The sequence below is a fragment of the Xyrauchen texanus genome, chromosome 43 (genome assembly GCF_025860055.1).
Source record: "Xyrauchen texanus isolate HMW12.3.18 chromosome 43, RBS_HiC_50CHRs, whole genome shotgun sequence".
Lineage (NCBI taxonomy): Eukaryota > Metazoa > Chordata > Actinopteri > Cypriniformes > Catostomidae > Xyrauchen > Xyrauchen texanus.
In genome coordinates, this window is record NC_068318.1 from 11,867,615 (window position 1) to 11,928,562 (window position 60,948).

Below are 60,948 nucleotides of genomic sequence, written 5' to 3' on the forward strand. Positions count from 1 at the left end.
ATGATGACAGATATGAGGCAGGTTCAAGTGTTTGAATTTGCTGCTTTAGGTAAGACAGTGTTTTTTTTTTTATTATACATATTGGCTGCCATGTTGAAAAACAAATCATGCATATTCCTGTTATGGAGTCTTTATTATAAATATGATGTGAAGACCTATTGCTTGTGATGCTACCCTCCCTAGCAACTAGGCCAAAATGATTGCTTAGGAGACCTGGCTGGAATCGCTCAGCATGCCCTGGATTCGAACTCGCAACTCCTGGGGTGGTACTGCTTGTAGACTTCCTAAATATTCGTTTTTTTAATATGTTGTTTTGACATGAGTGTTTTACAGTAAGTAGCATGACCTCTAATCTCTCTTTTATGAAATGCATGGCTTGTTTGTATGGAATGCATAGCATTAGCAGAAGAGAAAGTGGCTGTGAAAAAAAATTTATGCAAAAGTAATGTAATGCTTTACTTTCCATAAAAACTACTTTTTAATTAATTACAGTTTAAGTCAGAAGTTTACATATACTTAGGTTGAAGTCATTGAAACACATTTTTTAACAACTCCACTGGTTTAATATTAGCAGACTATAGTTTTGGCAAGTCATTTAGGACATGTACTTTGTGCATGACATGATACATTTTCCAACAATTGTTTACAGACAGATTGTTTCACTTTTAATTGACTATATCACAATTCCAGTGGGTGTACAGTAGAAGTGTGCCTTTAAGCAGCTTGAAAAAATTCCAGAAAATTATGTCAAGCCTTTAGACAATAAGCCAATTAGCTTCTAATGTTGTACTGAATTGGAGGTGTACCTGTGGGTGTATTTTAAGGCCTAACGTCAAGCTCAGTGCCTCTTTGCTTGACATCATGGGAAAATCACAAGAAATAAGCCAAGAGCTCAGAAAAAAAGAATGTTGGACCTCCACAACTCTGGTTCATCCTTGGGAGTAATTGCCAAATGTCTGAAGGCACCACGTTCATCTGTACAACAATAGTACGCAAATATAAATACACCCAGGAAGGAGACACATTCTGTCTCCTAGAGATGAATGTAGTTTGGTGCGAAAAGTGCAAATCAATCCCAGAACAGGAAACAGGTAGATAAGTATCTTTATCCACAGTAAAACAAGTCCTATATCAACATAACCTAAAAGGCTGCTCAGCAAGGAAGAAGTCACTGCTCCAAAACCGCCATAAAAAAGCCAGACTACAATTTGCAAGTGCACTTCGTACAAAGATCTTACTTTTTAGAGAAATGTCCTCTGGTCTAATGAAACAAAAATGTAACTGTTTGGCCATAATGACCATCATTATGTTTGGAGGAAAAAGGTTGAGGCTTGCAAGCCGAAAAACACCATCCCAACCCTGAAGCATGGGGGTGGCAGCATCATGTTGTGGGGGTGCTTTGCTGCAGGACGAACTGGTCCACTTCACAAAATAGATGGCATCACGAAGAAGGAAAATGATGTGGATATATTGAAGCAACATCTCGAGATATCAGCCAGGAAGTTACAGCACGGTCGCAAATTGGTCTTCCAAATGGATGATGACCCCAAGTATACCTCTAAATTTGTGGAAAAATGGCTTAAGGACAACAAAGTCAAGGTACTGGAGTCACCATCACAAAGCCCTGACCTCAGTCCAATAGAAAATTTGTGGGCAGAACTGAAAAAGTGTGTGCGAGCAAGGAGGCCTACAAACATGACTCAGTTACACCAGTTCTGTCTGGAGAAATGGGCCAAAATTCCAGCAAATTATTGTGAGAAGCTTCTGGAAGTCTACCCAAAACGTTTGACCCAAGTTAAACAATTTAAAGGCAATGCTACCAAATACTAACAAAGTGTATGTAAACTTCTGACCCACTGGGAAAGTGATGAAAGAAATAAAAGCTGAAATAAATAATTATCTCAAATATTATTATGACATTTAATATTCTTAAAATTAAGAAGTGATCCTAACTGACCTAAGATAGGGAATGTTTTCTACAATTAAATGTGAGATTAAATGTATTTGGCTAAGGTGGATGTACATTTCTGACTTCAACTGTAAGTTACTTTTTAAAGGAGTAAAGCAATGTTATAACAAGTTATTATTAAAAGTAACGTTACCCAACACTGCATGACCATTCCAGTCATCTTAACTCAGAACTCTTTCTCTCTCTCCTCCAAAGAGTTTTGTCCACCTCAGATCGTTAACTACAAACATTTTTGCAGACATAAATCAATGAAAGAATAATTTAATTGTACATTTATAAAGATAAATAAAGAGCAGCATTGAGTTTCCAGATTGGTCTGCTTGAGAAAGACGGAGAAGACATTCCTAGGATGCAGAAGTTACACACTGAATTCATGTGGATAAATTGCAGTGATAGCACTCAAATACATTTATGTTCAAAGGTTTTATGACGAAAGCAAATTATTGTCACTCAGAATTAGTTTCAGACTGCAGTCTAATAATTATTGGTGTAAACATTTGATGAGGCCGAAAATGCTTTAGATACTTTTATACTTTTATAATTAGGGATGCATGATATATGGGTGGCCATACTGATATGATCCAACATTAACAACTGATATTGGCAGCAAACAATATCAAGGCTGATTTCTTCCAGTGAAAACAGTATGCTGTTTTTATAAGCCTGGTGTTTCAAGTATTTCAAGCTAAAATTTGCAATTTCTGCGCATTTGCGTCACCAAACAGAATCATGAAAATAATCACTGTTTTCAAACCTAAATATAGATAGTCCTGCCCCAAACTCCATTGGTTGAGCCGATGGTTGCTGTGCCAGAATATTATAATAGTGCCACAGAAGTGTTACACTTAAAGGTGAAATAAACCTACAAATGGCTTAATTATCATTGTCAATGCACATTAAGCTGGGACACAAAAACAGAATTGTATTGGCATTTAACATTTTCCATACTGTCTCAACTTTTTCAGAATTAGAGTTGAATACACAAATTAATCAAATACAAATACCAGCCCTGGTTTTCATAAATGTAAAATATTATATTTATAACTGTTTGATGGTGTACTGTAAAATGCTAAATGTTTTTAAATGTTTCTCTGTGGAAATATTGTCAAACACAAGCAATTAAGTGTAACTTTGATTATTAAGAACTATGAAGCCTCACTCATCCCACACACAAGAAAACAAACCTGCAGCACAAACAACATTTGCATAATTCTGTTTATTCACTATTATTGTTCTTTTTTTACTTAATTATTTGTTTATTTGTTTCTCTCCTCTTCTTCTTTTTTTTTTGGTGGACATCCTGTAAAATCAATCATGAAGCCCTTATTTGGGTTTGTTGTTCATCTTCATAGCTGAATAGGAGGACTGTTGAAGGACCCCCTTATTCAGTCAATCATAAAAAGTTTTTTTTTTACCCCCATTGTCTCACAAAGTGTACTTTACATAGTATTTACACATACAGTGGACAGCGTCCACACCAGAATAGAAAGATTTTGCTCCTGTCTCCCTTACTCATCCCTCTCTCTTTTTCTTTTGCAGACAGATTTTGGAGTGTACATCCTCTTTTAATGTTTTTGTGCCACGTTTAGGTTGCGCTGGATGTAGATTATTCTTTCCGCTCATAAAACTCTTTTCAATAAATAACTCTCAGGAAACAAATGTACAATCATACACAGTGTTTGACTTTGATATATATTTTTGGAGCATGTTAGTAAAACTAAAAATATATGAAAGCAAATCAAACTATAAATTATCAAAATCCCAAAGTAACAAAATCATGCATATTTTAATGTTTAAATATATATATATATATACTTTCTTGGTCTATAAAAACCAAAAAAGTAACATGACTGATGGGCCTTTTTTTAATTTACAATTATATTGGCACTGTTTATTCTTCGTCGAATCTGGAATGATCGTAATCAAACACTTACGCTCACTTCAGTGTGACACTCTCATGGAAAGAAGGACATCTGCTCTAAAAACTATGGATTACATCCTATTTTAGACAACAGGAAAACAGAACAAAAAGAAACAAGTAAATAGATAGCTTCCTTGAGGTCAGACAGCCCAAAATAATCTACAGTGTGAACTTGTGTAAAAAGTCATTTGACTCCAACGTCACACAGAGGGAGTTTTCACCTTTGGAGCAGAACCAAATGACATCAGTTTATTTTCTTTTTCTCAGATTCCCAGGATACTTGTAACCTCTTATATACGAGCATATTTTAATATAAACTCTATATATCCTCTCCAAAAGCAGCATACAGTGCTGTGAAAAAGTATTTTCCCCATGCGTATTTCTTCTGTTTTTGTGTAGCCTATATCTCATACTAAATTGCTTCATAAATTCAAACAAAATCTAACATAAAGCAAATGAAATCTGAGTAAACGCAAAATACAGTTTTTAAATGATAATGTTATTTATTGAAAAATTAAAAGGTTATCCAATACCAACAGGGCCTGTGTTGAAAAAAACGTTGCCCCCTTAGTTACTAAATCCCCAAATATATGAAACTGCATTCATAAAGGGGTTCAGCTGGACTAGACACACCCAGGCCTGATTACTGCCAGCACTGCTCACTAAAATCAACACATAAATAGAACTATTTCAGCAGCATGAAGTTGGCTAAAAGGTCTCACCCAGTAGCACACTATGCCAAGGTTGAAAGAAATTCCAGAAATGATGAGGAAAAAAGGTGATTGAAATACATCAGTCTGGGAAGGGTTACAAAGTTATTTCAAAGGCTCTATGACTCAAAAGAACCAAAGGGCCATTATCTCCAAATGGAGAAACCTTCCCAGAAGTGGCCGACCTTCCAACATTCCTCCAAGAGCACAGCGACGATTCTTCCAGGAAGTCACAAAAAAAACAAGGACAACATCCAAGGAACTGCAGGCCTCTCTCACGTCAATAAAGTTCACTGTTCATGACTCCACTATCAGAAAGACACTGGGCAAAAATGTCAACCATGGAAGTGTGGCAAGGTGAAAACCACTGCTAACCCAGAAGAACATTAAGGCTCGTCTGAATTTTGCCAAAACACACCATGATGATCCACAAACCTATTGGGAGAATGTTCTGTGGACTGACGAGTCAAAAGTGGAACTGTTTGGAAGACAGGGGTCCTGTTACATCTGGCGTAAATCAAACACAGAATTCCACAAAAAGAACATCATACCTACGGTCAAGCATGGTGGTGGTAATGTGATGGTGTGGGGATGCTTTTGCTACTTCAGGGCCAGAGCAATAATTGAAAGATGATTTCTGCTCTCTACCAGAAAATCCTAAAAGAGTATGTCCGGTCATCTGTCTGTGAGTTGAAGCTCAAGCACAACTGGATTATGCAGCAAGACAATGATCTAAAGCATAGGAGTAAGTCCACCACTGAATGGCTAAAAAAATGGCTAAATTTAAGTTTTGGAGTGGCCTAGACATAGTCCTGACTTGAACCTAATTGAGATGCTGTGGCAGGACCTTAAACAGGCAGTTCATGCTCAAAAATCCTCAAATGTGGCTGAACTAAAGCAGTTCTCCAAAAAAGAGTGGACCAAAATTTCACCACAGTGTTGTGAAAGACTTATCTCCAGTTATCGGAAGAGTTTGGTTGTAGTTTTTCTGCTAAAGGTGGCACAACCAGCTATTAAGTTTAAGGGGGCAGTTCGTTTTTTCAAATTGGTGATATAGGTGTTGTATACATTTTGCATCATAAAAATATATATATATTAAACTGTATTTTTTGTTTACTCAGGTTACCCTTGTTTTATCTTGTTTGAAGATCTAAAACAATTTAGTATGAAAAATACACAAAAATAGAAGAAAACAGGAATACTTGAATCAGGCAAATCAAAGTCCCTAAAAAGAAAGACAAAACTAAATGGATGGTACGGAATCCCTTCAGTTTCTCAAGAGAGGGATGGAAAGATCTTTCAAGTGTTTCCAAGTCAAACAGGTGCTTGAGAGATGATCCCAAAGTCTGTTGTGTGTGTGTGTCTACATACTCACATGTCCAGTGCAAACACCTTTATACTAACCTTGTAAAATCTGCCTTGACCTTTTAAGGGATAGTTCACCCAAAAATTTAAGTTCTGTCATCATTTCATTACCAGCACATCTGTCTTTCTTCCATGGAACACCAAAATACATTTTAATATTTGGGTGGACTATTCCTTTAGTTGGACATTGATAAATCTAGCAGGATGGCAGCATGTAGCCCTTTCCTCTGGGCCTCATCTCAGTTTCCGGTTTTGACATACGTTTGTAAGGGAACCCAGGCAGATCGACAGGCAGGTGTTGTCTTTCACGAAGGGTTATTGTTTGCCGTGCCTGCACCCCCCGTCCCCCATCCCCTTGTCCTAGCACAATCCAATGTACTTCAGATTGTTTTGGATGATCACGTCTGTCACAGCATCGAACACAAACTGGATGTTGCTGGTGTCAGTGGCACAAGTGAAGTGCGAGTAGATTTCCTTGGTCTCCTTGTTGCGGTTGAGGTCCTCAAACTGTCGCTGCACGTAGACGGCCGCTTCTTCGTAGGTGTTCTGGCCTTTGTAGTCGGCGAAACAGACCGTCAACGGAATACGTTTGATCTTCTCGGCCAGCAGGTCTTTCTTGTTAAGGAAGAGGATGAGAGAGGTATTGGTGAACCAGTTGTTGTTGCAGATGGAATCGAACAAACGAAGGCTCTCCGCCATGCGACTCTGTTAAAGAATTTGTGAGAAACAGAAAGAGAGGGGATGAAATGTTTAGTTGATACACTAACAAAGGTGTACATTGCCAGATCTTTGTCTATAGCTGTATTCTGAACCAAATCTACTCACTCAGTAATCTGATGGATGATAAAATGTTAAATTGCAGGGAGAGAGATCACATAGAAGGACTTGTAAACAAAACCTACCTCCCTACACTTAACCTTAAACCTAAACCTAACCAATATTGTAATAAAAGCTAATGTGAGATAAAAAAAAAAAACACAATTGCTGAAGCAACCATGCCATTTTTGGCACTTCTATGACAATTTAGGCTCACGTGTTGACTTGTGCTCTTCAGGACACATACCCCTTTCCTTTGCATCGCCAGTGTAATGCTCTTTCAGTTGAGCTACCGTGCAATTGGATAACATTCAAACAAACTTGTAAATGTAGTCGGTTATGCAATGCAAAAAAAAAAAGTGCCTTGAGATTGCTTTGCAATAAAAATCACTATATAAATTGAAATTATTATTATTAACATTACAATGTATCACCGTACAAGTCATGCACTATAGTAAAAGTGTTTTAATGTCACAAGATAGCATTGTGTGAGAAACAGGGCAAAAAAGTACATGTTTATGAATTGATAATCTGCCATTTTACTAGTGATTTGTGTGAAAGGGAATGAAAGTCATTGCTGTTGTAGTATTCCTTTCACCAGGAAAGTGCTGCGATATGTAACAAGCCATGAACAAATCATTCTGCAATAATGTAGGTATAGTAACATGATTCATGAGTTTACTTGCTACTAAGTGCCTCAAACAAAACAAAAACAAAACTTGACTTGATGACTTCAAACATTCGAAGTTGATAATTTCATCCTCAAAAGTGCTCATAGGCTACGTTCCCACAGTCGGTGTTCGGGATTGACAACCAGATTTACTTGCATGTATGAGTCTTGAAATGCCCTGATCATAACCACTTACAGGTGCAGTTCGAATGCTCTCTGTATGAACGACCAACTGAAGTCACAACCGTATTCTAACAGCTGTAACCATAGTGACGGTGACTAAAAGATGGCAATGTCTATAACACCGGCATGTCTTATCATAATTGCTGCCTTGTTATTAAGTAAATGAGTCCAATCGAGGTGCAAGTTTATCCATCAGATCATAATCAACCAACAGTGGCTCTGAATGCTTTTTAACCATGTGCACATCCCAACCATTTACCTGCTAATTTTGCATTACACAGTGAAACAAATGTTATTTCAGACACAACTGTTCTTCAATACATATTTCTCTTTCTGAGAAAAAGGAGTTAACACAACTAAATATATAAAATCACAATACTTACAAAACCCCAAATACTTTAAAAATCGCAAGACAAATTAAATCTGCAAGTAAATATAATTTTAACACGGGAGGTCTGTTGACATTTGCCACAATAATTTATTAGCACCCCCTCTGAACCATTAAGCCCCCCCCCCTTAAAATCCTGGAGCCACCACTGGAGGCCATAGTGTAAATTCGGTAACTTTATTTCCAAGCAGACTGAAAAAAAAGACACATATGATCCCAAAACAACTAATCAGATTAAATTTTGCAAGATCGACAGAGTTATTTCCCGTTCTTGTGTGTAATATGCATCAGGTGGTCAGAGAACAGATTGTGGGCGATCCGTGTGCGTGTCGTCTGGGACTATAACAAAGCGATCTGGCTCACTCGAGGGGGAAACCTCTGGAGATGAAATCTGTGGCACTTTAACCTTCAATAGAATAAAGAGGGGAAACACATAAAGTTCATGGAGACACTCTAGGTCTAGACGATGGGCTGAATATCTATGGAGATGACCCAGTGTAAGGGCATCGTGACAGCAGTGCCATTTATTGTTGTGGCAACAGAGTACAGATGTCTTAAGTAACACAAAAAGCTTCGCTTTAACTCCTTACCCCAAACAATCACACAAAATAGACTCATAACATGCTCTGAAAGGCAAGCATTACTATTACTATTGCTCACATTTGTAAGATAGGGGTCTGAACAATCTGGCGGACGATAAAACCAGCAGAAAAACTGTTACAAAAACTTACATTTAAGGAGGGTCCTGAGCCATAACTCCATAGAGACTTAGGAGTAGACTTTGTTGACTTGGGCCTTAGCCACCCAACTAAACAACCTACAACCAAAAAGCTATGCCATATTCAAAAAAGATTACATATGTTCCAATTAAACTCTTCTTTTCATCTAACATTTTGATTGCTAGTCACATTTGATCATTTGGAAGGTAAAGCATATCCTAACATCCTTTATATGAAATTTAGAATGACTTGGTGACCAGAAAACCGACATTCTGTAAATATTAAGTATGGGTCAATCAATAGTAAATGTTCAGTTAGCTAAAATATGTACAACTTCTATATGAAATTATCTCAAAGATGAGCTTCCAAATGAGTATGAACAAACTGTAGATTTCCAAAGAAATCCTAAAATGATTACTTAAAAGACGATAACGCAACAAGTCAGAACAGAACCAACAAGCTAATGCCACTCACTCAAATCGATTTCAACAAGCATAATATGGTTAACTGAGGTTATTAACCTCAATTTCTATGGACCTGCTGAGTTCCCAATCTAATTAAATTAGTCACCTGCCCATGTTCAATTACCTTGCTGTGTTTGCCAGGGTAATGCCCATAAAACAAAGGCACAGGACAGGATGTAAATAACACCCGTGAAATGAGCAGAATTGTTTTGTTGGCGACATTAGCAGTGCTATTTATGATACAATCTCCCATTCAAGTATACTCTTTAAGTATATGCCGTTTGTAAAGGATTAGTACACACAAAAATAAAAAATTCTGTCTTTTGTAACCTCATATTGTTTCAACCCTGTATGACTTTCTTCCATGGAATACAAAAGCTAGATTTTAGACTGAATGTTAGGGGTTGTGAATAAATGATGGCAGAATTTTTATATATTCTACCCCTTTTAATATTTCAGAGCTATGCCAGGAGGTTAAAGTGTTTACTACCAAGTCCACAAGACCACAATTTAAGAAGTCACCTTTAGTCTACAAGAAAAAAATATTAATTTAATGAGGCGAATTCACTATATCTAGCATCATAAAGTGTCATCAGAAACAAGGGGTTGTCCCTAAAGTAAGTGTATAGTCCCTTCAGATAAAAGTGTCTGCTAAATTACTAATTAGTGAATCATATGTTGTAAACTGAAATCAGTACACCATACATTCTTGATCTTCTCTAAGAACATTCAAAACGTTAGTACGACGCTAAGGTGTTTTGAATGGTTGCCAAGGCATTTCTATTTGTTTGCGAAGGCTTTCTGATTGGAGTTTAAATGTTGCTCTGCAGTTACTAGTCTGTTCTGGGTGGTTGCCGGTTACGATCTCCAATGAGATGAGGACCCAAATGCTGGAGATGGAGGCAAAATACATTTTATTTAAACTCATGATAGAGTAAACTTATCAAAATAAATTTGGCCACAAGACTGTGTCAGACTGTGACAGTACCCCTCCCCTGATGGACACCTCCTGACATCCACAACAGGCAAACCAACACAAGAGGGAATGATCAGGGAGGGAGGGTGGGAAGAAAGAAAAGACATGGAGCATGAGTGTCCGGATCCCGACACCAGAACAGAAACCAAACTAGACCGGAGATTCAGGATCCAGACACCATGCTCTGAACATGAAACACCAAACAGACAGAAGAGCAAATGTTAAAGAAACCAAACTCAATGCCGTGCCCTCACACAGAGACAAAAAAAAAAAAACAGACAGATAGAGCACATGGCCGGGAGAAAAACCCTGAGCCATGTGCTTAACACAAACACAAACTAGACAGGACAAGGAGTATGAGTGTCCAGATCTGGACAAGAGGATCCATACCCCATGCTCCGAATATGAACCACAAGACCGACCGAAGAGCGCATGGCAGGGAAACCACAACCCAAAGCTGTGCGCTCACACAGGGACAAAACAAAACAGAGGCAGGGTTGGGTCCGGCAGCCTGGGGGAGGCCTCAGGGCAGAGGTCTGGTCTGGTGGCCAGGGCGGAGGCCTCAGGATAGAGGCAGGGTCCTGTGGCCTGAGCAAAGGCATCAGGGTAGAGGTGGGGTCTGGCGGTCTAGGAGGAGGTTTTAGGGAGGGAACAAAGGAGGAGAGGATGATGGCAAGGACCGAGAGGGCAGCAGACTGGGTGGCAGCTGCTGGACTGGGGTCAGGAGGGAAAGGAGTCATTGGTGTGGTATCCGACAGTGCTGTGGCCGCTGGGAACTGGACTGACTCAATGACCACAGGGAACTGGGCAGGCTCGTAGATGACCACAGTGAACTGGGCAGGCTCATCGACAGCATCGGGCAGCAGCGGGTTCCTCCGCCTCCTGGTGGACAGCAGCAGGCTCCTCTGCCTCCATACTGTCAGCCGCAGTGGGCTCAACTGGTGGGCAGGGCTTCTTCCTTCTCCTCCTCTTCTTCTGAGGTGTGGAAGGAGTGGCCGAGGCATCCACTTCTGTGTGGGGGGTACAATCATCCTTAGGTTTTGGTTAGGATTGGAAGTCCTCCAAGGCACAGGCTGTGATGAACTCATCCCACTTCATGCCTAGCCTTGAGAAGTCTCCCCCACCTTCACACCCATCTGGGACACAAGATTTAATGGGTTCAGTCAGACCTGCCTTAAAGATCAATAAGGCAGGCCTAATTGGATCCCAGACACGAGGATATGTCAAAACCTCTAGGGCATAACCCCACACGGACTTGTCCTCCTGCCATACACCGCTCAGCTTCCTCACGTGCTCAACACACTGGTGTGCAGGAGAACCAGATTTATTAAATAAAAATTCATCTCTGCTGGTTCCATCTGTGGCTCATTTGTTATGTTATAATCACCAATAAGATGAGGACCCAAATGCAGAGATGGAGGAAAAATATGTTTTATTTAACAGAAAGACAGAATACAAACAAAAAACTCTCACGATGGAGAAAAATTATCAACATAAATTTGTTCACAAAGCACTAAACCAACAAAAAAAGGACAAGAAACTATCCAACCGGAGAATCTTTAAGCAAATGAAACGACAAGACAGGGAACTACAAACACGAACTCACAAAACAAATGAGCAGGGAACACAAGGCAGAGGAGAGTTTAAATAAAGGAGAAAATAAAGGGACACAGGGGCTGCAGATCTGTTAAATGAGCTATGCAACCACTCTTGAGAAACAAGAGGGAAAAACACTGACACACACAGACATGGCACACACAGACATGACTCCAACTCCAAACATAAAACATAGGATACATCATATGCCATTGCCTAAACCTTGGACTTATGGTAGACCTCACCGAATTACCGGCCGGTTGAACTGCAATGCACCTCACTGATCTCTGCCTACATCACCTTGGTCTAATGATGGACTACACTCTTATAATGGAATACATAGTCTATCAATTAATTGCCAACAAAACCCTTCATCAGCCAACTAACAAAGGACAATGGATCTATGTGAACTTCTGCAGTAAATCCAGAATGAACTTCAAATACATTATTCATTAATTTTACAGTTCTTACAAAATATTTGTTTAAACACTGACCCTTAACACTTACTTAGTTTAATAATAATGGGCTAAATAGTCTCTGAAAAAGTATATACCCCAGTCTCTGTGATATTCTGGCTGCTAGAGATGGCTTGAGTCGGTCCTTCAATACATAATCGTCCACCAGGAGAAAATCTAATGTTTGATAATTTAGAAATGTAATAACACACTTTTCCTCAACAAGCCACATGATATGATTTATGCATTCATGTCCATAGTACAATGATCCAGGATAAGTTAAGCATCCAAGATCAATCCTTAGAGTTAGAGGTTAGAGCTAAGTTGTCAAAATTCCTAACCCTAAGCATGATCAATAGTAATAGTGTTACTTCCCATAGCAAGTACTACTACATAACTTTGAAATATGTAAATATGCAGAGTTTGAATAAGTATATGAAACAAATGTTCAGTACAGCATTTACAGTAAGTGGTTTACACCCCACCCCCACAGCATGAGCTCCAATGGTTTGAGGCACATGGTTGGGATGAGCAGCTTGTGACCGAGGTAGGAATCTGATATGAAGACTGGTTTTCTGTTTAAAAGGTTACACAAAACATCCTCACGCTTTAAGCAAATCACAAGATCTTCTACAAGAGAGTGAGTGAAATGGAGAGAGTGGATTAACATCTGTAATATAATAGAAAATTATGAAGGAATATACTTGGATTGTCGAAATTTGTCTTCTTCCTCTGCACTCTTTCACCAAAAGCTGTTTCCTAAATGGTGACCAAACTTTTACCAAGTTGAACGTGTTCCTGGATCAACATCCTTGTCCAAGATTTAAGGGTTATATTGTGGTCACACTAGACTTCTCGCTCTATTCACTTTCATTCATACACACGAATGTGGAAGAGCGGAAACTTCAGCATGTGCTTTGGACCAAAGTTTGGTCAATTCTGAACTGGGAATTGATGCACTAAAAAAGATGTTTTACCAATCGAGAATCGATAATCTATTCAGGTTCAAGTCCCGCCTGTGTCATGTTCCCATCCCTTACCACTTTCTCTCTTTCACTTTGATTTCCTGTCCTCCCTCAACTGTCTGTCAATAAAAAGATGAAAAAACCCTCCTCCACACCAAAATAAAATCATTAGCGAAACTAAGGCAAGAAACATACTTTACGCAAATATGCGTACACAGATATGAGCACTCGGCCAATGCATATCCAACACGAGGTCCAGCTGAACATGATAAATGTGCATTCTGACATTACTACGGAGGTAACAAACTTACTCAAGGGGGCGATATATTTACCTGCAAAAGTTTGTGCCATAAAACCGGATATGTTATTATTCTGGTAAGTTGATATAAATATATTTACTTGAATTTACTTGCTCGGCAAGATTCTCCTGTTGCTCTGCCATGAGAGGAGTTGACTTAAAAGAGCGAACTCACCGTAGAAGTGCACATTTCACACATTTCTATGCTATAGCGGCCCTTGTGGCAACATTTAGTTTGCAATGCCAACTTGCATTGAGTTATGAATTGTGATCATTTTGGAATGCAACTACGCACAAACTCAAGCTTGCAGAGCTAGAGCTGTCTCCGTACACATACTTGCATTTCTGCCTTAAATATCACCTCTTGGCTAAATATACATTTAGAATAGATGGTATGTTCTAACATTTAGAATGTGCTATTTGTAATTTAGTAAAAAAGCCATAAAGCATGATATCACAGTCCGTTGCCAAGTAATTTTGCCTAATCAAAGCCTTGTGTTGGCAGTGGTTGGCGCTTCAACAATGGCTATGTCTCGTTTGGAAGGCCGCATGCTAGGTAGGACGTGTCCTTTGAAGGCTGCAGTATACTGAGCATCCTCCTTTAAACAAGTCTCGTTCATCATAGGATGAAGGGAAATGGAACGTAACATGAACTATGACTCTTTAACTCATTAACAAGCGTGAACACTTTGAGTGCGAAGGGAACTAATTCCCTTTGGAAGGGAATGTATGAGGTACATTTTAGGAGAGTTATAATGATGTATAGAGAAAATAAGATAGATATTACAGGTGTAATTTTAGTCGAATACTTTATTTTAATGATATATTAATATAATTATACATATTAAATACCCTGCACCCATCTACTGAGGTACTTCAAATTGGGAATTAATATTACTTGCGTTTGAACATCATATTTACGGGCAAATTGGTGTTATATATATTTTTTTTACATTTCTGTTGAAGCAAAGAATTGTGGGTTGTGAGTGCCCACAAAAGATACAACTCATGCATCCTCCGAATTCCTGTGAAAGAAGGTTGCATTCAGATGCTGCATTCGAAGTGTCCTACTCACTTTTCTGAAACGAGACAGCCACAATGACAAATGCAACCTCCAGAGGACATAGCCTTCCAAACGAGACACAGCCAACATTCTTATCAGCCAATCATTTTCTCTCAATTTTACGGTAAGTTAAGAATAAGGTTAGGACTTTCGTAGACAGGAATGTATTTCCAGGACCAACCAATGATCCAGGTACACGTCCCACTGTTACAAAAGCACAGTTGCCGTTACAGATTACGTGCTGTGCATGAAGTGACATAATAGACAGAGATATCTTGTAGGGTGAGTAATCTTCCTTGATATTCATGATCAGGTACTTGTCATTATATCATCAAATGTAAGAGAAATTCCAAGAGAAACTGTTTAATCTTTGAAAAACTAGTGCCCATACATTTGGTTATTTAAATGAAAAGATCTCTTGGAAACACGGGTAAACTTCTGGAACGTCTGGCCGGCTGTTGACTGTGAGCTGTTGGGATTTGCGAATATCCTAAATGTGTACTCATGTTTTAGAGGTGCTTCCACAGTCCTGCAGAAAGCGCTTGGCAGTGAATTGGGCTTTCTAAAATCAGGTCATACCATTAGCCAAACTTCCCTGCAGGTCTCAGGGTGTCCATTAAGCAATCTGCCAGTGCAGGGGACTGGGTGGAAAGCTCGGGTTGTTTCTGACGAAGATTATCTCCAGAGTCAAGAGTCAGAGAGAAGGGAAGAAGGAAGGTAGCCAGAGGGAGGGGATACCCCAACCGAGACACAAAGCGCAGCTTGATGCCAGCCCTCTCTATGTGTGCTCCAGACACAAGCCTTCATTAGGCTTAAATATTAATAAGGAGGTTAAATGGTGTATTAATACTTTGTTTCCTGTAAATAAGGCTTGTTGGATTGAGACGTCACACTCCAGAAAATCAATTTCATTGAAGCTCAGTGGAAATTACTCATGTCTAGTCTTCTAATAGCCCCAGCAGCAATACGGGAGGACTGTAAAGTATATTTACACCATACCTGCTCGTAATTGTCATGATTTACGCCTCACATTCATCTTCATTCTTTATCCTGCCCCCTCCCACCCTGTTTCCATTTCCTTTTGTTGAAGATAAGAACATTACACAAAGATTAGTTGTATTATTAACTTAAAGTAGCACTCCTCAATATCATCTCTTTTTCATAAAATGATTTTTTGAGTTTTTTATTTTAAAACTATTTGTGACATTTTTTGAAAAAACTCAACAAGCTATTGTTTCTCAATACTGGAAGACTAAGACAGCTGTCAAAGACTGTGAGTTAAACATTACACCTTTCTTTTATTTATTTCCTTTGTTTAAGAACATTATGTATTCAGAATTCATGTAAGATTAGCAGTGTTAATTTCCACACAGTTTTTGATTTGAAAAAAGTACATATTTTAGTTGATAATCATGTGCAAAATGATAAAAAAATATACCAAATTTGAACAGACAATACTTTAACCAAATATTAAAATGCTCTGACAAATGTATAAACTGCTTACAATTATTTAAACATGTATCAAACATTTTAAAGTTAAATATGTTTAAGATATGATACAACATGTGAAAACTGTCCCAAAACCTGAGCTACTAAAACGATAGTGTGGAGAGGGACGTTAATGATACGTAACACCTGTGTAATGTTACAGTGACTGCAGAGATGGGCTTTGAAAGGCAGCGAGAACGCCAGTGAGGGAGAGAGTCAGGAACAAGGAAACCCCAAAGTTGTGATGCTGAAGCGTATTAAGTTGTGATGCTGAAGCATTTTAAGCTGTGATGCTGAAGCGTTTTAAGCTGTGACGCTGAAGCGTATTAAGTTGTGATGCTGAAGCGTATTAAGTTGTGATGCTGAAGCGTATTAAGCTGTGATGCTGAAGCGTATTAAGTTGTGATGCTGAAGCGTAGTAAATTGTGATGCTGAAGCGTTTTAAGCTGTGACGCTGAAGCGTATTAAGTTGTGATGCTGAAGCGTATTAAGTTGTGATGCTGAAGCGTATTAAGCTGTGATGCTGAAGCGTATTAAGTGTGATGCCGAAGCGTACTAAGTGTGATGCTGAAGCATATTAAGTTGTGATGCTGAAGCGTATTAAGTTGTGATGCTGAAGCATATTAAGCTGTGATGCTGAAGCGTATTAAGCTGTGATGCTGAAGCGTATTAAGTGTGATGCTGAAGCATATTAAGTTGTGATGCTGAAGCGTATTAAGCTGTGATGCTGAAGCGTATTAAGTTGTGATGCTGAAGCATATTAAGCTGTGATGCTGAAGCGTATTAAGCTGTGATGCTGAAGTGTATTAAGTTGTGATGCTGAAGCTTATTAAGCTGTGATGCTGAAGCGTATTAAGCTGTGATGCTGAAGCGTATTAAGTTGTGATGCTGAAGCGTTTTAAGCTATGATGCTGAAGCGTATTAAGTTGTGATGCTGAAGCGTTTTAAGCTATGATGCTGAAGCTTATTAAGTTGTGATGCTGAAGCATTTTAAGTTGTGATGCTGAAGCTTATTAAGTTGTGATGCTGAAGCATATTAAGTGTGATGCTGAAGCGTATTAAGTTGTGATGCTGAAGCGTATTAAGTTGTGATGCTGAAGCGTAGTAAATTGTGATGCTGAAGCGTATTAAGTGTGATGCTGAAGCGCTTTAAGTTGTGATGCTGAAGCGTATTAAGTTGTGATGCTGAAGCATTTTAAGCTGTGATGCTGAAGCTTATTAAGTTGTGATGCTGAAGCGTTTTAAGTTGTGATGCTGAAGCTTATTAAGTTGTGATGCTGAAGCGTATTAAGTGTGATGCTGAAGCGTTTTAAGCTGTGATGCTGAAGCTTATTAAGTTGTGATGCTGAACAAGTATTAAGTTGTGATGCTGAAGCGTATTAAGTGTGATGCTGAAGCTTATTAAGCTGTGATGCTGAAGCGTATTAAGTGTGATGCTGAAGCGTATTAAGTTGTGATGCTGAAGCGTATTAAGTTGTGATGCTGAAGCATTTTAAGCTGTGATGCTGAAGTGTATTAAGTTGTGATGCTGAAGCATATTAAATTGTGATGATGAAGCCAATTAAGTTGTGATGCTGAAGCATATTAAGCTGTGAGGCTGAAGCGTATTAAGATGTGATGCTGAAGCGTTTTAAGCTGTGATGCTGAAGCTTATTAAGTTATGATGCTGAAGCGTTTTAAGTTGTGATGCTGAAGCTTATTAAGTTGTGATGCTTAAGCGTTTTAAGCTGTGATGCTGAAGCTTATTAAGTGGTGATGCTGAAGCGTATTAAGTTGTGATGCTGAAGCGTATTAAGTGTGATGCTGAAGCTTATTAAGTTGTGACGCTGAAGCGTATTAAATTGTGATGATGAAGCATATTAAGTTGTGATGCTGAAGCGTTTTAAGCTGTGATGCTGAAGCGTATTATGTTGTGATGCTGAAGCGTATTATGCTGTGAAGCTAAAGTGCATGAACTCTTGTCAAACTGAAAACCATTAAACCTTGGACTGCCACCCCACAACCCACTTCCTTCCTTATTCCTGGAACCTTCTACAGATAGCATATTGTGGATATACTAAAGTATTAGATACTTATTCTAAGTTACTCTGTTGTGAATTCTTCACATTTACACAGTTTAGAATATTGCATTACACCGTAGGGCATTTTTAAGGAAACACAAGTTGCACATTCTGACTAGCGCCTAACTTGGTTCAAGTTCAAATGTTCATTCACTTCATTTTCTGCACAGATGAAAGTTGTAGTACTGTTTACTTTATGGATATACATTAGTCTCATAGAAATAGGATGTGTTTGAGTGATGTAATTAAAGCTTTAGTAAAGTTGATTGTACAGGTATTTGGCTTATGCAGCTCAAGCGGGATATCCCCAACATATTATGACTGGATTATTTGAATCAGTTATTTTTAGATTTCTTTCTTTCAAAAATAAATAAATAAAAACTATGTTTTGTTCATATCTTGCAGTATTATGTTTTTCTCCTCAAAGTTTTGTCGACAGAATGTTTTAACTTAAACCATTTGATTATCGTCATGATGCATCTTTTTCAACTCATCTTGTCTTCATTATCACTGACAAAGTCAAAAAACTCTTTTGTAAGTAATTTTAATGACAAGATTAATATCGAATTTAAGTCGCAGATGATGTGGCTAATATGGCTAATTTCAAAGCTTCATTGAATGCAGCTAGGCTAAGCTGCCTGGTATGCTATGGATTTTTTTCACTGGCTTCCACATTTATCAGTAATTGGAAGCGGTGGAAATGTCAGTCCCTTGGCATCCCTCAACATGATTGCCAGAGGCTGCACATACCATGTCGTTAAAGTACAGTAATAATTTTAGAACCAGCCAGGATACTAATGTGTTGAGTGGAGTTGGCATGGCCTTGCTAAGGTGTTCTATGCGGTGCTTGAAGTGGGCAGATACTCACCGGTATGCAGTACCTGCACTTCTCTAATTTAGTCAACAGAGTACCGGCAGTTTTTCTTGCATACCAACTACTTCTCAGAGTCTACCGGTACAATATAATTTATTTATTTAATGTAATACAGTAGATGATTTGAATGCGGCCCGTCAATTTATCTGACCTTCCGACGGAGTTTTATAAAATTGCGTCAATGTCTAAACATCCCACCGCTCTCTGCACAAAACTCAACGGTGAGATTAACAACACTCAGCGCCATGTGCATCAGCGGTCATCAGGAACAATACGTGGTCCAGTTCCGGACCGGAGCGCACGTGTTTAAAAGTTTGTCTGGGTTTAGTTCAGTTACGCTGCTCTTTAAAATATGAACCAGCAACTTTTAGATGAGCACATTTTACCGTGCCTTATTCAATCAAAATGTATTAATGCAAATTGCTTAGCAGGTGCAGTCAAAACTATAGACTTAAAATACTTCACAGCTGTTACAGAAGTGATGTCAGCTTATATGCACAACCTTTTTCAACAAAAGATAAATTGATTATGAAAATCGAACCTTTAAAGAAAATACACGTAAACATTTGCTTTAATTAAACAGTCTTGTCTCATCTGTTTAGGGTCAGTCATGCCTGTTAAAAGTGATAATGTGAAGCGTCATTAAGCCTGCATACATGGATATATCCTGATAGAGTTTAGTTCTGTAATCAGATGTCTGTTAACATTCCTCAACATCACATCAGTTTGTTCTCCACTTACCAATGATTATCTGCACAAATATCTGCATAAATTCACCATATATGTACAGGACAAGGAAAGGCTAATTTTCCCCTCCTGAAAGGAGGATAATAGAGAAAAGTGAAAAACAGGCATTTTTTCTATTTTTAGTTATCAAAGAAGAGTGTTCTACTTTAGACTGCCATTGCATTCTTATGTGGGCTAATATTGTCAAAGATATACAGACTTTAGCAGATCTAATTGTTTTTCCTCTGTATTCATTAACAATAACCCTACATTGTAGGTTTTTATTTTCAAAGTAAAATTTGTCGAAACCTATAGATTATTTGAGGGTGTTAGGTCAATTTTGTTCTTTAGCCTGATATTAAAAAGGAATTTATGGACAGACCTGAAAAAAAAAAATTAAATACCCCTGACTATTTTAATGTAGGGTTAGCATAAGCAAGCATCAGCAATAGATTTCAACAGTCTAGTTCCGGAAGTAAAAATCTCCTTCATTTTTTCCATAGGCAAATATTTTTTTTAACTTTTTTTACTTTAACTTTAACTAAATAATAATTCTTTACAGACAGATCTACCATGGGCTACGCAGTTGTTAGTTGATGGTATATGTTTCTGTTGAAGCCATTAGTCTGTGTTGTTTTAACATTGTTTTTAAAAAGTTGTGTTTAATAGCAGATTTCCTGGTGAAGAACTACACTACCCATGATCCAGCAGAGAAAGCTCCGCCAATCAGAGAATCACAGGCAACAAATCCTGCCAAATGAGCACTGCTGTGACCGGCCACTCCCATGACGCCCTGTAAATAACGCAAGTTGATCACCATACACTCACAAACTACTTATATATTTGTATATATCTGAATATTTTGCTGTATACTTTAAATATATCTACTCTTATAATCAGCAACATTACAACATTAGATTTATATATTTCTATTCTTTTTTTATTTGTTTCCATTATTCACAATGCTTCATGGGATTGTAGTTTATTCCTGCATGAAAAAGTACACAGTCCAATTTTCAAATATTTTTCCCTTCAATTCCAATGTTTATAATGTTGTGATTCACCATGGTGCTGGTTGGTTTTGTTCATGGCTTAGAAGTCTTTTATGAAGGATTTTCTAAAAAGCCTATGGAAAAAATTTATAGAAAAAATACAGCTGAAAAAGTGAATACAATGTGTATAGGGTTTGCATTAGAATTTAATGTAATTCTACTTCCTGTAGAAAGTAGGAAAGTGATGGGGAATAGTATCACACTTTGTGCTTCAATTGGTCATCAATTCTGACACCCCACATAATCCCAAAGTTTATTGTGCAGATGTTAAATGTTAAAGCCTATCGTTGGCAGTTGGCACAAGTCTTTGGATATGGACTGACTGTTTAGACCCAAGTTACGGTGCTTTGTGGTCCAAAATAATAAATGTAGCTCAGTGGCTGCTATCTGTCCATTTGTGCTCTCATGTATAAGGTGAGATGATAAAAGTTCTCCATGATTGAACTTTGTCAAAGGCAAATATCCTTCCATATTGCCCAAGCATCCATCCCATGACCCAGATCTTCAGTTTCTCTCCATCTCCTCCCAGCCAGCTGGCATCGGAGATTTAATGGACTTGCGCAATGCAGTTTCTCATGCTATCCTACTCCACAAGCACATGTTTGTCGCCATTTCCACCCTCTCTCTCTCTGGTTGCCGAGTGCCATGTAAAAACGCCAACCCTCCTCTCCTGGTCACAGCTCATTGTCAACAGCCCAGGATTAGGAGCGTTTGACTGCTTTGTTGCTTGGCAACAGTTGCCATGGTAACCTTTTCTTTTTTTTAAAGGGAGGGTTGGGTCAAAAAAAAGAAATGTGGAAAGGGATGTTAAAGGGGGAAAGAAGAGAATAGAACATGTAATCCTTAAAATTGACAACTGTTGCTTGTAGTCCCCAGCAGAATTATTTTATTGCAAATTGCAATTAAAAAGTTACGTCTCCGGTGGTGTATTACTGGAAATCTTTTGTGCCAGATGTGCAGGAATATGTGTTTCCCTTAATGAGGGACTGTGGGATTACAGAAGAGAGGACATGTTTTATAAAAATGTGTTTACTTTTGGCTAATTAATTTGTTTTATTTATTTCATTATGGTGTTCAGATCAAAATTACTTGAAAGTAATTGACCATACTGTATGGTCTAACTGTGTCATGAGTATATTTATTTAAATACTGCTCTATAAGGTGCACTCCCGACACGTACTTAAGTCAATGTATTACTTTACCTAATATGTGAATGTGCTGTTTGTTATATGCTTATTAGTGTGTCATGCAGTTAGCCTTACAGAAGCAATATTCTAAAGTGGCACACAGAGTTGCTGTCGATCTAAAGCATTTCTAAATCTCTCACTTATGTGGTTCCTTGACAGATAGGATGCTGCTTTAACAACATGATCACAAGGGAAGTCAGCATGCTTTTTCTGAGAGTTCCAGTACCCTAGAATAGGCCAAATTATATCAACTCACTGACAAGCACATTTTTGCATCTGCTCCGGTGTGTACCTTCCCTTGTGACAAAGGGAAATTTTAAGTCCTTTTTACAATAAATCTAAACCTTTACCTTTGACCAGCCCAGCCTAGTTGGTGGCGACGAATGTGAATCACCCAAATAATTTATAAAAGAAGTATATGGAAGTGAAAGTGGAGATTTCTAGTAAATAAGGACTTTATTGTATAAAATATTGATCTGTTTCTCACCCACACCTATCATATCACTTCTAAAGGCATGGATTAAACCACTGGAGTCTTATGGATTACTTTTATGCTGCCTTTATGTGCTCTTTGGGGCTTCAAAGTTACGGTCACTGTTTACTTACATTGTATGGACCTACAGAGCTGAGATATTCTTCTAAAAATCTTCATTTGTGTTTTGCAGAATAACGTCAGTCATACACATTAGGGATGGCATGAGGGTGAGTAAATCATGAGAGAATTTTCATTTTGGTTGGCCTTACCTTTTAAAAGGGAGCTGCCTATGTAGGCAGGCATTAGGTTTGGAACAGAGCTAAAAATGTTCATATAACCAGAAAAATATCACTGAAATAGTTGTCTTTTGTAAAAACCTTAAGCCTTAAGCTTAGCCAGTCAAAAACTAGTCTATCAGAAACACTCTCTGTCTATGAATCTGCGTTTGGATCGCAGACATCGGATTGGCTGATATGTCTTTGGAGAATGGGGTTTTGGAGAGAAGGGGTGGTTTAAATTGAGCAAAATTGTAGAACTAGCAAATAGCTAACTGCTAAACAATTGCTTTAGGAACATTTAAACTAAAGTACTTGTTTTCATTTTTGTTAGCTTTAGCAAACTCGAGACATCAGGCATTGCAGGATGGTGAAAATCATTTGATGAGATTTAATGCTTTAACTAAAATGTTTCCTGGAATTCTGTTCAAACACAACTTAGTAAATATCACTCCACTTAAGACCTGAATGAAACTGCTTTTTGCTAAACCCATGCTGGAAATGAGACTCGCAAGAGCATGGACACGTAGGTAGTTCATTATCTGTGGAAGGTACCGAGTCTTTGCAGTATTATGGAAAAACTTTCCTCGTAACGTTTTACAAACATGTTTCACGTAACTATATTTTTCAATCTGGGTTTTCATTCTACGCAAAATACTCGTGTTCAATGAACTTAATTAAATTAAGGAAACATTTTCCACAGAATAAAATAAGGCTTTTCGAAACAAAACAAAGAAGTTCTAGTCTTGTTCTAAAAACTATAATTAATTTAGTTATGCCTACTACAAAGTAACGATCAAACCTGCACCACCATGCAATGAAACCACCTCTAGTCTAGAGTGAAGTCACTCTGTTTTAACTTATGTAGATACAAATATTTCTACAATACATTACTTCATAATATAAGACATTTTCAATAGACTTTTACAATATTTGCCTTTTCCCGCCACAAATTTTACCATCTGGCATACAACAAGAAATATATAAATAACCATATTTTAAGTTAGCACCTTCATAACTTCCATTTTACAAGTTTAAATTGATTTCATGCAATCAAATTATATTGTGACAAAATGTTCAAGAATTGTGTTGCATTAGGAAGGAACTAAACTGAAGATGCAGCAAAATTATATATACATATATATATATATATATATATATATATATATATATATATATATATATATATATATATATATATATACACAACAGTTAGTTCCACTCCTCAAATCTGATTGGACAAGAGATGTTCCATGAGCACTGATGGTATGACAGCATCAGCACTCGGACACTTCACTGTGTGATCACTCCGCTTGTGTTCGTGCTGTTCTAAACTAAAGTGTATCTGTTAGGAGTTACTGGCTTTATTTTTTATATTACATATGATAGCCAGCAGGTGGTGGCAAAATATATTTTTTGTGTGCAATATGAGCCAGTTGGTGACATAAAGTGAATCCGTTAGTCATTGTTTACATAGAACTGTGCTCTGTGATCACTGTATTACTAATACATTACCAAAGCTAGGAAATAGCTTTAAACGGCTTTAAACGGACTTCAGGAATAAGGCTCATGCTAAGAGACACAACAGACTGATTTATTACAGAACTCATGTGCTTACCTTTTACCTTTTACCGGTGTTTCCACATTGGATACATACTGTTTAAAATGGCAGAGAACATCGTTGTTTCTATAGTGAATGACATTTGTGCACTGGCTACCCCGAAATAGAGAGGAATATCCTGCTTGGTCGTCTATATTCCACTGAAAAGCTGACAGCATCTTTGATTGGGTGTGGCAACAGGTGATTGCACACGCTCCATCTCTCTCTCTCTCTCTCTCTCTCTCTCTCTCTCTCTCTCTCTCTCTCTCTCTCTCTCACACACACACACACACACACACACACACACACACACACACACACACCAATAACTTGTTAGAAACAGCACAAGCCATGATACTATTTCTGAAGTGAACTTTTTGAATTACTAATGGAGGCTTGGACTCATTTACCAGCAACGGCAGATTCTGATTCGTTGCATAAGAAAGTAGTTCAATGCACAAATGCGTTTTTATGACCGTACTCGGTTTTTCCATTTATTTATTTTTTTTATGTTTTTATGACCGTACTCGATTTTTCCTAATTTCTTTTAAATGTACTTGTTCACTGAACTGTTGTATACGGCACTCGGCCTGCGGGCTTGTGCCTGCAGCCGAATCACAGCAGTGCTGATGTAAGGCCATATCGCACTCTTGCTCGTGTGATATTGCTTAAATATATCCAAAACACTATTTGTTTAAATGTGTACATAATTTTTTGATGTATGTTGAAATATGGCTTACATTGATGCCTAATGGCCTGGATGTTTCTCATTAAAATGCAGTAGTTTTCAGTTACAGATGCCATTGTAGAAATTTACTAAACACAGTAAACCAGGATTAATTTAATTCAGCAGTTACTGAGATTAAGTGAGTAGTTTTCAGCTGGTCATGCGACTCTAACATGGCTGCCCCATGAAACACCCATGAGGTAGAATATAACAGTTATTATAAGATTACTGATATGACTGGCTTGTAGAATGAATGAAGTATTTATAATGCATTATAAGGGGATTCTTAACACATAATAATGCATGCATAATGATTTCTAATAAACCTTATAGTATGTTGTGTTGACTCGTAAATAATTGTAACAACAGTTATAATATGATATAATACTTACCTATTTGTGGTTATAACTTTTAAGATTATGATACAATATAACACACGATGAAACCTGTATTTATAATGGGTTATAAGGGCATTCTTAACGCATTATAATGTGTGCATAATTCCTTATAGTAAATGTTCTTGTGACTTTGTATGTTCTCAGAATGTAAATGAGTAAAAATCCATAGTTTACAGCACCAGTCTCTATAGTCTTTTGTTGAGCTGTTACTTTGCTCATTTTTGAGTGGTTCCTCTGAGGCCTATGTTCATTTTAATGTAAGCAAGTTTAAGCTGATAACTCTTGTACATCTGAAATAATGTTATGTGGTTTTGTTGATTTTATTATATTTTATTTATCTAAGTATTACAATTAAAATGTTCAAAGCAAATGTGTCTTATAACCACTTCATAATATCTTATGGCTGATTAAAAGAAGACCTCCTGTAGCTTTTATTACTTTATTTAAAGCAGACAAAGACGACTTATATTTGATTTTGACCACATTATAAAGCCTGTTGGATGTTTATAAGAAAACATTGCATTTGACATTTGACTTAAATCAGTAAAAGATCACTCTTTGGAGCATCATCGCTCTGCTTCTCTTATAATGCTCATCTCTCTCTCTCTCTCTCTCTCTCTCTCTCTGGCTGGCTGACAGCCCGTTCAGACAGACTTTTTCAAGATCACAGAGCATTGCTGCCACTGACTCAATCATGCAGAGACCGCACTGATCCCTCTTTCCTCGTCTGATGCTCGCGAGTGAGTGAATGTACTTGGAGAGGGGTGTCATTTTAGAAATTCTGGTCAGTTCTGGTATAACCAGAGCGGATTGGCAGCACGAAAGCAGTATCGCGTGTGGGTCAGTTCTGAGTTGAGTGCTTGTTGAGTAATTTAATTCAGAGGCTCACCACAGACCCTGATTTCAGAGCTCAAACACACTCTAGTTGTTAGCGTATGTTTATGAATCTTGTGAGGCCCCATGTAGGCCAGATTTTTTTTTGAATGCAGCATATGTTGTGTTTTGGATGCTGATATACTGGTGCCCCTACTGAGTTTTTTTGGCTAACTTGACTAGCAAGCCTGACTATTATTTATTGGTGGTGAAAACTATGAACAACCTGTTTGACCAGCATTAAAGCGGCATGAATCAGCTTGGACCAGTATTGAAATGTATGATGGTCTTAGCTGGTATTTTCAGCTTTTCAAGGAAGAGGAGCTTTGGGAAAAGACATGTAGAATATAATCTAATAGCTTTACAGACTAATGATGCCCATTGTGTCTAGCCTAACAACAATGTCTGTCTTTTTAAAAGGACAGAACTATTTAAAATTAAGACATTGCATGTTTTCAAAAGTCAATGTTCAATAGCGTTCACAACCCAATCTGATACATTTCCAAGTAAAAGAGAATGAGAAAAATGAATGGTGGGATTTGATTGTTAACATCAGGGAATTGAATGGATGATGTGAAAATGGACATTACATACCAGAATTAAGCCAGGTGGTTGAAGGAAGATAAGTGGGCTTGGTGACTCAAAACAAAAATGACCCCAAGCGGCACTCCTTTTTTTTGAACACTGGGAGCGAGACTTTTAAATCCTTCCCCCAGTTTCCACACTTCCTCTTTGACATGTTACTTCCTTTTTCTTGCAAACTCTCAAGCTAAAGATATAATAAAAAACGTGTCTGACCCCCCATCAAATCAGCAATTTCCCCCAGTGCTAAATCGGAAAATTCTCGTGAGTACACCCTGACACCTTGTACTGTGAACTCAATTATCACTCCAGTAAGACTCACAGAACACTTTTATTTTTAACTCCCCAACTCTAATTGATATTCCAGGCTAATGCACTAATTGGAAGTTCTTGTTGTTAGTCAAAAGAAAAGTTTTAGCTTAGCACACATAGGTATGCAGTCTTTGAACATGCTGGTAAGCAATTAGCCTTGCCATATGGTGAGAGAATTTATGCAGCAAGACGACCATTTAGAAAGTTAATTCCGTGTCTCACTGTCAACACATATTTAATGAGGCAAATCAAATCAGGTTTACACAGTAAATGTAAATATAATTTTCTGTTAATTCAAGGGTAGTGTTGGGTCTCTGAATTGCTTGAATGTAATGGCAAGCTTGTGTACCACAAGAAAATGTGGAACTGAGATGATAAAATTAGTTTGTTTGTCAGCGACACTGACAGAATTAATTTACTGTAGAGAGTACGTAGCCTAGTATAGATAACATGGGGTTCATGTGTCCCTGCTTGCATTATCTGGCTGCACCAATGGCCAGAACTAGGGTTTTCAAAGTTAAAAAACTGCAGTAGTCGATACCAAGGCAAGTAAAATTTGAGAATAGCAACTATGATATTACAGCAAAAATGAATTATGCTATTAAACACATCAAATTAAAATGATAGCATGTTGCCATCAAGTTTTATACAGTTAAGTAAACAGTCTGAAACAAAACAAAGAATAAATAAGCTAATTACAAGCCGAACAAATGATATTAACAGCATTAATATTAACAACATAGTTGACATTGGCAGGTCTATTTGTCTGCATTTACACTGCAAGGCCTAATTCACAGGTCTGATAGTTTGATGCATTCGATGCATTTGTCTCACTTATTTTACAGTCACTTACATTCATTCAAGACATAACAAACCACTGCGGTTGGAAGAGTTCACCCAAAAGTTTTAATTTTGTCATCATACTTTATACCAGAGACTATTTAGCAGAGTCAGCTCACTTCTATTAAAACAAATGGGAGAAATTGGTATGCCCAATGATAAATGGATGTAGAAGGGAAGTCCCATTTTACACGAAAAAGAGCCAATCACCTTTGAGATACAGACATCGCCTGTCAATCAACTCGAGAATGCACATGCACATTAGCTATGGGCAACAAGCTGGGAAAATTTATTTTTAGCGTAATCTGAGGTAAAGAAGTACAATTTATGATACCAGTGTTGACAGGTTTTACTGATGATTTTAAATATTTTCTTTGATCATAATTTTGACCAACGCTTTGGAGATTTCAGTCTTTCCCCATTCAAGTAGATAGGAGCTGCACTGGCATGCCGCTTGTTTGCATAGATAAATAGCTGCCCGGGAGCATTCCAAAGATGGCTGCCAAGTGAACCAACTTGCAAAAAGACTTTGTCATATACTCACCTACTGTCTAACACATGGGTTTGGAACTAAATTTGATTATGGATTATTTGATCATTTAAATTACGGAGCTTTTTTTCAGCCAATTTTAAACAAATTAAAAGTGATGAAAATTAAAACCCCATTAACCATTTCATTTTCACAAAGTGTCTGCAAATCATGTGCCAAAATTATTAATTAAAATTTCATTTTCATTTTCCCAGTGACAATGTATTGTGACTGACAAAATTAAAACTAAAATGCAATTGATGATTGGACTAAGAAACCTAAGAAACCTAAAATCACAGGACTTAATGACTACAGACCTGTCGCCCTGACATCTGTGGTCATGAAGTCATTTGAGAGACTGGTGTTGGCCCACCTGAAGGACATCACTGGACCCTTTCTGGACCCCCCTTCAATTTGCTTATCGAGCAAACAGGTCTGTGGATGATGCAGTCAACATGGGTTTGCATCATATCCTGCAACATCTGGACAGACCGGGGACATACGTAAGGATTCTTTTTGTGGACTTCAGCTCGGCTTTCAACACAATCATACCAGATATACTCCGGAATAAGTTACACCAACTCCCTGTTCCCACCTCTACCTGTCAGTGGATTACCAGCTTTCTGACGGACAGGCAGCAGCTTGTGAGGCAGGGAAAATTCACTTCCACCACCTGTACCATCAGCACTGGTGCCCCCCAGGGATGTGTGCTCTCCCCACTTCTCTTCTCCCTGTACACCAATGACTGCACCACCAAGGACCCCTCTGTCAGGCTCCTGAAGTTTGCAGACGACACCACTGTCATCGGTCTCATCCGAGATGATGATGAGTGTGCATATAGAAAGGAGGTTGAACGGCTGGCTTTCTGGTGCAGTCAAAACAACCTGGAGCTGAACACGCTCAAAACAGTGGAGATGATTGTGGACTTTAGGAGGAACACCCCAACATTGTCCCCCTCACCATTCTAAACAGCACTGTGGCAGCAGTGGAGTCATTCAGGTTCCTGGGCACTACCATCTCAAAGGACCTGAAGTGGGAGATACACATCGACTCCATTGTGAAAAAGGCCCAGCAGAGGTTGTACTTCCTTCGCCAGCTGAGGAAGTTCAACCTGCCACCAGTGCTGCTGAAACAGTTCTATTCAGCAGTCACTGAGTCTGTCCTCTGCACTTCAATAACTGTCTGGTTTGGTGCAGCTACGAAATCAGACATCAGAAGACTACAAAGGACAGTTCGGTCTGCTGAGAGGATTATTGGTTGCCCCCTGCCCCCCCTTCAAGAACTATACACTTCCAGAGTGAGGAAAAAGGCTGGTAAAATCACTCTAGACCCCACTCACCCTGCCCACTACCTTTTTGAACTGTTGCCTTCTGGCCGGCGCTTCAGAGCTCTGAACACCAGAAACGTCAGACACAGGAACAGTTTTTTTCCCTCAGGCCATTCATCTAATGAACAATTAAATTTTCCCATTGAGCAATAATTATGTGCAATACACAGTTTAATTTTATAAACTTTTATTAAATTTTACATAATATACTGTTTTTTGTTCTTTATATACAGATTGTATTAGATTTGCACTACGTGTGTGTATGTGTGTATGTATGAAGGTGAGTGTATGTATGTATATGTATAATTATTTATTTTGTGTTCTTTTTTGTTTTTAATTACCTATGTCTTGCTGCTGTTTTTGGTATTGTTTGTATTGTTGTTGACTGGAAGATCCTGTCACCTAGACAAATTCCTTGTATGTGTAAGCATACTTGGCAATAAAGCTGATTCTGATTCTGATTCTGATTCTGATTCTGACATTCCATTTTCACTTTAATTTTGAGGCCAGGCTACCATTATTAAAATGAAAAGGTCGAATTTATAAAAGAAACAGTAGTCATCTGTGGTCAAAAAGAATTAGTCAGGATGCATAATTGTGCTCTTACCGTCTGGTTGTCTTCATAAAGCTTGAGGTCATAGCCACTGAGCTCCACACAGAATATAATGGCAGTCACACCCTCAAAACAGTGGATCCATTTCTTCCTCTCTGAACGCTGGCCGCCCACGTCTACCATTTTAAAGGTGAGCTCCTTGAAGGTGAATTTGTTCTCTACAATGCCAGTGGTCATATCACGTGAGCGCAGAATGTCCTCAACAGTCGGAATGTACTCTGGTGCAGAAATGCGGTCCAGGTCATTCAGATAATAGGCCGTGTTGTCCTCTAGGTGATACTCATTGGAGCGGCAGAAGCACTCCTGGACCCCTGGGTCGGCCCATAGGCGCTTCATCACCCCCAGGAGCTCCGCCGTGATCTCGCCTTTGCTTTCAGCAGGGCCGGTGAGGGCAAAGAGCTGCACTGCATCATAAGCACGATCAGGGTTGTGGAAGTCGATCTTCAAGGTGGCAAGGGCACGGATGATGCGGGTGAGTGAGTCGATGGCATTGTAGAGGATGAGGGGCTTGTACTCCTTGCAGGCCTCTAGGTTGAAACCTCCACTGTGGATGATTTTCATTTGCTTCACGATGGTGCTCTTGCCTGAGTTGCTGGTGCCCAGCAGCAGGAGTTTGATCTCACGCCGCTGCCGCTGGCTTTCTGAGTGAAGGTGACGATCGATTCGCCGTGAGCGCCGGGCGGCCTCTTTCTCCTCTGAACTTTGACGGCACCCCATGGTTTGCTGCACCTGGACTTGCACAGAGTTGGTAATCCCAGGGAGTGGGACGATGGGCAGTAAAAACAAAGTATGCAATATAAAAAGGTTATGTTAATAGAGTCGTAATAATGATAGAGGAATATTTCGCTGGAAACATCAAATCTGCAAATTTCCGATTAGATTTACACTACTTGCATAGTCCCAAGTCTAGCAATTGCCTAGAATTTTTTTCAAGGTTGTATTTGGATATTTTGCCATACAATGCTACCATGACATGGTGGAAGACCCACTCAGGCCCTGGCATAAGGACGTGATTGCCTTTTAAATCCCAAGGTCTTGGGTTCATATCAGGGGACTCTCCCCTGAGCACGTTGGACTTCAATTAAACAAGTCAGTGTTCAGGTAGAGAAGGCCGAAACCGTAAAATCCCTTTGCTGTCATCCCTCATGGCGTCCGTTGTGCTTCACTGTATTTCTGTGACTGATTCATCTGTTGATATCCTCTCCCGTCCTTTAGTTGTCTTCACTCACTTTCTCTCCTCTGGAATGTCCGACCTTTGTTCTTGTGGACTGCTTCAGGCTTCTGTGTACTAGATTCTGCTTACATAAGCCAGTGAGGCAGCTACAGGCCCACGTTCCTGCAGGTAAAAAAACGAGATGTTAGATATCATAAATCAGGGCACTTTTAAAGTAAAACTGAGAATGAATTTCTCCAGACTAGTTCCCATGAAATTAAAGGGGTTTTCCCCTAAAAGGATAATTCTCTTATCTTATTTACTCACATTTACACACTTTTATGACTTTCTTTCTTCCGTGGAACACCAACAAAGATTTGAAGGATGTATGATGTGTTTGTATCCATACAATTTAAGTCAATGAGGTCCAAAACTTTCAAGCTCCAAAAAGGACACAAAGGTAGTGTAAAACTAATACATTTGAATATGAGTGGTTTAATCCATGTCTTCTGAAGTGATATAGCTACTTTGGGTGAGATACAGATAAAAATTTCAGTCTTTATAAACCTTTACATCTGGTTTGATTGGAACACAGTGCAGGCTTCAAGGTGATTTTCTTTTACACTGCACATACCTGTTCCAGGTACTCAATCCTCATTTCATCATTATACATCAATCAAGTTGTGCATTGTATCACATCAGAAGACATGTATTAAACCACTTGAGTCATATGGATTACTTTTATACTGCCTTTTATGTCCTTTTTGGAGGTTGAAGATTTTTGACCCCATCGAATTATATTGTTTGGAAAAAACACATAATATCTTTGTTTGTGTTCTGAAGAAGAAAGTAAGTAATACAGGTTTGAGACAGTATTTGGGTGAGTAATTAAGGGAATTATTATTTTTGGATGAACTATCCATTTAAAAATGTATCACTTCACAGGTAACTTTTAAGGAGACATGGTGCCCATAGTATAATCAAATAGAATTGCAAAAATAATCCAAATATTGTACCGCCTAAAACTCACAAAATCGGTTGAGCCAGAGTTGCTATGCCAGGCTGGTCAGGATGCTTGAACAAACATTTACACTATTAGTTTTACATTTGGAATATTTGGGTAAATCCTTAAAGAAATGGATAAATATATAATGAGTCTGTACAGATATTAATGTTTTTTAAAGGATCAACATCAGGATACTCTTGCGTACAATTTTGTTTTTCAACAAACAAATACTCAATACACATGCAGAATAAACAAATGGTTTGCACATGTGCAAGCTCATCACAAACTCGTGCAATTCCAACTCATCCAATTAACTTTATATACCCACAAAGTTGAGTAAAGTTAAGCTAAACACAGACAGACATGGTCATTAGCACAGCCAGCCTCTGTTAGCCACAATATACTTCACTACAATATACTTCACATTACACAATTCTGCTTCTCACATACACATACCTTTCTCACTGGACTGGACAAGCACTGAGCAGATCATGGTTTGCATCAAAAATCTAACATTGTCCATAATATACCTGTCCCACCATGGGCTCCCTTGTCACCTGCATCTTCCTTCAATCATAGATTCAGGTCAGCCATGAAGGTGATCCACTGCACAAAGCTCACACACACGTGTGTTCTCAGACACACCAGCAGAGGCAGGCAGGGTGTAAAACGGAAACAGATGCGAGCTGAATGTCCTTCCCTGAAGCGAGAGGTACCACCCCTTTGCTCTCTCTTTCCCCAAGCCTCCAACCACAAAGCTAACGGATAGCAGGTGGACTGTTTATGTATTGTCATGGTGGAAATAACTGGCTCAGACCAGCAGGTGCTCTGAATTTGCACATTCCAATGCAAAGTATGTGTCCAAATGCAACAAACCCCTTAAGTTATGAAAACCCTTGATGATAATTTTCCCCTTGTAACTGTAATGACTTTCTCTCTCATGTGGAACACAAAACAAGGTCTTTTAATGAATATTTCTGTCTTTTCAATACAATGGCAGTGGATAATGCCTCACTTTAAAGCCTACAAAAAGATCCAAAAGTATCATAATAGTAGTCCATGCTGTGTCATATTCCAAGTCTTCTGAAAACATACAACAGGATTTGGTGAGAATCAACAGAGAATTTAAGTCATTTGGGGTGAATAACTTGACATCCATTCCACGTTCATGAGTGCATGAGAGAAGCTTATACACAAGGGTACACACGCTCACGCGAGACTTTGTGTTCTCCCTTACAAAAATCGAGAGTTCTGTCAAATTTGCCACAAATTCACCACTCATTTTCACATGCAACTGCGCTTTGCGGCAAACACTTCATTGTCCCCAAAGGTTTGCTGCAGGTTCACCACTACTGGTGAAGAGCTGCAAACTTCTGGCAAACATTTGTGGTGAATCACACATGCACTAATTTGCATGTGAAAATAATGAGTGGCAAATATGCAGCAAATTTGTGGCAAGTTTGCAGCTAGTTTGCCGGAACTCTAGATTTTTTTGAAAAGGAAGCCACTTGCAGACATGTGATAGCTCTGTGAATTGCAAAAGGCTGTGTTTAATAAGTAAATATATCGTTTGGATGTACAGCGTGTTAGTGAATGGTGCTGCTCTGTTGACACACATACATAGCACATATAGCCGCAAATTTGCTGCTTGTTATTTTCACATGCAAATGAGCTCGTGATTCGCCATAGTAGTGAACCTCTGGCAAACATTTGGCAACAATGGACAGTTTGCTGCAAAGCTCATTTGCATGTGAAAATTATCTGTGGTGAATTTGTGGCAAGTTAGCAGCAAATTTGAAGTGAACTCATTTTGGGTAAGGGCGGTTGTACTTGCTAGTATAACAACCTCTAACAACCACTGAGCTAACATGCTAACAACCATTCGAAACAGCTCAGAATCCACATAGCCCTTGTATAACACACAAGACCATTAGCAAGGTACTAAACAACCATTTAGATCAACGAAATAACCACAGAGCAACACTCAAGCAACAGAACAGCAACATGCTAACAACCACTCAGAAAACCTTATCAACCGCTTTGTAGTGCTCTAGAAACCACCAGGAACACCCTTGAAACAGGATAGCGACATGCTAACAACCACCTGAAATACCTTTGTGCATTATGGCAGTTTTTGTGTGGGCAAACAGTACTCTCATTTTTATTCAAAAATTGTAAAATCTACTTCATTATTAAAGCTTCAGATGCTGTGGGCTACAATTCAATCAAAGCTTTAGTCAAACCGTCACAGTTAAGCATGCCAAAAACAAAAAACTACCAGCATGTCATTTTTGCACATCCTTGCATAATACCTTGTTCTTCAGTCTGACAGCATTTTGAATGCATTATGACATCTATTATTAAAAGCATGCCAAACTATGTATTGATAAAGGATATGACTCCCTCACTATGATGTTGGCCTGACACTATATTCATAATGAAATATGTACCTTTGAGTGGAGTAGATGAGCTCTAAAGGTGATGTGTTAGAATTGAAGTGAGTGCCTGAGGGACAGCATAATAAATGGATGCTCTTTGTGACAGGCTCTGTGCTATTGGGGGTGTAACAAATGTGAAATCACGCCATGGCCTAGTTTCAGCGGAGAGATTAGATTTTCCTAGACCGGTCGCACAGAGAGAGACAACATCTCCAAGATACGTCACACAGAAATCTGCTCTTAGAAAGATTATTGCATAAATATGTGTGGCAGGATTTGACAGGGCAAAGTCAAAGCAAAATAAGACACACATAAAAGGAAGGTATGAGGAGGTCAATGCCGTGGCCTCAATACAAATGGATGGGCCTAGTTTTCGCACAATAAAAAAAAAATATTCCTTAACAACAGAGAAGTGGCATATTCAAACAGCCCTCACACTTTCAGAAATCAGATTTCATGCATTTTTAAAAATAATTTATAAATTTGATCTTTGAAGTAAAAAGAAATCTCAAATATTCTGGGTTGTATCCCAGCCTGCCCTGGGCTACACCACTGGTGGAGGTTTGTGAGTTTTTTTTCTTTCCAGTTAGGGACAGTTCACCCAACCCAGACCGAAATTCATGTCATTGTTCACTGATCAACCACTGATTTGAACTGTAACTGGATCAGTCAGATTTTAATTGGATGTGAATTTATCGATTCATAAGAAGGGTGTCTTTGTTCTTTTTTTAGTATTAATGAAATAGAGGTCTGAGAGAAGGAATGAGGGAGTGAGGCAGTGTCCAATGAATAGGTGAACATGTTGATCAGGATCTTAACCATCAACTTCTTGTAAAACTGATCAGGAAACCCATATGGTCCAGGACATTTTGAACACTGCATTGCACCCACCACTCGTGAAATCTCCTAAATAGTTATGGGCTTCTCTATTCAGAGCTAGGTGTATCAATGGTGGGGACAACAAGAGTGCTAAAAAATGAGTCAAGGATTGAAACAGTTGACTGATCGGAATTGTAGAGAATGGCATAGAAGCCCCTAATTTCATTATTAATTAGCTGAGGATCAGTCGTTACATTCCAGACTCCAGATTTGAGGAATTTGATGGGTCAAGCATATCTGGTGAAGTTTGTTGGAAAGTAAGATACTTGCCTTATCCCCATACTCGTAATGATTATATCATGAATTGAGTGGCATGTCCACAACTTGAGCAGTTGACAAATTATCAAACTCCATCTGTAGTTAGAGGCGAACCTTGTATACCTTTGGGGAAGATGAAATTGCATATAAACATGCACAGACAGTCTCTTTTTCCTCTGTTTCCTATCAGAAATAGTATATGACATAACTTGTCCCCTGATGTAGGCCTTAAAGGTCTCCCAGAGAAAAGATGGTGAGACACCAGGTGTCTCATTTGTAGCACTAAAGAAATCAATCTGAGCAATCAGGAATGAGACAAATTTGTCCTCAGACTGCAGGCGTGGATTGAAATGCCAAGATGCTCAGGACTCAGGTCCTCCTACTGCTAAGTCTGAGGTCAGAGGGACATGATCCGATATGTCAATGGAGTTGTGTGAACATGAGAAAACAGAGGGTATGAGTCTGTTGTCTAAAAAAGTGATCAGTGCTGGTATAAGTATGATGAACAGGGGAGAAATATGAATACTCCCCATCTGTTGAATTGATAAAAACATCAGGATTTTCTAAAAGAGAATTCCTGAAGAAAAGTTTTAATAACATTAGAAAGTTTGGATGGATCACTAAGTTTACTGGAGGACCGATCTAATGGACCCAACCAATAGTAAAAGTCTCCCCCAAGGACAAGAAGATGTGAGGTCATATCTGGGAGCCCAGAGAAAAAAGTGTGAGAAAAGGTATCATCATCCCAGTTTGCCGAATATATGTTGGCAAGAATCAACTTAGTGTTATAGATGCTTCCAGTGACGACAATACACTCACCTAAAGGATTATTAGGAACACCTGTTCAATTTCTCATTAATGCAATTATCTAATCAACCAATCACATGGCAGTTGCTTCAATGCATTTAGGGGTGTGTTCCTGGTCAAGAAAATCTCCTGAACTCCAAACTGAACGTCAGAATGGGAAAGAAAGGTGATTTAAGCAATTTTGAGCGTGGCATGGTTGTTGGTGCCAGACGGGCCGGTCTGAGTATTTCACCATCTGCTCAGTTACTGGGATTTTCACGCTGTAAAACAGTTAAAGGATGGGCAAGGAGGCGAGAACCGGCTTGTCAATATAAATAATAATTTAATGAAAACTCAAAAACACATAAACAAACACACATGACGGACATGCCCGTAATTCTCTCTCTCTCGAACAATTGTCACCGGCCGCCTTTATCCCTCGCGCGCCTCATCAGGCCGATTGGGGACCGGGCGTGATATTCCGACCCGGCCCCGCCCCCCTCCGCTCCACATTCCTCCCGCCGTTATCTCAGGCCGGGGTGCCACCGGCATGACGTACACCCCCCCCATCCCTGGGGCGTGGTCATCCCCGCCTTCCTCGCCCTGGGAGGAGACAGGAGGGGAAAAACAACAACAAAATAGGCGAGGGAAAAGGCCAACACGGTGCGAAAGGGAGAGAGAGAGGAGAGAGAGAAAAAGCTCACTCACCGGTTCTCTGATGTACCGTCGCGTGGTCCTCGAACACTCCTCCACACTCAGGCGGACGACAGCCGCTCCAACCCCGGGCGAACCGGAGTCGACCCCCAACGGGCAGAACGCGCCTCCGCTTTCCTGGCAGCAAATGGGGACACTCCTCCGCCCCTGGCAGCGGCCCTACTGCTCCGGGCGGTCAGAGAGTTTCTTCCCTCCTCCCCTCGCGGACGGCGGTCTCCCTCGACCCCTCCGCGTCTCTGGGGACGGCAGGGCACTCCTCCGCCCCCGGCAGCGGCTCCCTCGCTCCAGGCAGTCGGGGTATCCCGTCCCCACTTGCCCCGTGGACGACGGCCGTTCCCTGCATCCGGGCGGTCGGGCTACTCCGTCACCCCGGCAAGGAGGAGGCGAGAACCGGCTTGTCAACATGAATGATATTTTAATGAGAAACTTAAACTCAAAAACACATAAACAAACACACATGACGGACATGCCCGTAATTCTCTCTCTCGAACAATTGCCACCGGCCACCTTTATCCCTCGCGCGCCTCATCAGGCCGATTGGGGACCGGGCGCGCGATATATTCCGACACGGCCCCGCCCCCCTCCGCTCCACACACGCAGAACCATTTCTAGGGTTTACAAAGAATGGTGTGAAAAGGAAAAAACATCCAGTATGCGGCAGTCCTGTGGGCGAAAATGCCTTGTTGATGTTAGAGGTCAGAGGAGAATGGGCCGACTGATTCAAGCTGATAGAAGAGCAACTTTGCCTGAAATAACCACTCGTTACAACCGAGGTATGCAGCAAAGCATTTGTGAAGCCACAACACGCACAACCTTGAGGCGGATGGGTTACAACAGCAGAAGACCCCACCGTTTTCAATATTATTGAAAAAACTGAATACATCCTATCTGAAGATTGTGTTGGGAGGGTTCATTTAACATAGGTTTACCAGCATTGATTGCCCAAGGATATTTTGATTGCAGGTTAAATGTCAACTGCAACAGCAGGGTCAGTGAACTTGTAGAGAACTCATTTGGTAGAGTGATCCTAAGCTCAGCCGGGTAGAAGAGGCCAAACCTGATGCCCGGGCAAGAATGCAGAAGGCACTTAGTGTTTCCAAATTCTGAACGTTTCTTAGCCACGGATGGGGAAAAGTTGGGAAAGATGAACAGTCCCTTGCCTTGGTATAGAACAGGGGCAGCTTCCCCCACCCGGCACAGGATCTGTTCTCTGACATGGAAATAATGAACTTGGATGATGAAGGGTCGTGGTGGGCCCCTGTCCTTAGGTTTCCCCCAAAGGGATCTGAGGGCATGGTCCAAGAGAGGCATTTCATCCAGGCTTAACAGGTCCTGCAGAAGTTGGGAGATAAACTCACTCAGACAGGGCCCCTCCAGACACTCCGGGACGCCCACCAAGCAAATGTTATTGCATCCTGACCTTCCAGGTCTTCACATTTAACTTGGTGCATTTTAACTTTGCCTTTAAGAACATCCACTATACTGCAGAGAGCAGCTAAGTCATCACTACATGTGGTAGCTGAAAGCTCAAGGTCCTTTATGGCAGAGCCCTGTGAGTTCACAGTTGTCTGTAGTGAAGCCACAGAATATTTAAGCTTTTCGGAATGGAGCATTTGGAAAATGTAGAAATTATTATCAAAGTCCAGTTTATCATATATGTCCCATTTCAGTCCTTTAAGTGCTTTGGTGAACGTCCCAAGGTTGAGTGGCACGCCCTGGTTTTCTCCATTATCCTCTCCACTTGTCATTTTCCGGGGTTGGTTGCTTAGGCAAGGCTGGCCTCCACATGGATCTTTTTAGACCGAGTCTTGGAAGTTTCCTTCTTATCACCCATTATAGTGATCTACCAGGTGGCCAAGGTATTGTTTATTTTCCTGATAATATAGACTGATAGAAATGTTCGGTTTATAGACCAGCCGTTAAAGTCTAATAAATATTATATATGACAATAGCTCCGTTAGCGGTAATGTTAGCTAGCGGACAATGTTAGCGGGGGAGCCAACAAGGAGGTAGCATCCTTATATAACATTGCAGTTTACTCACTTGATATGATACAAGCTTCCTCCACAGCCAAAACAGATTGCATTGGGGATGATTATGTCTGAATTTCCCATCAGTGTCATGCTGCGATAGCTGGCTCAGGAAAATCCAAGGCTTTATCTGCTGCTTGTTTTGGTAGTCAAACAAAGATGGTTTACAGCCATTAATTGTCCTTCGGAAGGGCAACGGGTATCAAGAAATACTAATAATATATTTTAAAGGAGCAATTTCCATAAAATAAGGTGAAACTGTGCTTTAGATTATATAACTTTTGCCGCTACCCAGCAGAGCTTCGAGGAAACGCGACCTCACTCCATCATATCCTCACTCCACCGCAATCCCCCATCTTATGGTTTCAGAAGTCTTGGAATATAGAACACAAGTCAGTTGAACCATATTTATTGTTATGATGCGTTTTTGTCATTTTGGAGTTTGACAACCCGGTCCTTCACTATTATTATATGGCAAAGAGTGGTCAGGATATTCTTCAAAAAATTTCCCTTTGAGTCCCATGAAAAAAAGAAACTCATATGGTTTGGAACAACATGAAAGTCAGTAAATTATGACTGAAATGTAATTTTGGGGTGAACTGCACAGAAAAAAATATTTTCTTACAAACTATTTTTGTTATTTTTTTCTTTTAGATATATCTAAACATACTTAAAATGAAGTTGAATGGCAGAATATATAAAAACAAGAATAATATATTTGTCATGGGGTTAGAAAAATAAACTTGTATTCCATTTGAATTCTTTTACTGGAAAACAAGACAAAAATGATAAGCAAGTTTCTTTTTTTTTTTTTTTTATTTTTTTTTTTTTAGCATGGTTCTATAACAGCACAGTATGCTTTAACAAATGCTTCAAAAATCATGCCAAACTAGTTCTCGTTCAGCTAGTTCTAGCAAACAGAGCACAGTTTCTGTATGGCCATAAATATTCAATGGTTGCATGAGCTCATTTCTGCATTTCTTCCTGTTCAGCATTACATCAGTCTATGGTGATGCTTTTAGAGCTGATACCATTTTAGATAATTAGTTCAGAGGAAATCAGGTTATTCCAGTATAGATATATATGATTGTTGATTATTCTGCAACATTTCATGGCTGTCGTAACCCTTGGTAGCTGGAATTGCTGAGAAATTGTGTTGGTGAGTATCTAACTAAACATTGTGATGCTACTTTCTTATTTTTTTAAGTACCATGACAGAACTGTAGCTCAGCTGTTTTCGAAACAGAGTAGCTTTTCCAGTAACTAGCATCTCTTTTCAATGAACAGTAGTATTCAGCTGGTCATGTGATCATAACATATCTTTCCCCATGAAGAGACCCTCTCCATGTAGAATAAAACAGCTTTTATAAAGTTACTGCTTTGAGTGGAGTTTTATGTCATGTGAGAACTCAATTCATTACAATATTTTTTTTTATTTGCTATCAAAACTATGATAATGAAGAAAAAATGACTGAGTGCACTTTAACTACTTTAAATTACAGTTACAACAGTTGCAATGTAGCTTCCACAATATTGATTTTGACATGCCCTAAAGGACCACGGTCCTTTTTTGTAAGTATTCAACAAAACAATAACCTAAAAACCCAAGTATTAAGCTTGCAATTTTTATTGTAAATGTATTGGTTTGTGCCCTTAAGATAGAGAATGAACTGTTGCTTGAGTGGATGGAGTATGACAGAAGTTTAAGAGTTAAGCTAGTCTCTTTTTCTCTCATGAGCGCTGAGGTAATCTGACCCCAATGGCTGCCTCTCACCTCCAGAGATCAGCTGCTGTCAGCCCCACATACTTCCTGTTTTTAATTCACCTATAATTATAATGATTTTTCATAAAGCTATACATGGGAGGGTGTCTCAGTGTGATACTCTTGTGTTATATGTTTGATTTGTAATAAAATTCCAGAGTTGTTCAGTATTATTGCTTGCTGATGCTGTAGAACAACCCTATATTAAAGATGCACTCAGTGATTTTTTTTGCTAATTGCTAAACTTTTATACAGAAAGAACTGAATAGCCTGGTATTTTTGAAAAATATGTTTAAAATGATGTACACACACATGAAATTAAGACTCAAGTAATATAAGTTTTTGATTAAAAAAAAGTGTTTAGCGTGTTAGTGTTAGTATTAGCATTAGCGCCATGAATGTAAAATGTAAACATGACAAATTACACATTAACTTCTGTACATATGACATGAAATCATCACAGAGTGGTTAAAACAGCTTCTTTTACTGATCTTGTGTAATCTACTGTATTCAAAGAATGAGTCATGTGTTTGTTAACATATTTAAATGTCACATTGGTTAATGTTTAACTTGTAGTCTGTTCTCAGGACAGGATGCATCTCATATTTAAATGCTCTTCTTAACATCAGTTCCAGTGGCTCCGCTAGTTGTGAACCAACGGTAAACCTTTGGCGACAATGAAGAGTTTACTGCACAACTAAATTGCTGGTAAAAATAATGAGTGGCAAATTTTAAGCTAGTTTGCCAGAACTCAGAGTGCACCTTAAACACAAAAATAACTGAAAGATTGGCAAATTGGCAATACTTTTTTTTCAGAACTGATATTAAAGGTGAAGTGTGTAATATTTATGATGCCAAAAGAATTTCTCTATCCAATTTTAAAATGCAGACTCAACTAAGTAAATCAGTTGTAGGTTTATTCCACCAAAAAGTGTTACAACTGTCTCCAGGTATATTTGGTCAAACCAATTTTTTTAATGATTTTAAGAAAATATTACCAGCTAAGCTGCGTTGTTGTTGATGATCTTAGTTAAATATATATTGATTCATGAGTACAAATCCATTGGAGGCAGTTCTTAGGTTTATCTATCAAACATTACTGACATTACAAGAGCTGTTTTTGACTGATGGGTTAGATACTGGGGACTGTGACAGTGGCCAGCTTAGGTCAAACCTGGCTAGCACAGGCACAGCTTCAGACTGTGGTGACATTAGGACAGTTTGAAAATAGCAATGACGGGAAACTTTAGAGAGTTTAGATCAGTGGTTCTCAACCATTTGGGGGTCAAAATTGTCAGGTCACCCACTGTCAAAGATAATATTTTAAGGCCCCCTTGCTCAAAACTAGATGTGTCTTCTCAGCCTTCTCAGATGTGTATGACCTTCTTAACTGTCTTAGTAAAATTAGAGAATTCAGAGTTCAGTCTGTCTGCTGTTTTATGTGGGCCTTGAAGTCAATCCTTGAACCTCCACACACCTACTCTTTAGTATTCTGGCACATTATTGAGGGAGGGTCCCTCTCAATGTCATACCGCTGTATTTCCCCCACCAACCCACCCCGTTATGACTCATGCCCCAGTTACAGACACTAATTGATTACAGTGCAGAATAATTTGAAATCCATTAAACAGACACTATACTGTATCCCAGCTCATTCAAACAGGCTCATAAATCATAGTGCATCTAATCTCTCTGTATTATTAATGAGGCATCATAGAAATTGAAACCGGAGTAATGTAAACCATGAATCCCGGGATTCACATGAGAGCTGAAGTTGATGAAAATTTCTTGAGGCAAATGAGTGCTGAAATTTTATTTGCTGTCATCAATTGTAGAAGCAGGGTCCCAAATTAACAATCACAATCATGAAAATATGAATTAAATTGAGAGTAAATAAAACGTTACTCAACTAGTTTGCCGGTAACTTATTAGGAACTGCAAAATAACACATGATTTAAAATGAATTGTAAGAATGGTATTCTGACCCTTACAGATATAAGAAATTCAAAGCAAAGACATAGGCCTACAAATTATCAACTAAAGATCTGTCACATCTCGCACATCTTTTACCTTAAAGGAATGTTCCATGTTCAATACAAGTTAAGCTCAATCAACAACATTTGTAGTATAATGTTGATTACCACAAAAATACATTTCAACTTTAAAAAAAGCTAAACTAAACTAAAGCTAAAAGTAGATGTGGCCAATTTTTGAGAAATGTGAAGCTTATAATAAAAAAAAAAAAAAGCATTGACATTAATTCTGCTGTTAAAATTCAGCTGAGCTGTGAAGATGTTTAAAAGTTGTTTAGTTTTTACTGTCATTTAAGGGTTTGTTGACATTACATCATCATGGTAACAAAGTTGTAAAATTGGCTATAACTTTACACAGAAATGTGATTTTATCACACTAAAATCATGTTAACATGCATATCCTTTATGTCTTGTGGCTATACTTCTGACACAGTGGGTATTTTAACATTTAAAAATTGCCTTTATTCACTTCCATTGTAAGTGACTCACTGTGAACTTTTTTCAAGAGGGATTTTTTTTTTTTGTGGTAATCAACATTATGCCACAAAGGCTGTCGATTGAGCATAACTTGTATTGAACCCGGAATATTCATTGAATTTTAATTTAACATCAGAATTTATCCAAAATGCCTAGATACTTTTATTTATTTTTTATTTTTTTTCAGAAGTTTTCTAACTCCACGTGATGCTAATTATGGACTATTCATCACATTAGGCCATCAAAACTAAAATAGTTTGAAATTGAAAATAGTTTTTGCACTACTTCACACACAACTCTCCTGCAAGAGAAAGTGATACTGGTTTGGAACAACATGAGGGTGAAAAAAAATTCAGACAGAATTTTCATTTTTGGCTGAGCTATTGCTTTAATCCACTATGTGCTAAGCAAGTTCCCAAATCAAGTATCAAAATGGGTGTGTTTTTGCATGTTGAGCTGCAGTGGGCTTATGAGAAGAGCCCTTCGTTACTGTGTCAGTGGGCAGTTGAGACCACATACCAACCAGAACAGACACGGTCTTTGATCATACTGACAACAGTGAACAATCGTACAATTCACAGAATGATGTTACAATCTGATATAATTTCCCTTAATTTGCCTTGGTTTCAACTATTCTTTACAAAAACAATCATTGTTTCAAGAGATATATATCAGAGGGGAATTTGCAATGCTTCAAAACCACTGTAACGATCGGTGCCAAGTGCCGTTGGGGAGAACTTCCTGTTTTATTGCTACAGTGTTATTATTTGTTTCTTGACTTTCTCGTTTGAGTAATGAAGACATGGGGTTTCAATTTGGCCAGCGGAAAGCTACATCCCCTAGAGTTGCATTGTGACGTCAGAGAGTTTGATGGAACATGCATGACTCAAATCAGCCATTTAATTGTTCTTGTGAATTCCAGAACAAAGTTTCCACAATCCACTAGGCAGAAAGGACATGGGAAAGCAGATAGAGAGGAGTTTGTAGAATCATATGCTTATATTACATCTGATCATTTCTCAAAACTCTTTTCCCCAGATTTAGACTAGCCCTAGCTTTGTAACCAGTGGAATCTCAAACTCAAACTTTTTACAGCAGAAATGCTACCATAGAGGACTTTCAGGTTCCTGTCTGGTCCCCCACCAGAGATAATCAATCCGAAAGTGCATATGCATGTTTGTAGCACAAACGGTGCAAGCCTGCAGGGCAAGTTACAAAATGTATTACTTAGGGTTAGGGGTTTGAAAAACTGAAATTGCAAACAATAATGTCAATGTCAAGGACAGCTCATAATTTTGAAAATATAAACAGTCACGATATGAACTCAGCACATAGAGTACTGGAAACCGAATGCCCCAGAAAAGGCACACCCAGCAAGTGTTGTCAGCATTTTAAGATTTCCACAGTTACGACAACATACACAGCTACAGAAACATTTCTGATGCAACAGATGCAGCCTGTGCTAGTGCCAGCAATTTGAACTAATAATGGAAAATAATAGCTTTATTAATAATTAATATATAGATAATACACCAATAAATCAATTAGATTAACAACTAGGTATAAGTCAAATTTCTTCGAAGCCACAAATGCAATCATGGAACTCCTTGTCATCCACAGTGTCAACGCTATCATCCAGAGTGGAATGGTGATTTCCTCTACTGAAGACTTTTGAAAACACTCTGTAATATCATATACTGTACTTTTGCAACAATGGCATTAGAAAATGGAAAACAGAGTTTTAAACCAAAACATATTAGTGAGGCCTATATGTGGAAATTGCATCAAGCCCAATGTCTTTTTTCAAATAATGGATGAGTTGTTTGCTTCAGTATTAAATGTTGCTTCATTAAAGCCTATAAAAAGACTGTGTTGATAAATAGGTTTACTGTGCGTTTTCTTTAGTTGTTAAACTGAGTTCAGCATGCCACATGCTGCAAAAAAAAGGTTCAGTGACAAAACTCTACTTGCACATATACTCCTGCTACGCAGCATAACACTGCGGACATGTGCAGTATGAATACCGTAAGCTATTAAAATGGGAAATAAATTCACACTGCTTACGTCTGCAATGTTAAACAGTTCATACACTCAAATTAACTCAATACTACCATTATGGTCAATAAATCACAATGTGTGGTTGTACCAGAGACATTAGCCTATAGGACAAAATGGGTCACTGGTATACAAATTAGTGATGGGTCATTCATGAATGATCCGTTCATTTTGAACAAATCTTTTATATGACTCAAAGAACGAGTAGTCTCAGTGGGACAGATGCATAGGCTCTGTACAGGAAACAAAAATTATTAGTTCACCTTACATCTTCGGGTGTGAGTGTTTTGTTCATTTGACGCGTGACAGCCGCATAGGTACCCATAAGATTGTTACAGGAAACATAATGATTAGTCGGTCTTTGAATCTGAGTCTTTCGTTCATTTTTCACATGATAAATACATAGACTTTGTACAGGAAACAGAATTGATTAGTTCCCCTCACGAGTCGGTCTTCGGATCGAAGTTAATTTAACATGTGACAGCTGCATAGACTCTACTGGAAATAGAAATTAGTTTATACTTCCAACCTTCCTTAAATACAAGTGGTTAGTTTGATTGATTTTTGCCTTTACAGTTTTACAAACATTTCTGGTCTCAAATTTTGGCTTCTTTATTACTTACAATGAATATCTTTTTGAATGTTTCTGTCATGATGGTTCTTTTCCATAACATTGAATCTGGTAATAAAGTGTTAGTTGAAGCTTTAAACTCTCTGAATGATGGGGAAAATAACATTTATAAAGAAAGATGCCTTAAATTCAAGCCCAGTTCCAAACTTTTCAACTTTGATAATTTCTTCATAAAATATTTTAGACTATTAAAGCTATTAAAACCCCATATTAATGGGGTACTGAATTGATTTTGAATAAACTGTCATTTATTTTTCCCTCATGATGCATCCTCTTTTTGTATTATGTATGTCATTCTTATGTCCTTATTGTGAACTGTAGACCCAAATCAAGTATGCCTTAAAGAATTTACCTTTGATTCTACTGATAGACATTTAAGGCCATTTTACTTTAATTTTACACTTGGCAGAAAATATCTTGTAAACACTTCCTGAATTAAATACATGAGAATAGCTCATTGTGGCAATTCTTATGATATAAAAATGTATTTTATGGACATACCCAACACTTATCACGATCAGTGTTGGGTAAGTTGCTTTTTTTAAAAGTAATGCACTACTGATTACTTCTCTGAAATTGATATCAGATAACTTTAATGATTACTTATGGGGAAAGTAATCTTATTACTAATTACTTTACTTTGAAGTTACTTTCTAAAACCAATCAAACCTGCAAAAAAATACAAACATGGCACTAATAGCACATTTAGTACTTTAATATTGACTGAAAACAATGTCAAGTTCCTGTAATTTTGTTAAAGACAGCATCTTGGCTAAAGAGATCCAATGCATTTCTAAAAACGCAACTTAACTTTCTTATCTCAAAGATGCTGTAGTAGGATCTTCAGGTGTGTGTGTGTGTGTGTGTGTGTGTGTGTGTGTGTGTGTGTGAGCGTGTATTTATCACTTTGTGGGGACCAAATGTCCCCATAAGGATAGTAAAACCCGAAATTTTTGACCTTGTGGGGACATTTTGTCGGTCCCCATGAGGAAAACAGCTTATAAATCATACTAAATTATGTTTTTTGAAAATGTAAAAATGCAGAAAGTTTTCTGTGAGGGTTAGGTTTAGGGGTAGGGTTAGGTTTAGGGGATAGAATATAAAGTTTGTACAGTATAAAAACCATTATGTCTATGGAAAGTCCCCATAAAACATGGAAACACAACATGTGTGTGTGTGTGTGTGTGTGTGTGTGTGTGTGTGTGTGTGTGTGTGTGTGTGTGAGCGTGTATTTATCACTTTGTGGGGACCAAATGTCCCCATAAGGGTAGTAAAACCCGAAATTTTTGACCTTGTGGGGACATTTTGTCGGTCCCCATGAGGAAAACAGCTTATAAATCATACTAAATTATGTTTTTTGAAAATGTAAAAATGCAGAATGTTTTCTGTGAGGGTTAGGTTTAGGGGTAGGGTTAGGTTTAGGGGACAGAATATAAAGTTTGTACAGTATAAAAACCATTATGTCTATGGAAAGTCCCCATAAAACATGGAAAGACAACATGTGTGTGTGTGTGTGTGTGTCCGTTATTTACAACCTTCTTAGCTGTGTGTGGCATGTATGTGTACAGTCTGCTTGTTTACCTGTGTTTGTTTTGGTGTGAAAGACAGAAAAAGAATACTAATGAACTGAAAACATTTCTGAGAACACATTTGAAAACAGCTTTGCATGTTTTAATATCATGATTGTAAAACCATTGTGTATTTGAATGCTTGTTGTTCCTTTTCAATGTGAATTTACAGGTTTGCTTGTGTGTTTGTGTGCAGGGCCATTTCAGATCATTCTGGTGCCCTAGGTGAGATCCCTATTGGTGCCCTTGGGGGGGTGGGGTTATGGCAGAGGTCTCCTCTTTGGCACCCTCCCAGCAGGTGGCATCTTAGGCGACCACCTAGTTCTCCTATGCCTAGAAATGGCCCTGTATGTGTGCATACAGGGGCCTAGTAGTGGTCACGTGACAAATGAATGAAAGACTCAGATCTGAAGACGCATTAGGGAGGTGAACTAATCAATTCTGTTTCCTGTACAAAGCCTATGCAGATATCACGTGACTAATGAATGAAATGACTTGAATAAAGATTTGTTCATTTTGCTAAAAGAGATTCAAAGATCCAAGTTAGTACAATGATCCGATCTTCCCTACGCTTCCCATCAGTGAATGTGAAAAATCATGACACTAAATATGGCGGTTGTAGAAATAAAATTCCCGCCAGACAAAGAAAATAGCCAATCACCTTTTTGCTAGTGACATCGTTTGTCTGTTTATTCGAGAATGCGCATGCGCATTAGCTTTAACAGCCTGAAAAATTGTGTTTCTTTGCATGATTTGAGCTAACGAAGCATCATTTATGATACCATTGTCAGATTTTTTAAATATGTTATTTAATCGTACACTTGACCAACTGTTTTTGGAGATTTAAGTCTTTCCCCATACAAGTAGATACAGTAGAAGCTGTACTTGAGTGACAAGAGGAAGAAGAGCAGCATCAATAGCTGCCAAGAGGCATTGGCCATCAAGCACGGCCAGATCAAAGAGGGGGCAAGTGTGGGCATTGCCCCCCTAGATTTTCTGTGTGCCCTTCAGATAATTCTGATGTCCCCAAACCCCGGTCAGATGGTGAATCTACCAGGCCCCCGCATCCCTGGTCGGATGGCGAAACAGGGTAACCTACTGCCCACCCTTAAGGTCAAAATGCCCCTCCAAAGATCTCATCTTTGTACCGGCCTTGTGAATCTCATCCTAGTACTGGCTGCCAAGTGATCTGACCTGACTTACCGGCACTTTGGTTGTACTTACTCAGATATAACTGATAGGTCTGACACATCTAAGAATGGTTCAGATACTCACAGTTTTTCTGGAAAGATATCCTTGCTCTCATCTCTGATGACTTTTTTTCTGCAGTATTGACAATGGTCTCATTTGCTTCCTGTGTGCTCATAATCTCTGTTTTGAACACCTCGGAAACTGTTAACTGTGCATTTATACCAGAGCTATCAACAGCCAAAAAAGGATGATAAATTCAACCTGCAGCAAAGTCTTTGCACAGAAACTCTCATGACAAAAACTGAAACAACAAAAATTGGAAGTGAGACATAATGGTCTTTTGGTTTTTCTGAGAATCTTTTCTGAGATTTGAGACACTGATTGTGGGAACATTTTCACTTCAAACTAAAAACACACTCATAGAGCAACCACCCTAAATCTTGCCTTAGTAAACTCAAAATTACAGACATGATGAAGTTATGGCACAGCGAACCTACCTACATCAGAAACAAGTTAGATGTATGTCGCAGGCTGAGAGATATCCAGCACTCTGCATTTAAACCTTGACATTATGCAAGACATCCGACGTGGTACAGAGAGCGTCATTTAAATATGTTAAAGGAAACCAAAGTTCACCTTAGTTCACCAAAGATTTACAATTATGTCATCATTTAATCACCCTCATGTTAATCCAAATGTGTAAGAATTTCTTTCATTTTTTCGTTGAACACAAAAGGTGAATTTGTATGAATGCTCAAAGTCTAGTGTGACTACCCCTTAATTCTTAAAATTACACTTAAAGATAATATATTTGGAAAAAAGGTTATTGGTTATTATCTGATTTCAAAAGACTTAGAATGTAGCGATGTCTTTTTTATGGTGCTTTTGCATGGATTTTTGAAGCTTTAAAGACTCAGTGTCCATTCATTGTAATTGCATGGGGGAAACGACCAGTAAGATTTATCAAAATGTATTATTTTGTGTTCCACAGAAGAAAGAAGCAGTCAAACTGCGAGAAACAATAAGAGTAATACGAGTAAATGATGGCAGAATATTCAAATTTGGGGTGAACTGAAGTCCTGGCCTGCTGGGTGACCAGTACAATCTTTTATTAAGATTCTTTTTAGACTTTCTATTATGTGCTTCCACTTAATTACCTTTCTTTTTTCGCTGTGACAAGACATTAGACATACTAAGGGCAATGTGTCTAGGCCTGGATGAGAGGCCTGAATTAAGAGGCAAAGAGATAAATGAGATGTTGAGACCCTTACCGTAAGTAATAGCATTTAAAGACTTTAATCTATAGAGATTTCAAGAGCATAAGGCAAGGATCTGGAACAAAGCTTTATGTGGATTAATGCATGGGAAGAGAGAGAGCATCAGGTTATCAGGATGAATTAATTTGGCATTGTGACTAATTGCCCCCCTATATTTGCCTTTGAACCCTTTGAACTTCTGATAACCCGCCCTAATTGACAGAGAACCATTCAAGGGGCACTCCACCCCCCTGATTGACGGTGAAAAGATCAACATTGCTGCCCCCCAAACATACAAGTGCCCTTCCAAAGATCGCATCCTAGCCCCGGCCCTGATAGAAAGTAACTTCCCTGTTGAAAAGACAAGCTTATGCTTAACCAGCAAGACATCATCGGTCAACTAGCTTCACTCGAAAGACAATGTAGGTTGACCAGCAATTGTTTTTTTGTTGTTGTTGTTTTGTTTTGTTTTTTCTGGGGAAAAGCATGGCTATGTTGGTCTAAGTTGGCCATTTCAGCAGACTTGTGCCAAAATATGTTGAAAGCAGCTATGTGAAGATATTAATGAAGTTCAGAGTATTCCAGGCATCACATCCAGATGAAGGGATTGTACATATTGGAAATGAGGGTCAGGGCATCACATGATGAGCTTCAAACAATCACATTTGTCCAAGGTTTTGTACGCTCATGGCCCAAAACCGACCCTACATGTCTCACTCAAAGGACACTGCTTTGTTACACCACGGTCCAAATATGAGGCGAAACAATGAGTGGCAGTGTTTCGTTCGGCACCAGCTCCAAAACAGAGGACTTTTGAGTTGGCTAGGGCTGCCGTAGATGGTGGGCAACCACATAGTAGATCTGTTTTTTTCATAAAGGGTCCCATGAGAGGAAGGGGCATGGCCTGCACCCTATTAAATGTGACGTTTTCCATCACATGGTCTCCTTGTCCTGACAATGGCATGTCTATGTGCACTCGTGTGCATGAATGTTTCCAGATATATGTTGATATACACTAAAGTGGGTGAATGTTATTGGCTGTGTGAGTGGGTTGGGAATCAACATCGGCTGATGTGCAGCGCAGGTTCCATGGTTTAAAAGAATTATTGAAATCGTAATTTGAACCAAATTCATTAAATTCCTTAAATCGATTGACATTCCTATTATTTATGTGTACTGTATCTGAATACTATTGGCCGGTCTGAGCTACATCTAGTCCATAAGCTCTTAACTGCTGTTCCTGTCAAATAAAAGAATACAAAAGAGGTCTGATCAAGCTCAAATGCGACATGTTACGATTGTGTGTAATGTTCAAATTCAGACTCTGATAAGATATGAGCCGTTTTGGCCTCAGCAGGTTTGTGAAGGGAGGGGCTCTCTAAGGCTAGCTGCTGCACATAGCTGGGGTGTGATTTCACTATTCATGCGGGAGTATCAGTGCAAAACTGGCCAATATAGATGTTTATGAGGGGTAGTCAGACAAGAAAGTAATGTTAAAGGAATGTTTCGAGTTCAATACAAGTTAAGCTGTGTCACCAGCATTTGTATGATGGCATAATGTTGATAACAGAGATAGCACACATGCATCTCAGAGATGCCTGTTTAAGAGCATTTATTCTGGAAAGCATCACATGCTAATTCATATATTTAAAGGCATCATTAAAGAGCAGATCTACATACATTCTATATTATAAACATCTCAACAACATCCTGATTGTCTTATTGTCATCCGTGAGAAAACGTCTTTAAGACGTAGTGCAGATAGGCAACAATCTAAATAATATGTCTTCCAGATGTAAACACACACCAAATAGACATCTCTGTGATGTATGTGTGCTATCAGGATAATGTTGTTACAAAAATTAATTATTTTAGCTTCATAAAAATTGCCATCAAATCCAATTGATAAGAATGTAGTTGCATCCCAAAATTGCACACTTCTGCACTATTCTACACAATCCCTTACTAAAAATCTAGAGTTGCCTTAAAATTGCTGCAAATTCGCAACTCATTATTTTGACATGCAAATGAGCTTGTATTTCGCCGCAAATGTTTGCCAGAAGTTTGCAGCTCTTGCAGCAGAGTTAACTGGACGTGGTATAGGCCTGACAAAACAATTGTAATTTATGCCAAATGTGGCAACTACCGAAACTTTTATGAAGACAGCAACTTATAAATGAATGCTTTACCATCACCTCACACTGTGTAAAAATGTACATTATTTGAGATAAAATTGTTGGACTGAGATTGGCTAATGCGTTAAAGTTAGCAGAAACACACTGAAACGTCACTTCCTTCAGCAGAAAAATTACGAATGCTTCTGTGCAGTTAAAAAATTCGTTAAATGATTTGTTGTGGTAATCAACATTGTGCTACAAATGCTGTCAATAGAGCTTAACTTGTATTGAATTTGTATAGCGACCATATGACTGAGGGAGAACTCATGGGTTGGTGGCACCCCTCCACATCCTCTCAGTCATATGACTGCTGTTATGGCCATACTACTGAAAACAATGATGCTCTGTGCGTAATGAGAACAGAAAAGAGGACCCTCTTAGTTCATTCATGCTCAGTCACGCACAAACACACACACACACACACACACACACACACACACAAACACACACACACACACACACACACACATATCCACAAATACTGTGGCATGGTTACTGTAGCAGTTCCAGAAGAAAATTGTATTGCTCAAAGGTTGCTCTAACAGTTTGGGAGACTTAATGGAGATCTCAGTTACTGTGTGATTCATTTAAGTGTCGACTTTGTCTCTGATATTTCTCCTTAGGCGAAATAAAAACATACACAAATGAGACAGTCAGAATATAGAGCTATTACATTAGATTTGGTAGCATAATCATGGCGTTAAGGAGCATAGCTTCGTTTTTGCATCCGTCTCTGCTGTTTTTGAGAAGTAATAATAATAATAGTATGAGATGGCTTGTACAAAAACATGTGACTTTACTTCCATAAAGAAAAATAAATTGACAAACAAACAAAGATATTGAGATTTTTCCTAAGTAACCCCTAAACCAAACCTTAAACTCACTATAAAGTGTATGAAAGGAAAATCACTGTTGTACACCTCAGAAGGAAAAAAAACATTGGGGTTTGGAACGAGACGAGGGAAGTGTGTTCCAGGTTATCGAAATACATTCGTCATTTGAATTGCATAAATAAATATGGAATTAATGGTTTCCTATCGTAAAACAAAGTGCTGGAGCTCAAATTTGATGCCTGTCTTGTATTGATTTGCAATTCTGTTTGTTAATTGGTTGGTATTACTGGGATTAGAGGTTGTAAATATTTTACAATTTCACCCTCCTGTCCAAATTATTACAAGTTGTCATGAGACTGTGTGGTTTTCAGTTGATTTTCTTTGTAAACATGCACTAGGCAGACATCATTGATCGTTGTGCCATCTCTAGTTGCCACATTGATTAGATGGCATGTCTAGTTAAAAAACGTAAACATTTAAAAAAGCATCTTGAGACATCTGCGTAACTTGCAACATGTTTTTGAAACCCCTCAGTGGAGCTTGCATGCTCATACACCCAACAGCACTTACTAATTTGGCCACTGGGGGCAGTTTTTCCAATTTCGGTAAGCACAGACTGATATTAGGTAAAGAAAATCAGCCTACTATTTGCAAATTCACTGTGATATCAGTCTGGAATGACCCCTAACAATGATGGGGGAAAAAGTAAAATCAACTGGTTTCAAGGTTCCAACCCGTGTTAAGTTGATTGGACTATTTTTAAATACTGATGATGGAGTTTGAGTTGAAATTCTGAAAACTCATAAAATCAATTTTTACATGTTAAATGGATGGAAACAAAGATGTTTTTGGAACATAATGAAAGATTAGAAGAAGAAGAAAAAATTCATACTGAGTTGATCAAACATCAGATGATTTCAGACTTTGATGTCTTGGCAGATCAGAGCACAGTTTCACATTGTTGAGACCACTTCTGAAACTCTTGAGGAGACTCAGAGAGATGTGAGATTACTGGGGTCTTTTCTTTGAGAAGCAATAGACTTAAGCAAACGCCTCCATTGGATCGCCATTTAATCGCATTGCTGTCTAGGAGAAACAATTGAGATATTCAAGAGATCTCATTTATCTTTATTTCCTATGAGGTTTCACATAGATTGGTGTAATGGCAATATTGTAGATTAAAAAAATGCCATAATCCCAAACTGAATAATCTGTATGAAAATACCTCTTTGCTCATCAGACTCTGTCTGATACATCTAAATCTGCTTTATGTCATTATTAAAGTTGGATGTGTTTTAATGCTAGCAGAATATGATTAAATTACTTCATGCTTATAATGTCAGCTAAAAAAAAATAGGGAATGAGCTATCTGAAATGCTGGATTTCATAATCAAACATGCCATTATGGTGCATTACATTATTATGTGATGAAACCATTATGATGTTTTTTCCAGGTATTGTAAAAGCTCCTAAATCCACTTTCCTGATGGTGTGCGCACACCTCTCCCATACCTGCTGACCTAGATAAGACACTCTTTCTCCCTTCTTGGCAAGCAGCATTTGTGAGTGATAGAGGCAGACATCGCACACAGCCATGCTTGACCAATAAATGCGATGAATGCCAACTTGTTCACCTTTACACCTTTAGTTAAAGACATGATGCATGCGGTTTATATTTTAACCAAAGTACGTGTAATTCCCACTAAATTATATGGGTAGTTCACAATAACAGTCATTTTGTTGCTGTCACTAATTGAAAATGCATGTCAACAACCTATATTAATTGAAAATAAAATACCTGCATATCTTCTATCTGTGCTGGAACAAATATTACATTGTTCCCAGCTGAAAAAAAAAAAAACAAAATAGAACCGCTAATGTCAGTTCTCAAAGCTTAAACCTGCTTCCTTGATCTGTGTACCTCAACACATTATTAGACCATTTTCTTTCATATGCAAAGCTTCACAGTGCAAAAACCTCTGCTGATAACAAAGACTGTACACAAAGGCTGATCCTGAGCTGACCCAACAGGAGAAATGTGATCCTGACAACTGTTTTAACAGTCAGATCATTTTCATCCTACTGATGTCACAACAACAATGCTTTTATGCCGAATCACTTTGCTTTGTAAATGAACATACGTACTGTAAACATGTCGTAAACAAAACTGTATAGGTGAAATAGACACAAACTTGGCATGATAAGTAGAGATTGATGCCATTTAAATATTCAGTTAATATAGTTTTGCTAAGATCAAGATGTTGGTTTGTAGGTAGTGTGAATCCAACCTCAGAGGCTGTTCAATACAAACACGTTCTTAAGATAAAACAAGCTAGATGCTAGTGAAGTAAGTCGCTATTGAATTAGATTGTCAGTTGGTCAAAGAATTGTTTCTCAAATAATTCCTTTAGTCTTTATCTTATATCCTCTCTGGATGTCAGATGGAAATACTATTGTAATACAAATGGTCAGCAGGGCTGGATTGGTAATCTGGCATACCGGACATTTTTCCGGTGGGCTGACGCACTTTGGGACCAATCAGGGGTGAACTGGCCATCGTGAGAACCAGGCTGGCTGCGAAGCGGGCCGAATGGACAGTGATAAGCTCAAATGAGCCGCTGTGTTATGCAGAACGGGCCACAAAACGGAGCAGCGATATGCCGAAGGGGGAAGCTATGGGCCGATTTCTCTTCACAGTCCACCCCTGATGGTCAGACATTGTCTCTAAGTTAAGGCCTGTTTGTTTGTTTTTAGCTCACAGTAACAAAAGTCAACCCTTCTCTACTTACTGTATGGTAATGCTATAGGCACAATTTAGCAGCATATTTTTATACTAAACATCTCCCTGTCCTCACTTGTCCCTGGCCAAATGGTTGCACATTAAAATACTCACTTTTTCTAAATTATATCCACAAGACATAAACAATATGTGTGTAAACATGATTTTAATGTGATAAAATAACATTCTAGCCTTTTCTGTGTAAAGTTATAGCCAATTTTACAACTTTGTTACCATGACAATGTAATGTCAACAAACCCTTAAACCCTAAAATGTCCACAAAAACAATTTAAACAACTTTACAGCTTAAAAAATACATGAGTTTTAACAGAAGGATTAATGTAAGTGCTTTTATAAAATTATAAGCTTCACATTTCTGTCCTTTTAAACCCTCCAAAAATTGACCACATTCACTTATTGTAAATGCCTCACTGTAACCTCGATTTGAGCTTTTTTTTAAAGAGAAGGGACGATACAAAATACATTTTTGTTGTAATCGTTTATTGAGCTTAACTTGTATTGAACCCAGAATATTCTTTTAATATAAACTAATCACTTGGTTATAGCTAATGATTTGTTTCAACTCAACAAAGGGCTTCCCTCACATGTGTTTCCACAAAAACTCATGACCCTCATGACCCCAAACTTGTCAGGATTTTCCATGCGTTTGCTCAGAAAAAGCTCTTTTCAGTTGACTTCACCCAGTACTCTAATTTCAGCCAATCTATGTCAGAAGAGAAGTCTTGCACAGTACGCATGCTGCATTTTTTCATTATGACATCACTTAAAGGGAAACTCCAGCTAAAACTATGATTATTATTCATCATTTTTGGGATTCCAGTAATCAATCAGATTTCCTTGTTATACAGTGTCATTTTCAACATAATTGTCCAGTAATCTGAATGTGTCATACAAGAATTTCACTCAACATCTGAATCATCTAAAAGTACTCATGTTGTTAATTCTCCTTATTTCTAGGGTGGGCAGACATGGTAGAAGTAGGAACAAGATTGTGCATTGTTCTATGTCAAATTTCATGTCCAGTTATGGGTGTTTCTTCAATACAGCCACTATTATGTTGCAGAGATTGATTTTTATTAAAGCTAACATATTTATTTTCTTTATTCAAACTACCAGAACTTTCTTCTTTTTGTTATATGAAGGACAAATGAAAGGGATTGTTCCCCTAACAATGAAAAAGTACATACTGACTATAATTGCAAAAAGGTCTCAACAGCCCTAGATTTTATGTATTTAGACAGGTTACAGGATTGACTGACTGACTTCCTAAACAGGGTTTTAAAACAATTTTATAACACGCAGAGAGTTTGTTACTTGAGCTGTAGAAATTGTTCCTTATTAGCAATATTAAGAGATATGACTTATGCATAAACCTGTAAGAAGTACCATACTGGTCCCTTATAACAATATGCATATAATCAAATGCATATAATCAAATACATTTCTGTTTTAATACTATTAACTTGTCACAAAACAATTGAATGTAGAAACTGTATTCTCACTGGCAGATGTGTGATTTATCATGTGCATTAAGGAACAGCTGGCTATCAGTGCATGTAAGTTCACCAGCGAGATGTTTTGCCAAACCATTCTGTGCGAAAAACAAAAAAGCAGATCAGATTGTTATTATTGTTCAAGTATTCACACTGCAAGTTGCATGTGTTGGCTATGTTTTGTCATTTCCTTTTCAAGAATGTTCCTATCTGTGTTAAACAGTGTCTAAAATTTCACTTCCTAAATTATTTTCAGGTATAAAAATGGGTTTTGTTTTTAAAATGGGTTTTTAACAAGGTGTCCCAAATTGTACACATACTCTAAATAACATAAATAGAAATACTTTGTCAAGCCTCTCATAACAGCCATCATATCAGACGACAGCACAGGATGTACAAATATTAACTGGTACTCAGCTGATGTTGCACAACCATCCTGCAGTTTGGTCAGTTTGTGGCTGTGGGGGGAGGGGAGCGCTGGCATCTTCACATATTCTGTTTTATTGTCTTTGTGAGTACAACAGCATCTTTATTGTATTAGTGCTCTATTGAGCATTACTATGGGCCAATTACTATTACAAAAGAAGTTTGCGAGCAAAACTATTCATAAGCCTGACATCTTTGCCAATCCTCCCCAGAGAAAATAATATTGCTCAATGGTTGCTCTTTTGTAGCTCATTATTATCTTTGTAGTAAATATAATTTAAATAACTTTGTCTCATATATTTCTCTTAACATTCTATAGGAGAAATACAAATAAACAAAAATGAGACCATTGTTGACATACAGTTAGAGTATAGAGCTATAAAGTGAATGTGGATGCACTATTTAAAGTGGATACATGCTGTTGTTACCTTAAACTTGAGTTATTTCTACTTATTCTAATGCTTAAAAATTATTTATGTTGGTGTAACCTAATGAAAGTAAGTTGATTTAGTCATTATAAATTTTATATATATATATATATATATATATATATATATATATATATATATATATATATATATTTCAACTGAAACACTTCCAATCCAATATATTGTTGAAATTTCAGTTGAAATCTCAGACTTTTAATTGCATACTTTGAAAATCTAAGAACAGTTTGAGACATGGCTGAGATCTCTTCTAAAACTGGAGGACATACTAGTAACTAGTAGACTCTAGTAATGTAAGATTACTAGAGTCTTTTCTTAAGAAAATATCTAAGAATCAAAAATCTCTGTTTGGCTTTCCATTGCCATTGCTTTCTAGGAGAAATATTTTGTGATTTTTCTTCCCTATGTGTGTGCAGGCCTGCATCCAGTCTCTTGATTATGGCAAGTTCTTACAAAGTCCTCTTTAGATGTATTTCATCTTTCTCTCCTTTTTCGTTCTTTGTACCGTATCAACCTCCGCCCCTCTGCCCTACTATCTCTCCACCATTATACCCCCCCACCCTAGCCACCTAACCCCTCCCTTTGAAGGGTTCCTCTCACACATGGACACGCAAACCTGTCACCAGGCTACACCGTCTCCTGCTGCCATTTTAACAATCCCAAGGAATTTTATTTGCAAAAATGTTTTGATTAACATTTTCAGCAAAAATGGGGAGTGGGAGCATAGGGGGCAAACTACAAATCCATGCACACCTCTCACACACATACACTCGGGTTGACAGAGATCGATGGAGAGTGAACGTGTCATTGGTTAATATGGAGAGGTGGGAGTCAAAGCTCAGCAGGTGTATGGCCTTAGGGAGAATGTTGATGTGGGGCGTTTGGTATACCACACGCAGGAACAGCAGCAGGGTGTGCACCTCATTCAGATCCTTACATATTCACCAGTCAGTAGAGCATGGCGTGTACACATTACACCTAGTACAATACTCCAGATGACAATTAAAAATGTGTGATCGTTATATGTTGCACAAGCCACCACATCATGAGATGTGGTAATTGGGCAAGAAATGTAATATGTTCAGTCCTCAAACATACAGTTGCTGTCCACTTCAGGGCTTAAGAGAACCGGTTTTGCATCATCCCTCAATATCGCCTAACCGAGATGGAGGAAAATGCCATTCTGCTACTCCAAGATGCTTTGAACAAATGCTTTGGTTCACCTATCTCAACAAAAAACAAACCCAAGGGCACTAACAGGCAAGCTACCCTTGGTGTGAAAGCCAGAAAAAGGTGTGTGTGCAAAGAGGATTGCAAAAAATGAGAAAGGGCTGCCTCACCGTTTCACTGTTTACCGTCCATTGAACAGCAATGCAGCAGACAAACATTCGCTTGGTATGCAGAGGCAGCACACAATCCGTCCCTTTAGTCCTGAATCACCATCATCCTTGGATCTGCCCGAATCTTCTAAAATACATGCACTCATTCACTCATTTTGTCGCTCTCTCTCTCCTCTAATAATTGTTGGTGTGCTATTTCCCCTCTTGTTAGCTCCAAGGCAGTTCTGAGACACTGCAGCGATGGGGGAGGAGGACGTGTGTGTGTGTGTGTGTGTGTGTGTGCGTATGTACTATGTGTGTTTGTATTTGAGTGTGTCCGTCTGTGAGTGAGGGAGCAAGAGAGAAACAGAGGGAGGAGTCTGTGGGGATACAGCAGGAGAGAGGAAAACAGCTTGGATTAAATGCTGAAGAAAAAGAGAAAGCAGAAAGGGTTGAAGAAAGGCTCTGAGGGAAACATACACAAGCTGTACAGGAAAGAAAATGAATAGGAATTAAGAATGCAGAGGGTTATCTGTGTCAACAAGAGATATGACAATGTAAACAGATGTTCTGCAGCCCTGCTGTTGCAATCACCCAGCTGCAAGAGTTGGTCTACAGCAGGGTTGGTTGCAATTTCATTTATGGCTGAAAGAGCTTGCAGGAAAGCGATATAGAGGGAAAGCAAAAGGAGGGAGCAGATGACGGCAAGCGACCGTGAGGG

General features: G+C 38.5%; 1 protein-coding gene across 1 annotated transcript; it reads right to left on the reverse strand.

Moving 5' to 3' along the window:
* Positions 1-3,170: 3,170 nt before the first annotated feature.
* On the reverse strand, positions 3,171-60,512 carry LOC127635473 (guanine nucleotide-binding protein G(z) subunit alpha-like). Its single transcript, XM_052115560.1, has 3 exons — positions 60,249-60,512; positions 30,491-31,832; positions 3,171-6,670 (listed from the first exon to the last, which is right to left on the reverse strand). The coding sequence occupies exons 2-3, from the start codon at positions 31,211-31,213 to the stop codon at positions 6,326-6,328; spliced, it is 1,068 nt and encodes a 355-aa protein (XP_051971520.1). The 5' UTR covers positions 31,214-31,832; positions 60,249-60,512; the 3' UTR covers positions 3,171-6,325.
* Positions 60,513-60,948: the final 436 nt, after the last annotated feature.

Coding starts and splice junctions, on each gene's coding strand:
- LOC127635473 (XM_052115560.1), bottom strand. CDS start 31,213: ATGGGGTGCCGTCAAAGTTCAGAGGAGAAAGAGGCCGCCCGGCGCTCA. Junction 6,671..30,490: donor TTTATGAAGACAACCAGACG/GTAAGAGCACAA, acceptor ATTCTTTAACAG/AGTCGCATGGCGGAGAGCCT.